General features: G+C 37.6%; 1 protein-coding gene across 1 annotated transcript; it reads right to left on the bottom strand.

Annotated features, from left to right (window-relative positions):
- Positions 1-28,574: 28,574 nt before the first annotated feature.
- Positions 28,575-32,730, bottom strand: LOC143597458 (putative leucine-rich repeat receptor-like protein kinase At2g19210). The gene is made up of 13 exons (XM_077075959.1): positions 32,583-32,730; positions 31,991-32,513; positions 31,155-31,627; positions 30,900-31,041; positions 30,739-30,810; positions 30,581-30,652; positions 30,422-30,502; positions 30,187-30,326; positions 29,873-30,078; positions 29,653-29,779; positions 29,487-29,549; positions 29,217-29,409; positions 28,575-29,119 (listed from the first exon to the last, which is right to left on the bottom strand). The coding sequence occupies exons 1-13, from the start codon at positions 32,680-32,682 to the stop codon at positions 28,780-28,782; spliced, it is 2,532 nt and encodes an 843-aa protein (XP_076932074.1). The 5' UTR covers positions 32,683-32,730; the 3' UTR covers positions 28,575-28,779.
- Positions 32,731-66,144: the final 33,414 nt, after the last annotated feature.

Raw genomic sequence — 66,144 nt, 5'->3', positions numbered from 1 at the left:
AATCGAATGGAGATTCGATTAGAAAACAACATGTGTAAAAATTTTCAAGTGCCATGTAATCGAATGGGCATTCGATAAGAAAAGGATTATTATGAAAACGTGTCAAGGAAAATGTAATTGAATCATCATTTGATTAGAAAAGACTTGGACTGAAAGTCTTCTAAGGAGACTCTAATCGAATAGGAATTGTAATCGAATCAAATTGAAAATCTAATCTAATTGAATGGCAATTCAATTCGATTAGATCAGCATTCGATTAGATTAGAATTTGTATTCAATTAGACTCAATGACACTTGTAAATTTTAATTTATCTTCAATCTAATCTAATCTAAGTTATAAGTCATTCTAATCGAATATTCATTCGATTAGATCAAATTAAAATTCTATTAGATATGTTTATCCTTGTCAAATTTTTAACACTTCACACAATGTAATATAACTCTGACTTGATTACATGAGACTTGAAAGCTTTTGTTATCTCTTATACAAACTAAGTTAGAACTTGAACTCATTCGATTCGATTACTTCATCCTTCACCAGTTTTCATAATTCAACTTCAAACATTTTCTTTCAAACTTTGTAAAGTTTTGTTTTAATTTTATTTTTTATTTCTTTTAATTTTATGTTTAATTTTAATTTAATTTTATTTTTTATCTTAATTTATATTTATTTTCAAATCTATAATATGTAGTTTAATTTTAAATCTATCTTTCACTTATCTCTTGTTTGTATCTACTTAATTTATAATCTTACTTTTTAATACTCAATCATCAACATTTATGTTTCTATTATGTTTGTTTTAGCATCATAACAACTTGTGCTCCTTAGAGCATCCCAGAAGAGAAAATACAAGGTGTTCACTTATATGATCAAGGGACTACGAGAATGCCCTCTGTCTTATGCTATAACAGTTGATCCCGAAATTCATGACTCTTGGATTGAGCAGTTTTGGATACATGCTAAAACTGAGAAGAAGGGGACTGTGATTACTTCGAAGGTGGCTGAACAAGACATTATTGTAAATGAGGAAGTCATCCGTAGGGCATTAAAGATCAAAGACAAAGCTGCTGATCTGTTCACAAATTTCTCAAAGGAGGATATTGCAGGATATCCTCTAGATATTGGGTATGATACTGAATGGGGGGCACATTTGAAAAGAGGCATATTCCCTCATATTGGAAGATTCTTTTTCATATTGTTGAAAACTGTTTTTCATCTCAGAAGGGAGGGTTTGACAAGCTTAATGCTGATTGAGTTGGAGTTATGTTATGCTTGACGCACAAGAAGAAGTATAACTACTCCAAACTATTTTCAAGTACATGTAGTTCAATGTTCTTGCCAAGAAGAGAAGGATGATGTATCCCAGATTCATTTAACTTATTCTGAATGAGTTGCTTCCCAACACTCCAAGACCCGTGTATCCTGAGAAAATGGATGAAGAAGGAGAGGTTGTTGAACCATCTGAGCCTCATCATGTGAGGATGGTTCGACAATATGTATTTAAAGCTATGGTTGGGCCGACATGGAGGAGTGTGTATGATGTGTTGTAAAACACACTTACTTTCCTTGTCGCTTTATCATGTTTAAGTGCTTATTTAGCATAATTAATATGATTTATGGTTTGTTTTTGCATAATTTTACAAAGATGGATAATTACTTGTAGGTTATGAGTTTAATGAAGAAAAGTGGCAAATTTGAAGACTCTAGGGGCTTATTTGAGCAACTTTGAATACAATAAGTCAAGGCCTGACCCAAGTCCACAAGTTAGAAGCCTATCTTGCATATATTATCAAGGAAAATAAAAAAAACTAAAAACCCTAACTCCAATCAGCTAGTCCGATCGGAAATAAGCAGCAAGGGAAGAAAGAAAAAAAGATTTTTGGCGTCTGTGTGGTGGCTATAGGATGGCTGGAAGAGGAAGAAGAACACCAAGGAGGTTCAGTACAGCAGAAAGGGACATTCATCATACATATACTCAGCCCAATATCCTAAGTAATCATTCATAAACTTTGTTCTTTTGTTCAAGAAACCTAACTAGTTGATTTGATCTTTTATGTTGGATTGTTTTGCAAGTAACTTGAAGATTGACTTGTGGTTGATTGTTCTTGAATCTTGAATGAGTTCACTTATGTTTATATTGATGTTTATCATGTTTCACTTGAATATATGCTGCTGTCCAAAACTAGTGATAGGCTAAACTAGTTAGTTCTACCTAGGTTAGATGATTATTGTTAGGTTTTAGTAAGTAGATTGGATTGTTGATGATCATGACTTGAAGTGTTAATGTAAAGTTTGGTTTAACATTTAATTAGGTTGTGTTTAGTGGCTTTGATTAATAATACTCAATTACCTCTTTCTTTGATTGATTGAATCGGTTTTAGTTGATTTTAGCTTGTTTAGACTCTTTACTTTGTGTTTAGAGATTGTTTGCGGGGTGTACAACCGTAGGGTTTAGTTGGGTATATTAGTTAGTTAAAATCAGCGGGTATACACCTTCTTAGAGACCGACAGGTGATAGGAAGTAGGGTCGTCTCATAGCTTTTTATTGTTAGGATTAGGATCGCGCGAGAGCGGGTTCAGTTCTTGTCGGGTTTGGGTTTGTGAGCGATTAGTTGACCTAGTTTAAGTTAAACTGAATTGTTCCTCTATCCTTGGTTGCGTAGTATTCGTGTCCATTAGGTTAGTGTGTCGGTGAGACCGAGAGGAGAGTCGGCATTAGAGCACTTTAGCAATTCGTGACCCGGTTAGTTCTTAAAATCAACTAAGTGTAAGTTAGGGTTTGCTAGTGAGACCGAGAGGTGATCTAGATTTCTTAAATGAACCTTAGTTGTGTCATCCTTATATACCGGTGTCGTGAGATTCTACAATCCATTAGGTTATAATACCTTCAATAGGATTCTTACCTAAGTAGACGTTTTCTCTATTGATAAATCTTGTTCTCAAAGTTTCGTCTAGTTTTCTTAATTTTAAGTTAATAAAAGTAAGTTAGGTTAAGTAGTTAATAATTAAAAATCATTTAAAATATATTATTCTTAGGTGAGTTTTGGTTAGGGTTAAGTATTAAGTACGTTTTCTTGTGTCCTTGTGTTCGATACTCGGACTTCCTTAGGTCTATATTATTAGTGATCGGTACATTTCCGGTTCTGTGTGGTTTCTTTAGGATTTTCCTTTATAAATTTAAAGCTAAGTTGTGAGAGCATCATTATACACACATCAAGTTTTTGGCGCCATTGCCGGGGACACGGTTAGAGGCGTATTAAGAACGACTCGAGTTAGGACTTACCTTGTTTGCTACTCATTTTTCTTATTTGTTTTGTTTGTTAGTTTAAAATAGTTTAGCTAATTTTAGTTTATTTTGCTTATTTTAATAGTTGTATGCGACGTACTCGATCTCTAGAACCACCAGAAACCAAAGGATTTTCCGAACCAGAGAGAGAGAGCTTCGTGAGAGACGTCGTACAAAACCGTCTTCCAGTTCATCTACGTTCGTCGGTAATACATCTTCTTCTCCTAATTTTTTTGAACCCGTCATTAGGGATAGGATTATGGGCGACGCGAATCCACCACCGAGGAGGACAGTTGCAGACCAGGCCCGTCTGGTCGATGCTGGCGCGAGATCCAGCATTGCTCCACCAGCCATCGGAGTTCTCACGACTTGGTAGATTCCATCTAATATTCTGAACACGATTTCTTATTCTGCTCAATTTCACAGGTTGCTCCACGAGAACCCACATTCTCATCTTACTCGCATTACACGTATTTGCGACACGTTTCATCTTGCCGGCGTATCCGAAGACGCCATCAAACTCCGCATCTTTCCGTTCTCACTCGTTGATTATGCGAGTCTGTGGCTTGAGTCCCTCCCACAGGGATCCATAGCTACTTGGGCTGCCATGCAGACCCAATTTCTTGAGAAATACGATCCTCCGGCTAAGGCCACAACCAGATTCATTCATTCCATATGGAGGACACCGAGAGCTTCTACGAGGCATGGGAGAGATTCAAAAATCTACTTGCTTTATGTCCGAACCACGGCCTACAAGACTGGACAGTTGTTGAGAAGTTCTATAACGGAGTGACGTACGTGACTCAGAGCATGCTCGACACGGCTAAGGGAGGTAACTTATTGACAACGAAGGATACTGATGAGTGCATTGATTTGTTTAACGGGTTAGCCATGAGTGGATACCAGCGACCACCCGCTAAGAGCACCAGGTATGTCGACTCCTTATCACGCGGCATGCATTCGATCGACACGAGCACCGCACTTGCAGCACAGGTTGAGGCGTTGGCAAAGATCGTGAAGGACTTGCAGGTGAAAAGTAGGTTATGCGAGATCTGTAGAGGGGGGCATGATACCGTTCAGTGCCCCTTAGGTTTCCAGGAGGAGGCAATCGACTTTGTTAATAATCCAAACCGAAATTAAAACTCTTTCAATTCGTATAATTCGGGGTGGAGAGGTAACCAAAATTCCAACTGGAGGAACGGAAATCAGTCCGGCTTCCAGCAGCGTCTGAGCCTATTCCAGGATTTGGTGAGGGAACGAGTAGTGGGGAGAAGAAGCCCACATTAGAGGAGATGAGGGCACAACAGACACAAATGTTGTCGCAACTTATGACTCGAGAGTACTCCCGTCACAAAGAGACTCCAGAGAATTTTTGGGAGCTCGAGTCATTCATGAGGAATAAAGGAGCGTCAATTCAAAATCTTGAGCGGCAGATGGAAGAGATAGCAAGTCTTCTAAATGAGAGGTTGCCAGGTACATTTCCAAGTAAAACAGAACAAAATCCAAAGGCGTTCACGAAGGCTGTGACAACGAAGAGCGGTGCAGGGGCACGTAGCAAGCCCGTGATTCAGGAGGCGAAGAGAGGAGTCGTTGACGAGCCTACCTTTGATGTAGAGGAGCAGGTAGACGAGGAGATTAAGTTGGAGTCTTCACCGACCAAGGTGCATTAGAGGCATAACCCAGGAAGTACAGCACAGGCCGAGAACCAGCCATTACCCAGCACACCACCGAGAGTCTACAAACCTAGACTTCCATATCCCGGGAGAGTCCGTAGGGATAGAGATGAGGAGTAGAACTCCAAATTTCTTGATCTTCTGAAGCAGATTCATTTTAACATTCCATTCCTTGAGGCACTCATGCAAATGCCCATATATGCAAAGTTCCTTAAGGATATTCATTCGAATAAAGAGAAGTTAGCTGATGTCTCTTCCATTCCTCTGAGTGATGGTTGCTCTGAAGTCTTGCAGAGAAAGTTACCAGAATAGATGTCCAATCCTGGGAGTTTTACAATTCCCTGCATCTTGAGTGATAATACGGTTGTTCATGCACTGGCTGATCTTGGTGCCAGTATTAATCTCATGTCGCATTTTGTGTATCGTAAGTTGGGTCTAGGCGAACCACGTCCTATCCGGATGAGTATCCAGCTTGCTGATCATTCTGTGAAATACCCCCGAGGGATGGTCGAGAACATGCTTGTTCGTGTCGACAAGTTCATCTTCACGTTGGATTTTTTCATCTTGGACATGAACGACGATGATAGTGTCCCACTTATCTTGGGCCGACCATTCCTTGCCACTGCATAGGCATTGATCGACGTCTGCGAGGGTAAGTTGATCTTAAGAGTTGGGGATGAGAACGTCACCTTTGACGTTCGACAGTCACCGAAACACCCCAAGTCTGCTGATGACTCCTTATAATTCATTGATACCATAATGGAGCATGTCGGGGAGTTTCTCAGCAAAATCTGTGGAGGATCTGCCTCCGACACCCAGATTCTCGATAGGGAGATTTCAGAGATTGAGATGGTTGCCATAACCAATCAGTCATTAGATGACGACACCGAGTCGCATATCCCTTAATCTGGCGTGTCTGCTAAGATCGTACGAGACGATCCGATGGACCGACCTTCGGTCGAGAGTCCCCCTTATTCCTTAGAGCTTAAGGATTTGCCTTCCCACCTTGAGTATTCGTTTTTAGATGAAGAGAGGAAGCTGCCAGTTATCATTGCATCTGCTTTGACGGAGGTCGAGAAAGAGAAGTTGTTGAGGGTGCAACGAGAGCACAAAGAGGCTATTTCATGGAAGATTATCGACATTAAGGGTATCAACCCTTCGTTTTGCACTTATAAAATACTCATGAAGGAAAATTTCAAAACTGTCATTCAACCGCAACGGCGGCTTAATCCGAAAATGCAAGAGGTCGTAAAGAAGGAGATCATTAAACTCCTTGATGCGGGGATCATTTTCCCCATTTCTGATAGTGCTTGGGTGAGTCCAGTCCAAGTGGTTCCTAAAATGGGTGGCATGTCTGTCATCACCAACGAGAGGAACGAGCCTATTCCCACTAGGACTGTGACGGGATAGCGAGTCTGCATCGACTATCGCAGACTGAATGATGCCACCAGGAAAGACAACTTTTCTTTACCCTTCATTGATAAGATGTTAGAGCGTTTAGCACGTCAGCAGTACTACTGCTTCTTAGATGGTTTCTCCGGGTACTTACAGGTTACGATATCTCCCGACGATCAGGAAAAAACAACTTTTACCTGCCCTTACAGAACGTTTGCATATAAACGTATGCCGTTCGGACTTTGTAACGCTCCGGCCACATTCCAGAGGTGTATGGTAGCCATTTTCCATGATATGTTCGAGGACTCCATGGAGGTGTTCATGGACGATTTTTCTGTATTCGGAAGTTCCTTCGATCATTGTTTGTTTAATCTTGAGAGGATGATGTCCCGCTATGTCGACACCAACCTAGTCCTTAACTGGGAGAAGTGTCATTTCATGGTGCGCGAGGGCATTGTTCTGGAGCATCGGATTTCAAGTGCGAGGATAGAGGTTAACCGCGCAAAGGTCGAGACCATTTCTAATCTTTCCCCGCCCACTTCTGTGAGATCCATTCGTAGCTTTCTAGGTAATGCCGGGTTCTATCGTCGGTTCATCAAAGATTTTTCAAAAATCGCGAGACCCATGACCAATCTTCTGGAGAAGGATGCTCCATTTTTTTTCTGAGCAGTGTATCGAGGCGTTTGATCTTTTAAAAGACAAACTCGTTAACGCCTCGATCATGGTTGCTCCCGACTGGTCGATACCATTCGAGTTGATGTGTGACGCGAGCGACTTCACAGTCGGAGCGGTTCTTGGACAACGGAAGGATAAACACTTCCATCCGATCTACTACACTAGCCGGACCTTAAATGGCGCACATGAGAGCTATACCACCACCGAAAAAGAGCTTTTAGCTGTGGTGTTCGCTTTTTATAAACATAGGTCCTACCTGGTTCTGTCCAAAACGAGTGTTTACACGGATCATGCCGCTATTCGATATCTTTTCAGCAAGCAGGATGCTAAGCCTTGTCTTATCCGATGGATCATGTTTCTTCAAGAGTTTCATATAGAGATCCGTGATAAAAGGAGGCCGAGAATGTGGCGGCCGATCATCTTTCACGTCTAGAGGGAGTTGAGTTAGGAGATTTGGGGGTCAGGATCGACGATCGTTTTCCGACGGAGAGTCTCATGTTTGTTGCGGCACAAGAGGAAGGTTTTCCATGGTTCGCAGACTTCGCGAACTATCTCGCTGACGGGTACCTCCCGAAGATGCCTTATCAACAAAAGAAGAAATTCTTTGCTGACATCAAATTTTACCTTTGGGATAACCCGTATCTTTTCCGCATCGGTGCTGATTAGCTTATTAGGAGGTGTGTTGATGTGAAGGAGGGATGGAAGATTCTTGGCCATTGTCATGTTGGACTGACAGGAGGTCCCCACGGTGTGAATTCGACGACGAAGAAAGTCTTTGTGTCTGGTTTTTACTGGCCGTCTATCTTTAAGGATGCTCATTTGTTCGCTAAGAGTTGTGATCGTTGCCAGCGTGTCGGAAACATTTCGTCGCAAAACGAAATGCCCCAGAATGCTATTCTAGTTTGTGAAGTTTTTGATATTTGGGGCATTTATTTCATGGGACCGTTTTCATCTTCGTGTGGGAACAAGTACATACTCGTGGCTGTCGATTACGTGTCTAAGTGGGTTAAGGCCAAAGCTCTACCCACCAATGATGCCCCAGTGGTAGTCCGTTTTCTAAAAAGTCTATTTGCTCGTTTTGGAGTCCCGAAAGCCTTGATCAGTGATCGAGGTACTCATTTCTGCAACTCGCAGATGGATAAGGCGTTGCAGCGCTATGGGTCACCCATCGGCTTGCAACCTCCTACCACCCACAGACTAGTGGGCAAGTGGAAGTGAGTAATCGGGGAATCAAACGTATTCTCGAGACAACGGTTGGTTCAAGTCGTCAGGATTGGTCCGACAAATTAGATGACGCTTTGTGGGCCTTCCGTACAGCCTACAAGACTCCGACTGGTTCCACACCTTTTCGGATGATTTATGGGAAGGCATGTCATCTTCCTGTTGATTTGGAACACCGTGATTCATGGGCCCTTCAGAGGGTTAATCTTGATTTATCCGCCGCAGAGGGTAATCGTTTCCACCAGTTACACGAGTTAGAGGAGCTCCGGGATCATGCATATGCACAGTCATTTAGGTATAAGGAGCACACGAAGGAACTGCATGATAGGAAATTGAAGGGTAATAAGCAATTCAACTGTGGGGATAAGGTATTATTGTAACTCCCGGTTGAGTTTAATCCCTAGAAAGTTGAAATCCCGATGGTCGGGACCGTTCACGGTCACTGAGGTTTTCTCGTATGGCACCATTGAGATACAAGATCAAAGCGGGAAGTTTAAGGTGAACGGTCATAGATTGAAGCACCACATAGGAGAGCCGATAACTGATCAGACAGTCGAGGTGTTCTACTTGACTCATTCACCGAGGCGTAGACGTGTTGGATGCATCACTCGGGAGACAGCCCGAGTTGTAGAGTTTGTATTATGATTCTCTTTATTTTCTGTTTTTATTTGTTTTATTTTTGTTATTTATAAAAACATAAAAATACAAAAAAATTAAATATTTAATAAAAAATCAAAAAATTAAAAAATTCCAAAAACACAAAAATATGTTTATTTCTTATGTTTTTGTTTTTTGTTTTGTACGCCGCTACATGTGAGCGAGTTTGAGTTATTGCAGGTTTTATTATGCGCATGGTAGCTCTGATGGCGTTTTGGAACTGGTTCACCCGAGGTTGCGGCTGTGAATAAAATGCTATACGGTCGTTCGATTGATACACAGCTGATGAAGAATCTGCATCTAAACCAGGGGAGTAACCCGTTCTCTATTTTACTTTTTGCTATTTTAAGTTTTAATTTTAGTTTTAAGTTTTATTTTTATTTACTTTTATTTCTTTTCTTTGTTCTCATCGAGGAAGATTTCGTTCTAAGTGTGGGATGAGAATTTATTTTACTTAGTTGTAGAGAAAAAAAATTAAAAAAACAAATAAAATAATAAAAAAAAAGTTTTAAAGAAAAATGTCCCTTGAATTTAGTTTTCATTTTACGTTAAAGTGGGAGATGATGATATTTACTGGAAATCGGTTTTTCAAACTACTAATAATATGAGATAAATAAAAGAAAACGCACTTAACTTGGGATGTGTCAGTAGGCTAAGCCTTGAAAATGAAAGGGCAAATTTGATAAAATGGTTAAAACATAAATCTTTTGTTGTAAAGCGTTTTGTCCGTGGAAAATAAGTAATGAAAGCGCTACATGTGAGCGAGTTTGAGTTATTGCAGGTTTTATTATGCGCATGGTAGCTCTGATGGCGTTTTGGAACTGGTTCACCCGAGGTTGCGGCTGCGAATAAAATGCTATACGGTCGTTCGATTGATACACAGCTGATGAAGAATCTGCATCTAAACCAGGGGAGTAACCCGTTCTCTATTTTACTTTTTGCTATTTTAAGTTTTAATTTTAGTTTTAAGTTTTATTTTTATTTACTTTTATTTCTTTTCTTTGTTCTCATCGAGGAAGATTTCGTTCTAAGTGTGGGATGAGAATTTATTTTACTTAGTTGTAGAGAAAAAAAATTAAAAAAACAAATAAAATAATAAAAAAAAAGTTTTAAAGAAAAATGTCCCTTGAATTTAGTTTTCTTTTTACGTTAAAGTGGGAGATGATGATATTTACTGGAAATCGGTTTTTCAAACTACTAATAATATGAGATAAATAAAAGAAAACGCACTTAACTTGGGATGTGTCAGTAGGCTAAGCCTTGAAAATGAAAGGGCAAATTTGATAAAATGGTTAAAACATAAATCTTTTGTGGTAAAGCGTTTTGTCCGTGGAAAATAAGTAATGAAAGGTCGGGCCATACTCAAGCCTCAAATCTTGGTATGAAAATGTGGAAATATCATGAGTTTTAAAAATTTGAATACGTTATCATATGATGTTTGGATAGGTTTAACGTTGGAGTATGCCGTGTAGCTATGATAAAAATCTTAAACTTCTAGTTTAGTGTTTTACACCTCATTGGTTTATGGTTTTATAACCTTAAATATTGTATTGATGGGATGCTTCGGGTCCAGAGACCATGGGTCTGTATGCAATCTATTCATCTGGGTATTCAGAAGTGGGGTTGTGGATATTTAAAATAAAGCCAAAAAGAGCAAACCCTTATAAGTCTTTAAACATGATCACAAAAGTACAAAAGTACAAATACACTTCATACTTGATCATCCACGCTGTTAGCCATGTGGGGTCCCCTTGCTCGCATCTCATTACCATTAAGAAACGGACCACAAGGGACACGGTACATGTAAGCCCTACGGATGAAATTTTTCATACTCACCTATGGTGATGGTTTCGGTGTATTGCTTGATAACGGGGGTATGACATTTTGTGGGGAACACTAGCTATTAATTAATTGAACCTTAATCATATCTAATGGCTGCTTGTAGACTTTGATGCTTAAGCTTAGGTGGATAAACAATACCCTTGATCGTCTTAACTATTCATGAAAAAATAGAGCAACAAAAGTTTTAATTCTACTAATTTTGAGGTTTAAGTCAATTTGAGGTGGTCTAGTCCAGTAAAAGCTAAAAATAAGCGGGTCTTAATTGTGTAAACCACTGAGTAATATTATCGTCGGATCTTATTTGTCTCGGTAAAGATTAAGGCATGGGTTTAAGTGGATAACAATATCGGTGATCGCAGTTTTTGCATTCTTCTAAGCTTTAAAAATTAACATATATGTTTTTAAGACTGTATTTTCCGATTCTGCCAACTGCATTAGACTTTTTCAGGGACGAAAAAGACTTAAGTGTGGGGATGTTTGATTTGTTGTAAAACACACTTACTTTCCTTAACGTTTATCATGTTTAAGTTCTTAATTAGTATAATTAATAAGATTTATGGTTTGTTTTTGCATAATTTTACAAAGATGAATAATTACTTGTAGGTTATGAGTTTAATGAAGAAAAGTGGCAAATTTGAAGACTCTAGGGGCTTATTTGAGCAACTTTGAATACTACAAGTCAAGGCCTGACCCAAGCCCACAAGTTAGAAGTCTATCTTGCATATTATATCAAGGAAAATAAAAAAACCAAAAACCCTAACTCCAATCAGCTGGTCCGATCGGAAATAGGCAGCAAGGGAAGAAAGAAAAAAAGATTTTTGGCGGCTGTGTGGTGGCGATAGGACGGCTGGAAGAGGAAGAAGAACACCAAGGAGGTTCGGTACAGCAGCAAGGGACATTCATCATACATATACTTAGCCCAATATCCTAAGTAATCATTCATAAACTTTGTTCTTTTGTTCAAGAAACCTAACTAGTTGATTTGATCTTTTATGTTGGATTGTTTTGCAAGTAACTTGAAGATTGACTTGTGGTTGATTGTTCTTGAATCTTGAATGATTTCACTTATGTTTATATTGATGTTTATGATGTTTCACTTGAATATATGCTGCTGTCCAAAACTAGTGATAGGCTAAACTAGTTAGTTCTACCTAGGTTAGATGATTATTGTTAGGTTTTAGTAAGTAGATTGGATTGTTGATGATCATGACTTGAATTTTTAATGTAAAGTTTGGTTTAACATTGAATTAGGTTGTGTTTAGTGGCTTTGATTAATAATACTCAATTACCTCTTGCTTTGATTGATTGAATCGGTTTTAGTTGATTTTAGCTTGTTTAAACTCTTTACTTTGTGTTTAGAGATTGTTGGCGGGGTGTACAACCGTAGGGTTTAGTTGGGTATATTAATTAGCTAAAATCAGCGGGTAGACACCTTCTTAGAGACCGACAGGTGATAGGAAGTAGGGTCGTCTCATAGCTTTTACTTGTTAGGATTAGGATCGCGCGAGAGCGGGTTCGGTTCTTGTCGGATTTGAGTTTGTGAGTGATTAGTTGACCTAGTTTAAGTTAAACTAAATTGTTTCTCTATCCTTGGTTGTGTAGTATTTGTCTCCATTAGGTTAATGTGTCGGTGAGACCGAGAGGAGAGTCGGCATTAGAGCACTTTAACAATTCATTACCCGGTTAGTTCTTAAAATCAACTAAGTGTAGGTTAGGGTTTGCTAGTGAGACCGAGAGGTGATCTAGATTTCTTGAATTAACCTTAGGTGTGTCTTCCTTATATACTGGTGTCGTGAGATTCTACAATCCATTAGCTTATAATACCTTCAATAGGATTCTTACCTAGGTAGACGTTTTCTCTATTGATAAATCTTATTCTCAAAGTTTCGTCTAGTTTTCTTAATTTTAAGTCTTTTAAGTTAATAAAAGTAAGTTAGGTTAAGTAGTTAATAATTAAAAATCATTTAAAATATATTATTCTTAGGTGAGTTTTGGTTAGGGTTAAGTATTAAGTACGTTTTCTTGTGTCCTTGTGCTCGATACTCGGACTTCCTTAGGTCTATATTATTAGTGATCAGTACACTTCCGGTTCTGTGTGGTTTCTTTAGGATTTTCCTTTATAAATTTAAAGCTAAGTTGTGAGAGCATCATTATACACACATCAGTATACGTATGAAGGAGTGGAGCCTGGGGTGAAGTTTGGTCAGTTTGCTGAGACCGAACAGAAGAGTGATGATCGAGGAAGGGGATAGTGGTGATGATGATGACCATGATGGTCATGATGATGAAGGTGGAGATGATGAAGAGGAATATGATGAGCCTGTGGTTGAGCCTGAAACTACTGAGGCTGAGCCAGAGACGGATGTAGAGTGTGAACACCGGTGAAAGAGGAAACAAGACAAAGGAAAAAGAAAAGTTGTTGAATCCTCAAAGAAGCCCGCATCTGCTACTGAGGAAGAAAAGCCGCAACGTCCACTGAAATGCTCAAAGCGGACAAAGGACTCCAATAAGTCTCCGTCTTCCAAATTCCTACTTTAAAGGTACTCTTTCCTTCGACTGCATCTATGATTAGTGAATCCCTAGCTTCCACACCTTTGACCACACAAACCACTGATGGTAGAGTAAAAGTCATGTATATTATTGTATTATTTGTTTACTTTTAGTTTAAATATTATATGAACTTTGGTACTTCAAGTGTGTTTATGTGTTTCAAGATACTTGACGTTAAGGATGCTTATCTGGATGAATTACAGGCTTGGAACGAAGATGTAGAAGACTCAAGATGATTGGCATAATTTCCTATGCAAAATAAAAGAAGAAAATAAAGATGACGTGTCAGATACGCGCTAAGGGGTCCTGTGGGTGATCTTAGAGATAATCTAAGATCATATTTAAGAAACCAGACAACTGAGTCTTTAGCGCAGCGCTAAATTCTCACCCCGTGTTAGCGTTGCGCCCACATCCCTTCTGACGAGAAAATGAACCTAACTTTGATATAATCAGTTTTGAGCCCCCTTTTTCGACCTATCCTTCATTCCAGCAACCAAGTACAAGCCCTAGGACGATTTTGTACCATCCTGAAGCCTCCGGTTCGTCCGTTCATCGCAGGTTTTCGTCCTCTCATCATATAAGAGAATCCTTCATGATGCCGATGTTCGGCTAAACCACTGTATTCACTTTAGGCTATGGTTTTGTGCAAACTAACTTTGATCAGATTATATGTTTTAAATGAGTATGAACTTGATTGAATGTCTTTAATCTTGTTTTACATTATGAATTGATTATTTAAAAAGTTTATTATTTTGATTATCAAACTTTGTATCACTTTTCTGGTTGTGTTCATCACATGTAGGGTTTGCTCTTATGTCATTAAACCAGTAATCATTAGTCATTGCTTAAAATTGGTTTTCATACATTTAACTGGTAATTGGGTAAACCGAGGTTTAGTTGTGTCAACAATTCGGTTAGGGTATCGTTTGTTCTCACAACCTAACTGTTAGGTTTAGTAATTACTGCGCAATTAATCTATATGAATTTGTGATTAGTCGGTCATCACATTACCTGAACCTGAAGTGAATCATTTTCCCATAATTCTTTACAACCTTTAAGTTATAATCGTGTTTTCTTATAAATCAACTTTTTCTAAACCACTTGACATCGTCTGTCCACCTTAGTTAATTAATTAATAATTATGAACTTTACTTGTACTTTCCACAGATTTCCAGTGGTGACGATCTTACTTACCTGTACTAATTATAGGTATGTAAGTCTTATAAATACTTGTTTTTTATTAGGGCCTTTGCTGAGGAATCAACGCGCAAAGTGAAAGTTCTGTTTTTGTTCCTTTTGCTTTAGTTTCATTTTTTCTTTTGCTTTATTTTTATTTGTTTGATTTTACGCGGGGTATTCTTATGTTTCATGTGTGTAGGTAACTCCCAGTGACAGGGAGTTGGGTCTATGACCCACACGAAGGATATGTGTTCGTGGAAGATGTTGATCAGTACCATTCGTTTCCACATCATGAACCACCTTCATACAACCCCCCAAAGCCATTGCGATCATGATAATTATAATCAAAGGAACATCAACCAAGTTCACACCACAAACCACCACCATAGTTGACCCTCATGTAGGATCACCCACCACCTTAGCCAAAACCATTGAGAAACTTAAAGCCAAATAGGTTAAGATCACCAAAGCCCAACCAAACCCCAACCAAAGCTCAAACCAAGACCCAACCAAAAATCATCCTTAAGAAATCCAAATCCAAAGAGAAACCCAAATCAAAATCACCAACTTTTAGAGACGAACCCATTACACCACCCAAAACCTCACCAAGCAGACTAGACGAGCCCTTGCCCTCAATCTTAGAAAACCTACCCTTGACCACCCAAGCCGAGACCGAACCAATAACGCAAACCTTATCACCACCTAGGACCACCATACCTGTTACCTCACCCACATATCAATTTACTTCACCGATTAGAGGAACATCATTTTGGACCTACACATTTACAACATCCATCCAATCACAAACCACCACATCAATCTTAGAAACCTCAACCGAACCTACAAGCCTACCCTTAGCCATACCAACGTCCTTCCCAAACCTAACCTTAACCATGCCTATTCCAACAACACCACAAACAACCATATCAACCACACTGCCCTCAACCTTAAAGAGCCCTATCATAGCAACCACTCCCATCTCAAGTGGCAAGTCGAAGAAATCCCCAGTGTATCGAGACCATATTCTTAATAGGATTAGAGCACTAGAGGAAGCGAACGAGAATAGAGCAAAACATCTTTTGTTGATCAAGTTTGTTAAAGACCAACAAGCAATTAACGAAGAAGTAACAAAACAACATGATGTTCCGGCTGACAAGGTAGCTAGATTGGAAGAAAGTCGAGATCTTGACAGAGCTCGAATTGAAAGCCAGCAAGGTTGGATCAATAATCTGCAACAACGGATCAACAATCAACAAGAGTTAATTGATCAAAACTCTTTGCGAAATGCTGAACAACATGATGAGATAGGATGGCTTCAATCAAAACTTTCTGGGTTAGAGTCTGATCTACCTCCCCCCTCCAACTTTGCTAGCAACATCAGGAGGGAGTTAGACTCTACATTTGACCGTGTGTGGATTGACTTTGAGCATATGGGCTCAAGAGTTGGATTGTTTGAGTGCGGGTCCAATTCTTCTAGGGATGTGGACAGACTGATGGGTGAGAGTATAAGGCTGAAAAACATGATTGAGCAACTCGAATGAGATATGGAAGATCAACACGATTCCAACAATAATCAGAATCGTGTGAATGAGTCCCTTGTTAACCGTTACCTGGCAGTTATGGTGGTAATGCGCTTGACAAATGAAGATGTGAACAACTTGAGGACTCATCTGATGGATACTTTCTGAGGCTTCCTACTAGTGAATTAGCCAAGTACTGAGCAGAGCAATGAACGAAGAAGAGATCTTGCCAATCTGGCCGTTGATGCCGAAAGGGTCAGAGCTCAAGGAAAGCTTCATGGATTTCTGTATAGTGGTAAAACAAGAAAAGATACCGGTGAGAGCGGTTCGGGTGTGAAAGCTAGTAAAGATGAGCCTTTAGGTTGTTGGAACTATAGTGAGCACAGAGCTTGCAGTTACTACTACCACTAAAACTGGGCAAGTCAGTTCTACAAGTTCTCCACTTGTTTTACCCACTTCGGGTGAACAAGCAAGTGCTCTCGCTACCACTGTTATGATTCATATTGTCCAATAACATGTAGCTCAAGGAGGTGGTAGAGGCGATGGTGAGGATGAGGATGAAGACAATGAGGAAGACAATGAGAATAAGGATGAAGAGAACGAGGATGATGATGACGATGACCACGAGTATGATTGTTTTGATGAAGCTCGTGGTGGTGATGAAAATAATGATGATGGCGGGGGAGGTGATGACTTCACTATGGGAAATAAGGCGGAAGAACAGGAGCCGCCGAGTGAGGCGTAGAAACTCGTGAGACTGACGCTGCGATCGAGGCTGAAATAGCCTCTACTTTTAACGTTTATTCTTTTGCGGATACCAGCTCACCCATTCAAGAAGCCGTGGAAGACAATAATGATGAAAGTGATGATGAATTAAAATACTTCCCTTATCTAGACACTCCGTAAAGGGAGAGTGAAGGACCTGCTGATTAAGAAACTGTTGTCACTCCAGCTACCAAGCCTGCTCAAAGAAAGTCCAGAAAATGCATGAAATACTACAGTGTAAGCAGAATTGGAAGCATTAGATAGAGACCAAAGCCGTACCATGACCCAGCTCCAAACCTCTATGCAAGGTGGCACAAGGACAACAAAAGTTAGACTATCCAACGGGCCAATGCCGACCTGACATATCTCTCTTATGGAGATATGCAAACAATGTCTATCTTCCACATGAACTATTTTAGAAAGACGATGGGTCGAGGCGAGGAGGATAGCACAGTGGAAGGATGGTTCAAGCGGTTTTTTAGTCATGTATGAAAAGATGATTACTAAAACTTCAGTCTGAATCTGGGTAGGTTATACAGGTCTGAGGAATTCAATTCTGTTACTAGAAAGCCATCTAAGGGATGGAGATTCAAGATGCCAGACGATCATGGAGAACCTATTTTTCATGGCATGCCCTTTAACAACGACTTTCTTTATGACTTCATTTCATGGGAATTCGACAACGCACACGGAGATGTCATTATTCAATGTGAAAAATCGCATTACCTCCGTTTCTTTGATAAACATGAACTGGGGGGATTCTGTAAGGTTGACTCACAAAACCTTTTTGAGTCACCCTTGTGCACGGTTGAATATGTGAATCGGGACTATACTTATGCAATTGTTGGGAAATTCAACAAGTTCGTCCGTCTTCTTGTTGAGAAACAACCGTTTGATCACTATGAAATATTCTGTAACATCCTACCATTTAAAAAAATATATATATAATAAAAAAATTTTGTTACTTAAGGGTGTTTTAATATTTAGTTAAGATTAAATAAAATATTAGAGTGTGGGCTTGGACAATAAAAGATGGAATAAGGGATGGTGATGGGCCTTAGGTCCTTAGGCTTAAGGGTATATATACCCCTTAAACCTCCCTAAAACCCTAAAACCCTCATTCTTATCTTCTAGCCTCTATACACACTCAAAAACACACACTTAAGCCAAACACTTTCTACAAAACCCATCCTTCTTCATAACTTCGGACCATATCAAAGAAATATTAAGTTTGTTTATTATCTACAATAACAAGAGATCATCAAAGCTTAACTTGGACAAACGTTAAGCCTAAAAATCGGTCCATTTAAGGTACGTGTTATCCTAAAGATCCTTCATTTGATATTGCTTTTCTATGGAATTTGTTGAACCTTAGATAGGGGTCTAAGGGTTAATAAAAATATAAACTTGACGTTAAAATGTGAACGTTACGGGTCGGATTCATTCAACTCATTAATTAAGTTCGGCTCATTTAATATTATAGATCTAGCTAAACCGGGTTTTGAAATCGATAAAGGTTCAAACTTTATACCAAAAACGAGTTAGATCTTGATGATATAATAATAATAATATGAGAGTAATATGGATAAGAAAAATAACAAAATGATAATGATAATGATCATCATCATCATAATAATAATAACAATAATAATAATAATAATAATAATAATAATAATAATAATAATAATAATAAGTAGATGTAGAAGCGGCGTAAGAAAGAAAGAAAAATAAAAGAAAGAAAATGGAAAGAAAGAAAAAAGGAAAAGAAAAGAAAGAAAGGAAAGAAAAATAGATTGAAAGCATCAGATGTGAGTTCTAGGTTCATTGAGTTCTCGGTTCCTTGAGTTTTCGGTTCCTTGAGTTCTCGGTTCAAGGAGTTCTCGGTTCCCTTGGGTTCTCGGTTCCCTGGTGTTCTCGGTTTTGAGTGATCTGCTGGAGTTCTCTTTCTGAGTTCTCTGCTGGAGTTCTCTGTTTTGAGTTCTCTGTTGGAGTTCTCTATTTTGATTTCTTTGCTGGAGTTCTCGGTTTTGAGTTCTCTGCTAGAGTTCTCTGTTTTGAGTTCTCTGCTGGAGTTCTATGTTTTGAGTTCTCTGTTTTGAGTTCTCTGCTACTCAGTTTTCTGTTTTGGCTTTGGGCTTGGTTCCTTGTTGGCCCAGATGCCATTATTGACTGTTGGGCCTGATCTAACTAAGCCCACGATCTTACTAAGCCTATATCCTAATTAAAACAAAGCTAGCCATCAGTATAAACTAAATGAACAAGCCTAACTTAGCAAGTATGTTGGTTAACCAAAATACCAACTTAATTAATTACATGATTACCTAACAAATATATATGTTTAACACTTAGCCATGCACAATTTAGGAAAGGGATTACTGTTAGCTCCGAACGTAACTCGATCCAGGTGAGTTTCTAGCCCCATTTCCTTGTTATGTTTTCGGGGTTGTGTGCACACTCGATGTAATTAGTTAATACACTTTCCTTAAGTGGTAAGTGTATGATATTTGAATACGTTATGAATGATATATGAATGTGGTATGAATTATCTATGAATGATTTAGGAAATGTTAAGAGTTGTACGGAATCATATAAATATGAAAGTAATGAAATGAATGTATGATGGTATGGTTGCATGGAAAGAACGGCACCGAACTCTAATAATATCGGAGGATGGAGGGCACTGGACCCTAATTATATTTGAGGATGGAGGGCACTGGACCCTAACTATATCTGAGGATGGAGGGCACCGGACCCTAATAATATCCGAGGATGGAGGGCACCGAACCCTTATAATATCCGAGGATGGAGGGCACCAGACCCTAATAATATCCGAGGTATGTAGGGCGAAATACTCTTTATAATGTAAGAATAGATATGAATGTATTGTGTATGTTAAAGAAAGAAAGTACGAAGAATGAAAGTATGTATATATGGAAGAATGATAAACATGTTAAGTATGTAATATGTACCTTTGGGAACGTATATGTTAATGTAAAGTACGTTATCTGATTAACTAGAACTCACTCAGCGTAGCTGACTTTTAGTATGCACACAGGTAAATAGGCTAAGGCAGCTAGCTTGAGCGAAGACACATGGCATTGGACTGAAGAGGCTGGCATCTTTGGAAGAATGTTGTGATGTTTAATATGAATTTTTATAATATGTTAAAGACAAATTTTGTTATTTGTGGAAATATTGAAATGATTATGTAATATATGGTTGAAGTTTTATATTTCGCAAAAAGTTTTAGCTAACTTTGATATTTAGAACTGTGTTTATGAGTATATCCAACACCAATGTAGGGCACCGGGACCCAGGGCCTTACAAGTTGGTATCAGAGCATAAGTTCGAGAGAAATAAGCATCCTATATGCTTAGACTTGAATAGAGAATGAGACTTAAGTAAGAAAAGAAAGAAGATACCAGGTCAGGAAAGGCATGTGTCCAATTCCAAGGGCTAAAGAGAGAAGACCCTTCAAACCACATCGACATGTTTGTTCAAATAAGCCAAAGTTTTAATATTAGAAACATGAGTGATAAAGTCATCTATCTCCGTATTTTTCCCTTCTCACTTGCGGGCAAAGCCTAAAAATGGCTAAAGTCACTACTTGCTGGATCCATCACCACTTGGGTGGGCCTCCAAGAGAAATTTATGACGAAATTCTTTCTGCCATCTAAATCCGCTCGACTCTGTTAGGAGATTTGTTCCTTCTGCATGATATCCGAAGAGTCTTTCGGGGAAGTTTTGGAAAGATTCAAGGACCTCCTTCTTAGTTGTCATCATCATGGTTTAGATAAGTGGATGCTCATCGAGAAATTCTACAATGGAGCCACACAACACATGAGAGAGATGTTGAACCAGATTGCTAATGGGAACCTTCTCAAGAACAAAGATCTCGATGAGTACGTCGTCGTTTTTGATGATCTAGCAGCGAGCTACAAGTGGCACGTGGGCATAAATTCTTCCACGCCATCAAGAGGAGTGCTTTAGGCCGATTCAAACACTAGCATGCAGGCGCATATTGATGCTTTGAATAAACTCATTAGAGATCATACCGTTAAGAGAGTCGCGAAATGTGAGGTTTCCCGAGGAGGTCACCACACCATTTACTGTCCTTTAAAGCCTAATAGCCATCAGGAGGAGGTTGACTTTGTCAAAAACCCCTTGAGGTATCAAAACCCCGCCTTCGGCGGGAACATTGGCTGGAGAAATCAAAATAACTATCGAGGGGGACAAGCCAGTGGCCACCAAGCCCATTACAAAAACCAGCGTCAAGAGAATCTATTCGGGTAGGGGAGTTCAGGTCAGGAGAGTTTCGAACAAGTGGAGAGAGAGGAGAGGAAAGCCTCACTGGAGGACATGATGGCGGAGCTACTGAAGCGTGATGAGAGGAATCGAGTGATAAATGAAGCTAAATTCGTGGAACATGATGCTATGCTGAAGAACCAAGCCACGTCTCTAGCTAATCTTGAGCGTCACGTCGAGAGATTGCCAGCCTGTTATCCGAAATAGAACCAGGTTCACTACCGAGAAAAAACCCAAGAGGGTTCGCCAAAGCAGTGACTACTAAGAGCGGTGTATGAAGAGAAATAGAGACTGATCCTTTGAGAATTGTCACACTTGTGGTCGATAAAGAGGAGCAAGTGGACGAGGAGATCCAGATGGAATCTCCTCCGGCCGAGGCACGCTAGCATCATACCAGCGAGTACGAAGCCAGATGATAAACCTTCATCATCATCAAACCCTCCTCTGAGAATCTATAAACCCAAATTGCCTTATCCTGGGAGACTCCGATCAGATAGAGACGAGGAGCAAAACTCCAAGTTCCTAGAACTTCTCAAACAGCTTCACCTGAACATTCCTTTCCTTGAGGCACCCACTCAAATGCCCAAATATGCCAAATTCCTCAAGGACATTCTTTGTAATAAGGAGAAGCTAGCTGAGGTCTCTTCTATTGCATTGAGCGTTGGGTGCTCTGCAATGTTATAGAGCAAGTTTCTTGAAAAGATGCCTGATCCTTGGAGTTTCATGATTCCATGAATTTTAAGCAATGATACGGTCTGACATGCTATGGACGACCTTGGGGCCAGCATCAATCTTATGCCATAGTTTGTTTTCAGTAAGTTGTGTCTTGGCAAACCGAGGCCAACCCGAATGATTATCCATCTTGCTGATCGTTCCATGAAATACCCACGAGGGGTGGTCGAGAACATGCTCGATCGTATCGACAAGTTCATCTTCCCGGTGGACTTTGTCATTCTGGATATGAATGAGGATGATAGTGTCCCGCTCATTTTAGGCCGACCATTCCTTGCCACCGCACAGGCGTTGATCGATGCCCGTGAGGGAAAACTGATTCTGAGAGTTGGGGATGATAACGTCACCTTTGACGTATGATAGTCACTAAAACACCACAAGTCGGTGGACGACTCCATGTACTTCGTTGACACCATCGTTTTGCATTTGCGGGAGTTTTTCACTGACATATGTGGAGGACCTTCCTAGGACCCACAAATTCTCGATAGGGGGATTTCAGAGGTCAAGTTGTTTGCCATGAGAGCTCAACCATTGGTGGATGATACAGTGTCACCACCCCTAGATTCAGAGTCAACTGTTGAGATCGTGCGAGATGATCCGAGGAACCGACCTTCCGTTGAGAGACCTCCTCCTTCCTTAGAACTTAAGGATCTGCCCGCTCATTTGGAGTTTGCATTTCTGGATGAGGAGAGGAAGCTAGATGTCATCATCGCGTCTGCCTTGACGGAGGTCGAGAAGTTGAAGTTGTTGAAGGTGCTGAAAGCGCACAAGGAGGCGATAGCATGGAAGATTATCAACATCAAAGGGATTAATCCCTCGTTTTGCACTAATAAAATTCTCATGACGGATAATTTCAAATCCTTCGTTCAGCCTCAATGGAGGCTTAATTCGAAAATACTAGAGGCCGTTAAGAAAGAAATCATCAAATCCTTGATGCGGGAATCATTTTTCCTATATCTAATTGCGCCTGGGTGAGTCCGGTCCAAGTGGTCCCAAGAAGGGTGGCATGAATTTCGTCACCAATGAAAATAACGAGCTTATTCCTACTAGGACTTTGACCGGTTGGAGAGTCTGCATCGACTACCGCAGACTGAACGATGCCACTAGGAAAGATCACTTTCCTACCCTTCATTGATCAGATGCTTGAGTGTTTGGCGGGTCAGCAGTACTATTGTTTTTCCAATGGCGAGGCTGCTTTGCCAATGGCTTGGATATATTTGATGGACCACATCAAAGCGCAACATCAAAACTTAGCGGTTCATGGCGTTTTTCAAAATCATTTTGGTCGGCTTGGTTGTACCAAACATCAGGTTTGGGAAAAGTTTAGGGATTTGAAAGCCAAAGTTATGAGATTCTTCCCAATGTACATAGACACACATGTCGAGTGGCTCGATGCTTAAGCATATTTAGAGTCACACCTTCAGTATCGAAACCAAGTGATGAATAGCGGTTACGGTTACGCCTCAAGTGTCTGACTCCGACAACGACAAATCTGACTTATCTGGATGTCGGTCTCTAATAAAAAAATAAGATTAAATAGTGTTCCTAATCACCCTAAACTAGTTAGGGTAAGAAGGGTGTCGAACCACGAGTAGTTAGTGGTCAGTGTGTAGTATAACTGGTTATTAACATTATGAAGTAGTCAATTTACGAGTAGCAGTTAGGAGTGCTAATCACACTAGCAATTTTATAGATATGGAATAAGAAAATACTCTAAAAAGTTTGTAAACAATAATAAAAAAACCACACCCAAGGTTCAATTATGTAATCAATCAACAATCTCATGGAATATATCAATTTCAATCATTAACTAACAAATCTGGTTTAATCGAACAAACCTTAATCTTAGGCATCAACAATCACTAACACACGACATTAGTAACCAAAGGTTCCATACCAACGTGACTCAACTAAGGGCTATTTTATGCTTCATTAACTAATATAATCAACAAACCCTATGAAACAAGTATCACAGATTGGCAAACTAATCGTTCTGATTGAAATAAAGCTATACCGACTAAATGCTCAACAATACCAAACATCAAATCTCATAGATAATCGGTCAATAATTACATGTAAATTAGTTCAAAACATGAGAAAAACTGCAAAGATTATAATACTCTACACCTGGGAATGACTCGACGAGATTTTCCACTCATGTTGATAAAATCTTCAATCTTCATAAATTTCGGAGTTGATTTGATGGAATAATAGTGGTTTTTCTCCATAAGAATAGTCTTCAGCCTCCAGAGATATGATGTTTTCTCAGACCCTAAGTTTATGCTTATATAGGGTTTTTAATTTGCGAATCATGTAGTTAATTTGGTCCAGCATATGGTACTATAATTTCAACAAAAGGTACTCTGGCTTAACATGTCACACCCTAACATAGGGTCTAGGAGTGTGACTAATAGTTAGTAAATGTTTTGTAAATTCATCAGAGTTTAAGGTTTTAAAGTGGAAGTCTTTATTTAAAATATTATATTTCAAAAGTCAGGAATTAAATACCCGAAAATAGTTACTAAGAAGTTTAAATGACAAAACCATAATTTACATCATTTTATAATATAAAACTTTAATTGAGCCATCAGATCGTCTAATGGCTAGTCAAAATCTTCCAACGTCTATTCTTGATTAAATGTAAAACAGTTTTATAAAAATACGTCAGCAACACATGCTGGTGAACATGCTAACATTTATGAAAACCTTTAGTTCATACTCAAAACAATCATCGGCCCTCTAAACCGGAGTACCAATTATATCAAATTAGTCCAGCACTCACAACCTTATAGACTGGCTCAATGAGATGGGGACCGGGTACCACGTATGGTGGGGTATGCCTACCCTCTGCCCACATATGTAAGGATCCATTATCCCAAGTAAACTTTGATTTCAAGGTAAATGACTTGATTAAAGAGTTTTATAGATATGATCGTATTCACCTTTGTTATGATTAAAGGTTTCACTGATTTATGATCTGAAGTTACGTCGAACATATAGTACGAGAATACTCTTGTATAAATATCTAGATCAAAAGATCTAGCTTCATACATATAGTCTGTTTTGTGTAACCTTTACCTTGATAAATCATTTCTTTACATAAAACATTTGGACCTTTACTCTCTTTTATTTATTTTACCATTTATGTGGTACATTTCTTCTTCACGAAGTTACACATATGCTAGGTTTTTTCTTCAAGAAGAAATGTTAACTTGACTATACCTTGGGCATGTAACACTTTATCTTTCTAAAATATAAAAAAAACAGTATTTTAACTATACCCTCGACTTATGAAAAGTTATATTTAACTTCACGTTTGATTAAGGTATGAGCAATACCCTTAACTAGGGTCTAATCCAATATAATAAAATATATGGGCAGAATCGTTACATTAAGCGGGTATTTGGATGAAATGTCTAGGATTCAAGCGGGCGGAACTCCTACTAGTATGTGGATATTTGACAGAAAACAGCGTCGAAACTTGCACGCATATGGAGAAATGAACCCGTTGAAAAGTAGGAAATCAGGCACGATTCCCGAGGTGAATTGTGTGATGTGGGAATGAGATCTTTGGTTGCAAAATGCAAGGCCTGATCTTGCTATTTATAGGAAAATATTTCAGATTCATCGCATATCATGACTGAGTGCATAACCCTCCATCGCATAGCGCGATGGATCAATAAATTGCAATATGTTATTTTAATACGCCGCGTATCGTGACGGACTAATCCTCGGATCGCTGCGTAGCGCGACATTGACCGCAGCTCTACAACTGCCACGTGGCTCCATGTGGACTATCTGATCGTGCCACGTGGTGAAACACATGTCTGGTAATCGTGGTTCCCACGTCACGTATCTCGATGACCAAAAGTGGTTCATCGCGTAGCGCGACACCAAATTTTTCTCGGATTTTGTGAAACATCCATCACGTATCGCGATGGATCTTCTGACTATCGCATAGCGCGATGGGACTTGAATTTCAGAATTTTCATTTTCAGTCCTTTATCTTTTGGCATTTGTCAAATTATGTGAAACCATACTTTAAAACTTCTATGATCTGCATTGCTTCTCTACGTAGCATAAGATACTTTGATTTCAGTAAATGATATGCTAAACCAACTTTTACCCACATTAGTCAGCTTTGAGAGTATCACATATCATCCTCGGACTTCGGATTATCCAATTCCATGGTTCCAAAATGTGTCTTTAGATCTAGAACCTAATAATTAAAAGCATGTATGAAGTACCATAATTCTAACGAAAAGTTTATAAAACTAATGAAATAATGCCAACAAATACAAGATTTATAATTGACCATCACCGACATGGAAGAATAATTTCAAATTTTATGAATTTAGTAAATTAATTTATGTTTTATGTTTTTTTATCAATGTCAATTTTTTTATTATAAGGGAATTATGGTTTTCGTCCCTGTCCCTTACCAGATATGTTATTTTCAGTCCATTAGTTCAAAATTTTGCTATTACTGTCCCTGTAATTTAATTTCACTTATAGTCAAGCCTGATCCCATCAACACCGTTAGAGTATTCAGTTTAATGAAGGGCATTTAGGTCTTTTCACAACCTACATATATGGGACTCCCCTATTATTTGGCCATTTTATATATATATATATATATATATATATATATATACATACAACAAACAGAAAAGGAAAATTGGAAATACATAATCCCACCTTTTGGGCATTGGCCGATTATAATTCTACCCTTAAAAATCCCTACCAATGGTCCAGCCATTCGAGTATTTTTCTCTCAATGGACCTCCGTTAAAAACACTTAACGCCATTAAATTTTTCTTGAATTTCAAACTGATTTTTTAGGGCTTTTGATCGGACGAAGGATACGAGTCTACTTATGTAAAACTTATCTTCAAACGGCAATCCAAACAACGAAATAGTGTTTCAATTCGGATGTTTAAATTTTCGATTAATAAAAATCAAACTATTTGAATCACCATTCGAGATATGTATTATGTTAGTCGACACGTATCATTCTTCCAATCAAAATCCTTAAAACATTAGTTTGAAACTTGAAAAATCGCTTAACGACATTAAGAGTTTTCTAACGGAAGTCTATTGAGAGAAAAATAGTCAAAAGGTTGGACCGTTGGCAAGAATTTTTAAATGTGGGATTATTATCTACCAATACACAAACAGATAATATTATTTATTTCCAATTTGGCAATAGAAAATGCATATACTAAACTATTAAAAAAAACCCAAGCCTCAACCCTAGAAGTTCATTCGTACCCAAGTCTAATTATCTTTCTCACGACTTTCATTATCCATCAACTCCAGCCACCACTAGAGAGTGGAGCCACCCACCGCCCACCAATCTTGCTACTATGACGATCAATCATGGTTCCTCTTTTACAATTAAATTCAGTCACACTGTTGCCCTCTTGTTGGGGATTATGGGAACTTTAACTTGGATTTTCAAATCGTCGTGTGATAACATTTAAATTAAAAGTTATTTGTGGTTCCTCAAAAACTTTAATCCAATAAAACTCTGAATTGAAATCAAGAGCTAATGTGAATTGCGTGAGAAATGTGAACATAAGAAAAGCGTATGACCAAAATTGAAACAAATGATTGTTTATCTCCGGAGCAGTTAGGGTTACAAGATAACTGCCATACATATGAAGTTATATTTTGAATTTTGATTGTCATTAATATTACCACCCTATTAAAACTTATAATCATGTGTGACATAATTATCAAATTCGTTTCTAATGAATAGTTTGCCCCTTGAACCCCGTTAGGGGCTGCCACCCTTAGGACATGCTAACTCAAGGTGCTGCCACCAGACCACTTCGTCATAGGAGAAGCCCTAACATCATAATAAACTAAAGCAAGCATGCACTTACTCCGCACACCCCTAACTGGATTAATGTTTATTATGATTACATTCCTATACCAGTAAATTCAATTCCACTAAAGATACTAACAACTCTCTCTCCTGTTACACCGACGAAATTCCACATGTTCTGGTTAATTACCCACCCCCGTCTTCAACCAAAATCCAACCACCGCCAACCCCATCTTTTTCAACCTAACCACTGTTAGATACCAAACAATTCATATTCATGGAGCAGTTTGAGCAGCAAATTCCGAGAGGATTCGATTGAGATTTACAAAATTCAATGCCAAATCGAAGGTTTCCAGTAACATTAAACATGTTGCTTGTTTCTCGTATCTAGGTGCGATGTGATGGTTGTGGATATGGATTATATTTGATCCTTGCTCAAAAATATGTTAACTTGACGAATTTGGTGTCCAGTTTTAACCATTTTGGTGAACAATAATTTGGAGAATCATTGATCAAAGCTTGTGGTTGTTGGTAATCTAAGAATCCATTTTATGTTGAACACTAACCAACCCTAGGGACGAAATTAAACTATACGGACGAAACCACCATTCATTCTATGTTATAGGTGTTGACATGTCGATGACGTGAAGGAGAGAGATCGTTAGGGGTGGAGTGGGTTGGGATGAGCACTCCCATCACCCTTATGAAGGTGAGAGTGATACATGGTACGTAGTACTTTGACCTTGAAAAAGCAACCAACTTTTGGTCGGAGTCACTTAAAACTTTTACAAATGAGAAAATAATTAGCCAATAGATTGAACCAATGAGAGGAATTAATAAGTTTTGGTTGCGATTAATTGAACATAGAGAAGAAAACAAGAAAGAAGTAGAAAAGTTACTTCTACATGCCCTCTGTCCATTCACAAATGCAAGCATTAACAAACTAACAAGCTCAATCCTACATCTACATGCCTTATTCTCTAATACTTATACTATCTTCATATTACACTTTAGTCCCTATAGCCACTTTTAATATTTTCCCCTTTGCCCCTTCTAGAATAAACTTGTAACAACTTACGTTTGACATTTGTGGTGGGCTGATTAATAAACTCGTCAACTTCATTATCAGGATCAGATCGCTCATAGTTTCAAAGTAAGGACATGGATTCACTGTGACGTGTTTTTTCTGCTTGCAAACAGTGCTTCAGATCCATCACCACATCGTTCATGGTTGGCCTTTTTTTGGATTTAGGGGAAACACAAGCAAATGCAGTTTCTACTACCTTCCCGGCAATATTGACATCAAAACGCCCTTTTAATCTAGAATCACTTATAGTTTCAACATTTCCTACTTCAACTTGTGACTTAACCCATTGAACTATGTTAACACCCTCTGATATTACTCGTCGGCTTGTAATCAACTCTAGGAGTAGTACCCCAAAGCTATACACATCACTTTTCTCTGTCAACCTGCCAGTTGTGTGATACCTGCATTTTATATATCAACCAGAAGTTATAAGCTCCTATTACTAAGTTTCTCTTTCAATTAACTTTAAATGTTAAAACAGTGACGAGAAAAACTCACTCAGGATCAAGGTACCCAAGAGTACCAGCCACTTTTAGTGATGTTATATGAGTGGCATCTTCAGTAGCAAAAGCTCTAGACAGCCCAAAATCAGCCAGTTTTGCGTCGAAGCCTTCATTTAACAATACGTTTGAAGGCTTCACGTCTCTATGGACTATTGGTGGCCGGCAGCCATGATGTAGGTACGCTAGCCCTATAACATAGATTCACTCGTGCTAAATTTATTATAGCAATTAATGCTTCAAAACCCAATAGTACCTAATTTCTAACCTTCTGCTGCATCACATCCAATTTTTAGCCTTCTTTCCCAGCTCAAGACCATTGGACTTCCATCTGATTAATCAATTGAAATGTAAAGCAATCTGCCCCATGTAATGGTTTTACACAGATAAATATGTACTTAATTATGGAAGGCACAATAACTACATCCTATTACCAAATAGATGCTTTCCTAAGCTCCCATTAGCCATGAATTCATATATGATTCCCTTGTGGTTGTTGTCATCGCAGTACCCAACAAGTGAAGTAATGTTTGTATGATGATTTTTCATGAGAAACTTGACCTGTTGAAGGAAATTTCTTAGCCTTCCATGTTGCGAAAGAATTTGCTAACTGAAATTGCACTATCCTAAAAGATAGTTTTCTCAGTTAATTACCTCAGCTTGAAATTCCTTGTAACCTTGCGATGATGATCCTGAAAGCATCTTCACTGCAACTTGGTCATCCCCAACATATCCATGGAACACCCTTCCAAATCCTCCTCTTCCAATTTCATTCTGGAAGTTGTTAGTAATACCAACCAACTCAGAATATGTAAACTGTTGTTTTGTGGGTGTAAAAACCTCCTCCGTTTTTATCAAAGCTGCATTTACTTATTTAAATTTAACAACTGCTTCTCCATTTACGATATGAATTGAAAACATATTAATCTATTGATTGATATGTTTACAAGTTTAAGAATACTGCAAACCTTTTCTTTCCTGTTTTTTAACTATGAATACGACGATGGACAATACCACGATGCATCCAGTAATTGGTGCTAAAGTAACAACCATTATGTGCATCCAAGAACTTTTATGAGTTTTATCTTCACAGCTGCTTTCTTCAATACTGATTATCCAAAAAAAAAAAGAAAAAAAACTTCAGAACAAATTAGGTGAATATTGATTTGATTTTCTTTGTGGTCTAAAGTAAAAAAATCAAACCTCAACCATATCAACCCTTTGTTTGATTTTGCTATAAGTTCTGCTGGAAGTGGTCGTGTGAAGTTGTTTCCGGTTAAGTTGCTACAAGGAAGACCATATAAGATTGTTATGCATCATGTAAATAATATTTTTGATCCTACCGATAACCGGATGGCTTACAGAATCCTCAAGTTGACGAGTCGAGCTAGAAAGTTCGGCACATTTCCTGTCAAGTTATTGTTGGACAAGTCCCTTAAAAGAAACAAAGAGAAATAAGCAGATTGTACAAGTGAGTTTAATACGTTAAATACTCCAAGTTTATATATGAAAGAAATTACAATGATTCTATCATTGTGAGGTTAGCCAAGGCAGTAGCTATCTCTCCACCCAGTCCCCTAGAAGAGAGATTCCTGCATTAAACATATTATTGTCAGACTCAGTAGTTTTTGAATGAAAAAAAATATACTATTCAATGGTGGTTGTGAAATGGAATACATACAGGGATATGATTCTAGCTGCCCTCGGAGAACTATAGTTGCAGTTAAGACCAACCCAAACAAGATCCTTTTGAGCACATGGATCTCCTTGCCAGTTTATTTTGTTTAACCCGTAAGCTGATTTGGTACTCCAGATTGCAGTAGCTAGTTTTAACAATAAAGGTAATTAGAGATGTGAGAAGACCATGATAATAGCATCAATTCTTGTAAAATATTACAACAAAAAACATATTAGCTACTAGAAGAGAATTAGTTACCATCTTGGTCATCTGTTTGGTAATGCTCGAGCTGCTTCAAAGTGTAAATCTCTAATGCATTTAAGATTGGAGGGAGGGTTGAGTTTAAGGTTCTATTTAGTGTAAGCTTATTAGCAATTGGTGAATTGGAAGATACGTAAGTTTGTATGGTGGTTATGTTAGTTGAGGGAGTAACCGTTCCAATCCATCTGTCATTATTGTATATGTTGAATTCTCTCTTTTGATTGCTTTCTAGTATTTCAACTTCAGCAAGGTGTATGTAGACCATTAAATCAACGCTGGTCGTTTCAGACCATTGATAGTTATAGTATATATATGTAGAGTTTACTGGTGTAATGGCAGTGCTCATGACCTTTAATGGTACTTTTTCTTCACTAAAAGGTTTCAAAGAAACTGTATGATGAGTCCGTACTGATCTGTAGAGGTCCTCTTTTTTTGGTAACCATAATCTATCATACTTGTCATCTTCATACCTGTTTCAGAAAAAAAGAATTACTATTGAAGCAGGGGTGTAAAAGGAGTTATGTTGAAAATATGAAGTATAATTTTGAATTCTTTCAATTTATGTCCAAATATATTGTTCTTATATTTAAAGCCTAACAATTGGAATGTTTTAGAGATTTAATATTTTCTGAACGAAGTCTTATATTAGATTGTCACAATGATAATTTGAATTCATTATGTGTTTGTTCGAGCTGTTTGTTGTGTATTTGTTGATCTTGTTTCAGTTCTTTGTTTTGGTATTCATTCTTGATTTGGGATCGTAGATTTGAGATTCTCTATTTGTGACAAGTTATATACTAATAGCTAATAACTCAAGAAATTTAATTGCTTACCTGACAGGTGCACTTGCACCATAATCAATGCGTTCCCAGAGAATTAATGACGACGGCGATCCATCTTTATACATGGTAACATCCAAAAGCCTTAGCTCTAATGATGTAATGAAAGGATCTCCCTGACCTGTGTTAACGAGGCAAACATATATGTAATCTGATGAGGCGAGGTGTATCATCTCTTGGAAGAAACATTTGGCTGGGTCTGAAATATCAATCGTCGCCCAAAAATCTGTTCCAATATAAAGATCAAATTGTGGGGGTTGACCTCTAGATTCACCGTAATAGAACTGCGCCCTTATCAAATACCTATTATTCTTCCCTTTCGGGAGTTTGAGAGTGTAGCAATTACGTTTATTTTCAGGAAAGCTTCTAAGAGTGTTGTACACGCGTTCGGAATAGTTAAAAATGTCTTGTCTCACACCAGCATCTATGAAGCCATCATCTGAAACAAAATTTATGCCTGTGGCGTTCTCGGTGTAGCTTGACCCTTCCGGACTTCCACAATCTAAGCTAATGAAGCCTGCTAAGAAAAGGTTGAGAAATGATAACAGCATTCAATACATAAAAAAATGATTCTTGTAGTACGTACCTGATTGATCATCTTGAGCATAAACCATAGCGGATACATTAAGAAGTAGAGTAGAGAAGAAAATTATCAACACTTTCATTTCTAGTACTGATAGTGCCATATGTGAGCGTATGCTTCTCCTTCACGTTCCTTCCCTCCACTGCTAAATATAGCAAGGCTTGACCAGTTGACCTTGCTTGCTTTTAGTCAAATATTCAACATGCTCCTAGAAAAAAAAATCAACTTGTGAACCAAAATGATTATATTATAAGGGGGACGCCGGTACAATAAAATAATCGCTTGTGATACATTACTTACGCGAATAACGTTCAAGGTATATACAAATTACACTCAAGGCTAAAATTTGTGGACGAGGTCAATCAATATTTCCCCCTAAACACCAATGGCTTCTCTCTCTTGACTATTCCCTCTTTCGATCGAAGACAACACTAGACAACACTGCCTGTGAGTCTGTGACATTTGTTAATTTTCAAACCCGAAACTCAATCCGTTTAAAATTTCTAGATTATCATGAAAGATCAATTTATCTTATTTACGTAACTATATGGTGCTTTCAGCAATTTCACAAAGTTATATCTATTTATCTAATTATATTATTATTTTAAAAAAGAAAAAATTAACGAAAGTGACGAGCCACATTTCTTTTTATTATTATTATTATTATTATTATTATTATTATTATTATTATTATTATTATTTCTTTTAATAAAGCTTATTTTCCAAGATTTACAATAAATTTGTTAGTGCACAGTTTTGGTCGTCTCAAGTCTTTGTAATCGTTTGTAATTTACTATTATTTTAATGTAAGGGCATTTTAGTAATTTATAAGTCTCATTCGTTATGCTTATGTCTCATTCGTTAAGGATGCTTAACGAATGAGACCAATTGTATTTATCATTGTCCATTCGTTAAGGATGTTTAACGAATGGACTTTAATCGTTATGTAATGCAACCATTCGTAATGTTGACGAATGGGGTATAACGAATGAGTCATTCACTATACCATTTGGTTACTTATGTAATGAAGACGAATGAGAGCCATTCGTTACAGAATGCGTAACTAATGGCATTCGTCTTCTATAAATAGGTTGTTCAGCCTCAGATTAATTTAAGTGTTTTTAAAGTATTTTCTCCCTTGCCGTTACTCTGCCCGATTACTCACTCAACACTTCGTTAACATTATTAAGCATACTATACATATACATATATCATATAACTAGATACAGTGTTTAATCGATATGACCGATTCAATCGATTGAAGCTCTTACACTGTGTTCCCGAGTCTTATTTTATGAGGGGAGGGGAAGGAAAAGAGAGGAAAATATAAAAAACTCATGTTCCTGAGAATTTTTAAGAAAGAGAGGGGAGGGGAAAGGAGGGAAAATGCTAGAAAATTTAAGCATATTATCATCCTCCCAAATTGGAGAGATTAGGAGAGAAAATATTTGTGTTTAATTATAACTTCTATCAATTCCTAAATTACCCTTATATCTAACTCCATGTAATAGTTTACTTAAAGGGTATAACAGGAAAATGTATCTTTATTTTCTTTTCCTCTTAACTCCGGAACACCTAAAAAGTTTAATTTTCCTTTCTTTCCTTTCCTTTTCATTAAACTCGGAAACACAAAATAAAATCACATATTTTCCTTCCCCTACCTTTCTTTCATGTCATAATTCTCCTTCCTTCCCCTCCCCTCGTTAAATGAGACTCGGGAACACACCGTTAGGGTGTTCAACAAGTGGTATCATAGCTTTACCAGGGTTAGATTATGTGTGTGTTTAAGGTATTTCATCATGAACTGATTGATTACTCATATTTTAATTGTTAATTATAAATCCTAGTCTCTGTTTATCAGTTTTCATTGAATTAGCATGTTGAGATGCTAATTGGATGAGGATTTGACTGGATTTTGATTTGGTTTTGGTAGTGTGTGATTTGTGGTGGTTGAATTGGATTATTGTGTTGGTTGGATATGGAATTGGATTGAATTTGGGTGTTGAATAAACAGAGGTTTTTGTTTGAGTTATTTATGGGTTTTGGACTGTGTTCGGATCAATTATAGAGGTTTAGATTGATCAGGGTTTGTCCGCGGGATTGTTAGGAGTTGTTTAAGCATTCGTGTGTGAAAATTGGTTATGTTTTTTGATTTATTTATCCTTAAGTTTGTGTTTTTCTGAATTCTCGTTTGGATCTGGAAAATTTCCAAATCTGGAAATTCGTTTGAATATTTGAAGATTCATAGTGCCAGTCGTTATGGCTTAGTCATTCATTCATTACCTGTCTGATGCTCATCCGTTATCAGATTGTAACTGATTCGTGCCACGTGTCAGGTTTGCTTCAATAGAATAACAAACTCATTCGTTACTATAGCTGATTCATTACCAGCTATTCGCCATTTAAAGGTCATTCGTCAACAATTTGAAGTTCATTCTTCATCACTCATTCGTTATCCAGTGAAGCCTCATTCATCACAGAAATTCATTCATTACAAAGCCATCCGTTATCTTATTCGTTACCACATTCGTCAGCCATTCGCTAAGCTATTCGGGTGTTGATTCGTTATCTTTGACTCTTCATTCGTGATAGCTATTCCTTAACCTCATTCGTGAAGACTAAACACTATCCGTTGCCCTTCATTCGTTACAAGATTCACATACCCATTCGCTACCATTCATCTTTCGCTACTGTTCTTCATTCGCTATTGTTCATCTTTCGCTACTGTTCATCGTTCGTTACTTTATCATCCATTCGCTACTGATATTTTCATTTTTAACCTTTAAATTTGGACATTGTTCAGATTAAATTTTTGTTTGTTTGAGATGGCTGGTTATTATGCAATGGCTTCTCAGAACGTGTGGTGCAGAAAATGTTACATCTCGATCCTGAGATCGGATCTCATTCAAAATGTCCTCGTTTAATGAAGTTTAGAGATTTTGCTAAATAGGAACCACGTTTCAGAGCACATATAGGGTCCGTACACCCTAATTGTTCGCGATGTCTTGATGATGTGTACACTGTGCCTATAGTTGGTAATGAGACTACTGGTTTTACACCGAAGGCATTTTCCACATTGACTATGGCATTACCTGACAATTGTTTTCATCAAGTGGGAAGTATTAAAAATTTGTGCATCGTTGTTTCAGCATATTAGAAGGAGAAGTATGGGTAATACTGAAGAAAGTAAAAAGTTAATGTTGAAGTTTCAATTCAGAAACTTTAATCTATTGAAAGGTGAGACTGTTGAGGAAATGTTGACTCGTTTTAATCATTTGATTGCCGAAATGAATAAGTTAAAGATGGAACCGAATGAAAGTGATAAGATTGTGTAACGATTCCGGCAAATTCAGGTATACCCTAGCCGGAATATACTATTTACGTGTTATTCAATACTGAATATATGAATTATAATGTGCTTATACGAGTATATAAGATTCACAGTACGAATTATACTCGAATATACAGCTAGTCGTATCGAAATTACGATTAATCGATGAACAGTTATTGAAACCCGAACGAATCGGGGATTACATTATAGACGAAATATATAATGTTTAGTGATGTTACGAAGTATTAAAGCTTCGGGATAAGTGGATTAGGGCACAGAAAAAGGATTTCGATTTAAAAGTACGTCGGTACGTTAAACGAAACCTTTAATTCCAAGCCGAGCAAGAGACGATCGATCAAGCCGAAAAAGATGCGTAATAACTAATAATATGACGTTTTAAGCTAATAAATGTCATGGTTTAAGTTTTTAAATCGGTTTTATATAAATTTTATTTTTAAGCCGGAAAACGACCGTGTTGGCCTCGTTTTGGGCGGAATTTAACGTTTAACCGAAAAACGAACTGAACCAGATTATCCACAACATTATTCGGATTACACAATCAAAATGAGTGGCCAAGAATGGATTTGTGGGACCCACCCCATCCACCCTTTAGTCCGATCGGACTCCAACACCACCAAAAACTTTCATTTTTCTTTTTTACACAATCCCAACTCAACATCCTTCATTTCTCTCTAGTTCATAATCCAAAAACCGACAATTCTAGCAAGAATAACGAGGTAATGATCGTGTTATGTACGTGTTTATCTTTGTTTCTTGAGTTTTCTTTCAAGAAAATGAGGTTTCCAAGTGAAAAAGGGTGAAAACCCGAGATGGAACCGATTCTTGCATGATCAAGTGATGTATACAAGTTATACAAGGGATCTTGGTCCAAGAAAGGAGTTAAAAGAGTCAAAAACGAATTTTTACGGTTAAATCTTTGTTTTCAGTATCATAACCGTAACCATGAAAGAAATGGCTTGATCATGAGTGTAACTTGCTTGGTATTGTGGTATGTTGTTTGTAGGCTCTGTATTTAGTGGTAGATAAGGCGGAAAGATGAGTTTGTAGCTTGTAGTGGCGGAAAACGAAAGGTATATTCGGTTTTGTCGGTGTATGTGTTTTTGGACAGATTATTGGTCGTTTAGAGTTAGGTCATGAAATTTTACAGAGGTGTTAAACACATGAAAATATGAGTTCTGTGAATTTTTGGTAATTTTTGGATAAAGGATGAATATTTGGTGAATTTAATGCTCGGTTTTGGCCAAAAATGGTGAAAAATAGTTAAATATCATGAAAAATTCTGGAAAATTGTGGATAAGCTTTTCATATCATTTATAAGTCACACACAAAATTTGAGGCCCGTTGGAGAAGTCTAACTAGGCTTTTCGGTTAAAAGAGTTCTAGGGATTTCTAGCTCGGTTTTAGTAAAAATGGCATTTAAAAGAAGATTTTGGTTTTGGAAAAATTACAGGGGACTATGTGGATGGCAGGGGATATCCAGGAAAATTTGGGAATTTTTCTAAGATCTTTTGGTATTTACGACATATTTAGTGTTTAAATGGTGTTTAAAAATAGATAAGTAAATTTTAAATATAATAATTAATTCTGGGAATATTTTTATAAAATTCCCCACTGATAAAAAGTGATTTGTACAAAATTTCAAGATCCGAGAGTAAACGGACATTTATTTGTGCTAAATGGAACTTAAAAACAAACTTTTAAAGCTTAAAACGAGTAAACCGGCAAAGTTCGCCTAAGCGAGCTGACTGGTGTTTGAAAACCTTAAAAATGGATGATTTTTATGAAACTAAGTTAATCAAGTAAAAATAAATCATCCGAAAATAATTCGGATGATTTGAGTAATTTTAATCTATTTTAATAATTTCCGGTACGCCAAAGACGGAAACGGGTCCCGCGGCCAATCGGGACGTCTAAACCGAGCTATAATTTCACATCTTTAATTAAATTATCCGTCAACCACTATTCTCGGGTCGTGTGTGACCAAACTCATTTTTGAAACATAAAAACGGATAACAGTGCTAGGCACGCAAAACGAGAAAAAACGACTAATAGTAGTTGTGACCTTGGAACTCTAAACGACATCACAATCTGAGTCCGGAGAAGTGTTTCTGGGTTAACCTTGCCCCCAGAACGGGTACAGTGCTGGGTTGACAGTGTCCCCAGGTGTACTGATTGATAAGATTAAAGATTATATAAACAATAATTGTATAATAATGATTGTAGGGATCATATTACAGATTGGATGAGTTAACTGATATTGATTGTTGTTACCTACTTGCATGTGCTAAGGTGAGTTTTCACGAGCCCCTTTTACTGAACTGTTTTAAATATTTTCCCGGGGCGGAAAGCATGTTTTTATCAAAGTGTTTAAGTACATGTTAATCGCATGGAAATGAACGTATTTATATAATGTTTATTGTACGGGAATCATACGGTAATGAATTAAGATGGTAATTGTCTGAGTTGCTAACAGTGTAAGGCCCGAAACAGTGTTCTGGGGTAACCGAGTTCCCAGAGGTTATTAAATGTGATTCTGGGGTAACAGAGTTCCCAGAGGTTATTAAATGTGTTTCTGGGGTAACAGAGTTCCCAGAGGTTATTAAATGTGTATCTGGGGTAACAGAGTTCCCAGAGGTTATTAAAAGTGTTTCTGGGGTAACAGAGTTCCCGGAGGTTAATCGATATGTTTTGGGGTCAATAGAGTTTTCACTTGTAGTCTCAGCATAATTACATCGATAATAATATTATTTTATGATAATGATTTATCATGGTTTACTCGAATTGTGAAACTCACCAACTATTCGTAGTTGACCCGTTTTCTCACATGCTTTTCAGGTACAACTAAGATAAAGTGATTGATTACGTGCTAAGTGCTTGATGTGTGTAAGGTTTGCGTGCTGGACGTTAGGATACATTATAGCAGATAAAATTATGAACCGTATTGTATGATGTGTGTATCACCTAGACGGTAATGAAAGATGAGATAATGTAATTTTGAAGTATATTAATGCATTCGGTTTTCTTTATAAACAATGTGGTTGATATCAGAGGTGTCTGCTGCATCCCGTGTACGTTTCCGCTGCGGTTACGGGGTGTTACAGAACTTGGTATCAGAGCCATTGGTTATAAAAGAATTAGGATGTCTTTAAAAGATACCTAAAATATAACCAGTAGCTCAAGTGTTATAGGATCTGAATATCAACTAATAATTTATTGTGACGAGGTCTGGATGAACTTGGGTGGACAAGTGAGTTATTATGGTCCGGAACATAATAACAGACTTGTCCGCACGAGGGAATTCAGGGGAAGTCACGGGGAACGTTAATAGGTAAAAATGACAACATATGTGTAAAGTATATAGTATTATTTATACGTGCTAATGTGTATATATATATGTACATATCTTGTGGGTACATGTATTGAGAAATGGGACCCGGATAAGGAACCGGGGAAGGAAATAATAAAAAGTACCGAGGATGCCGGAATTTCTAGAGCATCGGTTGATGATAAGTCTGACTTATCGGGCCATAGTTATGATAGTACCAAGTTAGATCTCCCGTTTGACATTAACCAGAAATATCTAGTAACCGTCACTCCCAACCAAAATTGATGAATCCCTTACCCTACCAACACCGGTACCGTATATCCTGATAACCCCAGATGCTCACCCGAACCGTCGACTCTCACGTACGAACGGATCCGCACCTGAACCCATTCTTACTCCATTAAAGTAAAGGAGTAAATAAATAAAATAAAATAAAATAATATATTGAAATATATATATATATATGTATTGCTCACTCACAAACATATGAGACGGACCAACTTCAGATCGAGAATTACCGATTTTAGCAAACCTAGAACGCCTGAGGACATTGACTGAGCGAGTGTAGAGTTTCCCATAATAGTAATTAATAATATTTAAAGGCAACCCATGTTGCGCAATTACCTTGAACCTTGCAACTCCCTATGTTATCCTTACATCCGTTAGATGTTTACACCCATGTATGCTCAAATAGAATGATTACCTATACACAAAGAAGTGTTGGAATCATTATAGCATAGTTGGTTGTTCGTTCGTAGGAGGTATACTGTGTGTGCCGGATATACGAATAAACACGGATATTATAACTCCGTGGTATGTAATCGTTTGGTGCTCACGGTGAGCATGTATCGGTTATGCTGACATGCAGACGGATATTGAAATCAGGCATATTAAACATTGATCTTTGTTGAGAAGATCTCTATGTCAGTTAGTGACAAGGGTTATGAAGCGTATTTAAAAGTTAACCGACGTCAGGTTAAGTCCGTATGTTATTATATTTGTGGGACATATATTCATACTGGATGCCGGTACGTGTAATATATATGATAATATTTGGTGTGTATGTGTACCTGCTGATATGATTGAACTGGTAACGAGTTATACGATGAGATTAGTATTGATTACTGCGTACGGGACGAGTACGGCAGAATGACATAAAAAGAGTAACTCCAATGATGGAGATTGATATGATTCAGTTGATTGCTCAAGGATAGCAGATGATGATACCGAATGTAGTATCACAGATCACTGCTAGTGTTGATGCAAATGTGAACGCAGAATTATAGATCGAGCAATCACATGATTATGAATATTTCAATTCTTAGTGGTATTACTAAGAGTGATAATGTCCCACCGAATGCTATTATGACTACAAGTATTAGTTATATACTAAACATGAATAGTAGTCGTAATGAATTAGACCCGGTGTGAAGAATATGTTTATCGGTCGTGTTAAAGGAATTATTAATGGTTTACTGTTGGTAAAGGGAGGAATAGATTAGAAAGTGGATAGGAAAGATCGAAATGGTTAAGGATATTGGTAAAAGTCTAGAACATTGTGTAGTGAAATATGCTACAGATATGTTGGGAGATTATGTTGTATCGTGATGGAACACGATGGTACAAAATTATAGTTAGAAAATTTTTGTTCAGATAATATGGTCAAAATTTAAAATTCTTGTGCTAGAGCACTTTTATTCTAGTAATTGAGTTCAGAGATTTGAAACTGAACTATGAAAGATAGAAATGTTGTGTGCTGATCACTTAGAACGCGCTAAACGTTTAAAGGAATTGTCATGTCTGGTAACATGGCTAATTACTCCTGGAGCTAAGCGAAGTAAGCGCAATATTGGGGACTAACTCTATCGATAAGGAGTATAGTCAATCCTGTAAAATATACAACCTTTGGGAGGATTGTGTCACAAGCCAGCATTGATATATTTGACTCTATGAGAAATAGACTAGAAGGACGTTAGGTGAGACGTTGTGTGTTACAGAAGAGAAGTGATAAAGGCATAGTGCGAGATAGGCCTTTGAATAAGTAGGAATGTCCTACAACCCAGAATTATACTGAGACTAGTTCTGGTGTGAAACATGAACCGCATGAAGGGTCCTTCCCTAAATGTGGAAAATATGGTTATCGGCAGGAAGAAGAATGTCGAGTGATAGTAGGCCACAGGCGTGGTAAAGATGGACGTAATGCCCTAATTGTAGAACCAATTGAAGCCATGTGAACCGACAACCCCAACCCATTCATGTACAACCACTCCGAACCCAACAACTTCAATAACAATCCATCCGAAGAAATCAAATTATGCCAAACAGTTGTACTTGCTATGAATGTGGCAGTACCGAACGTTTCAAAAGAAATTGCACAAAGTTGAACCAAGGTGTCGTTGGAAGACGAACCTCATGACAAGCATCAACCTCTGATCAAACAAGGAGCCGTGCTTTTGTGAGTAATTTGAATAAAGCACGTCATGATCCAAAGGTGGTATTAAGTATGTTGTAGTTTCAAATCAATAGGCACCAGTGATATTTTTACGGTCGTCGATAGAAGTTAGTTCCCGTTAACCTCCTATTATTGGGAAAGATACCGATTAAGTGAAACTATAGAACCCTATACTGTAGAATCGCTAACGGTAAATCCCTAATGGTTAACTAAATTGTTCGGAATTGTCCTATTATTCTGAACGATTAACCTCTCCTTATTGACCTACGACCAGTAAAGTAAATAAGTGTTGACGTAATAGTTAGCATGGATTGGCTAACTCAACATGAAGCTGAGATCAAATAGGAAAAGAAGATGATTAGAAGCTCTCTTTCGGACGATGAAGCGATTAGATACAGAGAAAAGTGTACGGTATTATGTTACCACTCTAATCTCATCTTGAGATGTTATAATATTTACGACAAGAAGACGTGGTGTATTTAACAAACGCGATTGCCAAAGTATTTAAAAGAAAACATATAGAAGATGTTTCAGTGATACTTAAATATCCAGAAGTTCTCCCAGAAGAACTTCCTGGATTACCGCCAACCCGACAGGTCGAATTCAGAATCGATTTAATACCTCAAGCTGGCCCTGTTGCTAAAGCATCTTACCGACTTGCGCCAACTGAAATGCAAGAATTATTGGATAAAGGTTGTATACGACCTAGTTAGTCGCCATGGGGGTGCACCGGTGTATTTGGAAAATGAAGGACGGAAGTGTTAGGATATGTATCGAGTAAGGAGAATTGAATAAAGTGACGATCAAGAATAGGTATCCACTTCTTCGAAGTAAATGATCTGTTTAACCAACTGCAAAGGGCGATTTATCTTTAGAAAAATTGATCTTAGCTATAGTTATCACCAAATGAGAAATCCAAGAAGGGGACGTTGCAACAACAGCGTTTCGGACTCGTACGGCCATTATGAATTCTTAGTTATGCCTTTCGGGCTAACAAATGCGCTGGCAGCATTCATGGAACTCATGAATCGAGTCTGTAAACTTTATTTGGACAAAATTGTCATAGCATTCATTGATAATATTTTGATATACTTGCAACGTAAGGAAGAGCACGATCGACGGTTAAGGAAAATTGTGGAAGTGTTAAAGCAAGATGAGCTATACACGAAGTTTTCGAAATGTGATTTTGAATAAAGAGGGCATAATCCCTTGGTCATGTTGTGAAGCAAAAAGGATTTAACAAAGACCCAATTAAGATAGAAACCATTAAAATTGTGCCAAGCGCCGATTTTAAGTCTCCCCGATGGAGACGATGGTTTAGTCACGTATTGTGACGCATCGCGTAAAGGGTTAGGATGCGTGTTGACGCAGTATATTAAGGTCATAGCCTATACTTCCCGACAGTTAAAAGTACACGAGTAAGATTATACTACTCACGACTTAGAACTGGGAGCGGTTATCTATGCACTTAAATGTGGAGACATTGTCTCTACGATACGAAGTGCACCATCGTCACCGATCATAAAAGTTGCATCACATATTCGATCAGAAAGAACTAAATATGAGGCGTTGAAAGAGGGACATTTGGAAAAGGAGGAATTTTACGGCAACGAAAGGAATTTCGGACAGCGCGTGGACGAAACTCTCTATTTCAAAGATCGGGTTTGGATCCCGACCCTCCATGACCTTAGTGAATTAATCATGGACGAAGGGCATAGATCGAAATAATCCATACATCCGGGATCGGATTTGACTATTGATGATACGGATATCTACAAGGATTTTTATTAATGGTCGAGTTTGGAGAAAGATATGGTCACGTGTATTGGTGAATATTGAGTTATGCAAGAGATAAGGCTGCATACCGAAAACCTTTGGGAACGCCACAATGACAGAAAATTCGCCAATGATAGTGGGAATAAATTACATTGGATTTCGGGATGCAAATTCCCAAGATATATATCAAAGGCATGAGAAAAAAATTGGGTAATCGCGGATTGATTAACCAATCCTCACGTTTCATCCCAATCTATGACGATTACCACAATGAATTCTCGCCCAAATTCATAATGTTGAAATGGTAACTCGTCGTGGAGTGCCATTTTCAATTATCTCAAATCAAAATAGTCATCCTACTTCCATTATTGGAAGGCGGGGAAGGAAGCATCGAGAACTTGAAGCTTTTTATGGGTGAAGTAATTATCACCAATTTGTTAAATTGAAAATGGGCGTCAATCAAGCCATAAGAGTCGAATTGATTCGAGAAACAACCAATCGGATTTATAATATTTAAGATGAGTTGAAAGCATCGCGAGATTGGCAAAGGATTTATGCCAACATTCATAGGAAACCATTGTCATTGGAAAGAGGTGACAAGGCATTTTTTTAAGGCATCACCTTAGAAAGGTGATATGAGGTTTGCCAAAACCGAAAATAGCTCATTAATATATTGGGCCTTATGGGATTATCTCCATGATTGGTCACTTAGTTTATTGATTAAAGTATTCCAGGGGCTAAGTACTATACCTGATGTTCTGCCATGTATACGGATTGAAAAGTGCCTAAGCGATGAGGCAACGAAAGTACTAGTAATAGAGGTACTCATAGAAGACATGTTTGATATCATAACTAATTCCGTAGTGATATTAGACGGGAAAACTAAACAGTTTGGACATACCAAGCTTTATTAATTAAGATTAAGTGGAATTCACAGCGAGGACCAGATTATACTTGGTAACGCGAGAGTGAATTCTGAAGGAAATACCCCCACCTATTTCCGCAAAAGGAAGTAGTTGATGCGTAAAATTTCGAGGACGAAATTTTTGTAACGGGGGGAGAATGTAACGATTCCGGCAAATTCAGGTATACCCTAGCCGGAATATACTATTTACGTGTTATTCAATACTAAATATATGAATTATAATGTGCTTATACGAGTATATAAGATTCACAGTACGAATTATACTCGAATATACAGCTAGTCGTATCGAAATTACGATTAATCGATGAACAGTTATTGAAACCCGAAAGAATCGGGGATTACATTATAGACGAAATATATAATGTTTAGTGATGTTACGAAGTATTAAAGCTTCGGGATAAGTGGATTAGGGCACAGAAAAAGGATTTCGATTTAAAAGTACGTCGGTACGTTAAACGAAACCTTTAATACCAAGCCGAGCAAGAAACGATCGATCAAGCCGAAAAAGATGCGTAATAACTAATAATATGACGTTTTAAGCTAATAAATGTCATGGTTTAAGTTTTTAAATCGGTTTTATATAAATTTTATTTTTAAGCCGGAAAACGACCGTGTTGGCCTCGTTTTGGGCGGAATTTAACGTTTAACCGAAAAACGAACTGAACCAAATTATCCACAACATTATCCGGATTACACAATCAAAATGAGTGGCCAAGAATGGATTTGTGGGACCCACCCCATCCACCCTATAGTCCGATCGGACTCCAACACCACCAAAAACATTCATTTTTCTTTTTTACACAATCCCAACTCAACATCCTTCATTTCTCTCTAGTTCATAATCCAAAAACCGACAATTCTAGCAAGAATAACGAGGTAATGATCGTGTTATGTACGTGTTTATCTTTGTTTCTTGAGTTTTCTTTCAAGAAAATGAGGTTTCCAATTGAAAAAGGGTGAAAACCCAAGATGGAACCGATTCTTGCATGATCAAGTGATGTATACAAGTTATACAAGGGATCTTGGTCCAAGAAAGGAGTTAAAAGAGTCAAAAACGAATTTTTACGGTTAAATCTTTATTTTCAGTATCATAACCGTAACCATGAAAGAAATGGCTTGATCGTGAGTGTAACTTGCTTGGTATTGTGGTTTGTTGTTTGTAGGCTCTGTATTTAGTGGTAGATAAGGCGGAAAGATGAGTTTGTAGCTTGTAGTGGCGGAAAACGAAAGGTATATTCGGTTTTGTCGGTGTATGTGTTTTTGGACAGATTGTTGGTCGTTTAGAGTTAGGTCATGAATTTTACAGAGGTGTTAAACACATGAAAATATAAGTTCTGTGAATTTTTGGTAATTTTTGGATAAAGGATGAATATTTGGTGAATTTAATGCTCGGTTTTGGCCAAAAATAGTTAAATATCATGAAAAATTCTGGAAAATTGTGGATACGCTTTTCATATCATGTATAAGTCACACACAAAATTTGAGGCCCGTTGGAGAAGTCTAAGTAAGCTTTTCGGTTAAACGAGTTCTAGGGATTTCTAGCTCGGTTTTAGTAAAAATGGCATTTAAAAGAAGATTTTGGTTTTGGAAAAATTACAGGGGACTATGTGGATGGCAGGGGACATCCAGGAGAAATTTGGGAATTTTTCTAAGATCGTTTGGTATTTACGACATATTTAGTGTTTAAATGGTGTTTAAAAATAGATAAGTAAATTATAAATATAAGAATTAATTCTGGGAATATTTTTATAAAATTCCCCACTGATAAAAAGTAATTTGTGCAAAATTTCAAGATCCGAGAGTAAACGGACATTTATTTGTGCTAAGTGGAACTTAAAAACAAACTTTTAAAGCTTAAAACGAGTAAACCGGCAAAGTTCGCCTAAGCGAGCTGACTGGTGTTTGAAAACCTTAAAAATGGATGATTTTTATGAAACTAAGTTAATCAAGTAAAAATAAATCATCCGAAAATAATTCGGATGATTTGAGTAATTTTAATCTATTTTAATAATTTCCGGTACGCCAAAGACGGAAACGGGTCCCGCGGCCAATCGGGACGTCTAAACCGAGCTATAATTTCACATCTTTAATTAAATTATCCGTCAACCACTATTCTCGGGTCGTGTGTGACCAAACTTATTTTTGAAACATAAAAACGGATAACAGTGCTAGGCACGCAAAACGAGAAAAACGACTAATAGTAGTTGTGACCTTGGAACTCTAAACGACATCACAATCTGAGTCCGGAGAAGTGTTTCTGGGTTAACCTTGCCCCCAGAACGGGTACAGTGCTGGGTTGACAGTGTCCCCAGGTGTACCGATTGATAAGATTAAAGATTATATAAACAATAATTGTATAATAATGATCGTAGGGATCATATTACAGATTGGACGAGTTAACTGATATTGATTGTTGTTACCTACTTGCATGTGCTAAGGTGAGTTTTCACGAGCCCCTTTTACTGAACTGTTTTAAATATTTTCCCGGGGCGGAAAGCATGTTTTTATCAAAGTGTTTAAGTACATGCTGATCGCATGGAAATGAACGTATTTATATAATGTTTATTGTACGGGAATCGTACGGTAATGAATTAAGATGGTAATTGTCTGAGTTGCTAACAGTGTAAGGCCCGAAACAGTGTTCTGGGGTAACCGAGTTCCCAGAGGTTATTAAATGTCATTCTGGGGTAACAGAGTTCCCAGAGGTTATTAAATGTGTTTCTGGGGTAACAGAGTTCCCAGAGGTTATTAAATGTGCATCTGGGGTAACAGAGTTCCCAGAGGTTATTAAAAGTGTTTCTGGGGTAACAGAGTTCCCGGAGGTTAATCGATATGTTTTGGGGTCAACAGAGTTTTCACTTGTAGGCTCAGCATAATTACATCGATAATAATATTATTTTATGATAATGATTTATCATGGTTTACTCGAATTGTGAAACTCACCAACTATTCGTAGTTGACCCGTTTTCTCACATGCTTTTCAGGTACAACTAAGATAAAGTGATTGATTACGTGCTAAGTGCTTGATGTGTGTAAGGTTTGCGTGCTGGACGTTAGGATACATTATAGCAGATAAAATTATGAACCGTATTGTATGATGTGTGTATCACCTAGACGGTAATGAAAGATGAGATAATGTAATTTTGAAGTATATTAATGCATTCGGTTTTCTTTATAAACAATGTGGTTGATATCAGAGGTGTCTGCTGCATCCCGTGTACGTTTCCGCTGCGGTTACGGGGTGTTACAGATTGACAGTGTAAAAAATGCTCTTCCAAGTTCCTACTCGATGTTTCTCATGATACTTAAAGAGAATAGTTTCTTTAAGAATGAAGATCTTACGGCAATGGAATTTATTCAAAAGATTGAAGATAGAGAGTATGACTTGAAATGCTAAAAGTCATCAAAAGAAACTCAAGACCCGACTCTATATGGAGGTTGTTTGCATTTGAGTAGTTCTACAACTCCAATTAATGCATTTCTCACTCAAACTTCACAAGAGGAACCATCTTCCTAAAGTGATCCAAATGTATGTTTCATGGCTTCCGGGTCTAATGATAACTCTGGTGGACCAACTACTAATGTCTTCACTGCACCACCTAAGGTCAACATCAAGAAAGTTGAACAAAATTTTGCTTTGCTTAGTGCTTTCATGACATCCGATGAAAATTTGGTGGGTAGTAAGATTGCTACAAGCGAATTGACTGATGAAGATTATGATCAGATTGATCCTGATGATCTAGAGTTAATGGATCTCAAATGGAATATGGCCATGATTGTAAGAAAGGTGAAGCAGTTTTTGCAACGAACTGGTAAAGAATTTCCATCCTTGAACAAACGAGTTGGTTTTGATAAATTGAAGGTTAAATGTTATAATTGTCAAAAGTTTGGTCATTTTGCCAAAGAGTGTGACAAGCCAAAGAAGGAGTATAATGGACCTCAAAATCAAGAAAAAAATTCGGGAAAGAAAGTCAATGAATCTACTAAAAAGGCTTATGGGGTTAGCTCTTCTAAAGCTTCGGGTTCACAAGCTTTTCTCTCAGTTGAAGGGATTAACTGGAATCAAATACTGCTATGTAATGATGATCAAGCAAATCTTGCATTGTTCGAGTCGACTGATAATTTCCAAGATGCTAGTGGGAACGAAGTGTCTTCTAAAAATGATTCTGAGAAAGAATTGGATTCAGATGATTCCTGCAACATGCAACCAACATATTTTGCATGCATGGATAAGATTGATGAGGTTAGTACTTCTTCTGTTAAATTATATGAAAATGTGTTATGTTCTGAGTGTGAAATTGTTACGTCAAGAATTGATTTACTTAATGTTCATAATGATTCATTAATGAAAGAACTTGCTTCAATCAAGGATACATATAGACAATCACTAGAATTACAAATGAGATATGGGGAAGAAATTGAGGGTTTGTCTACAAGTAATCATGATTTGAAAGTAGAATTTTCAGTGAAAATGACCATTAATATTAAACAATTTCAAGAAATTCTCAAACAAAGAACTAAGATAACTGAACTTGAAAAAGAGGATCCAGATTTTAAAAGTAAATTAGACAAGTTTCGAAACTCTTCATTTTTGTTAAATGAAATTATTGAAGTGACTGGTAAACAAAAAGGTTCAAAGAATGGTTTGGGTTTTGTTGGAATTCCTCCACCATTTCATGATGACTATTCCCAAAATCCATTTGCGGGAAAAGAAGAAATTGTTACTGAACCAGTCATCATTGAGGAGAAACCCAAACTGGTTAAAAATGACAACATCAATGTTCAATCTTCAATTCAAAAACCTCATATTCAAAGTAACAAGGTCTTTGCTGAGAATGTTAAGAATGTGATCATTGAGGATGTTGTTGAACCTGAAATTGTGCATGAAGACCAGAACATTCCTCATTCAAATCACATTTTGTGTGAACTCATGAATTTGAGGAGGCTGTGTATGGTTCAAACACATCTAAAGTGAAAAAGGAAAAATCTGCTAAGGTTAAGGCTAAGAAATCAGAAAAACCAAACATTTCTGATGAGGATTTGATGCGTTTCATCAATCCTGTTCCTTCTAAAGTAAACACTGGTTGATTTTTTAAGTTAAAAGGTATTAGCAAAGTGTTCAATGAGAAAGACATTCCGCTTAATCTTATCAAACCTGAATTGATAAAAAGCGTCTTTCAAAATTAAACTTCAAGGATACAAGATCTTGAACATGCATTTGTTAATTCCAAAGTATAAAACACAACAGATCATTTGGTTAAAGCAAAACAATTATTAAAATCTACCATGAAAGTTTAGGTTGTTAATTCAACTGGAACTGACAATTTACAGAGATTTTCTAATGGTTCAAATCTTGAATTTTACATGAAAAAGAAATCTGTTATGTTTGATGGGCATGTTTCTGGTGTTTTTCATCAATCTTTTGTTGCACCAGTTTCTGCTAAACCACAACGTGAGTTTTTGACATGAGAACATGCTTTTATGTGGTAAACAAGGTCATGCTGTAAGAAACTGTGGAGTGAAGAAATCACAGAATCTTCATCCGTTTATTAAGGAATAAGCCAAACCTGTTCCTTTGATTAAGGAAATTCTGAAAAGACCTATGTCTTGTGATGATGAAACACACATCATGTTTTCTAATGTGAATCCACGCAAGGTGATCCATCTTGATGAAAACAATGTTGATTTAAAACCCAAATTTGTTCCTACGAAAACCAATTTGTCAAAATGTGAACACAAATGTAGTTCAAGCTGCATATTTGAGACGAAAGTCCAAAAGGCCATTGACTTATTCACAAGCAGCTAAACCAGATTTGGATTCAGTCAAAATTAACTCTTTAAGTGAAACTAAAGAGGTGCCCAAGACTGAGACCTGGGCTGCCTTTCTGAACTAATCATCTTACCTATATGTGCAGAGTTTATCCAAGACTATATCTTGTGAAAAATGGATTATGGATAGTGGATGCTCTCGTCAATTACCGGCAACATCAACCTTCTAACAAATGTTCAGAATATTCAAGGGGGTTATGTAGCTTTTGCGGGTAATTTGGGGGGAATGATTATAAAAGAGGTAGAAGTATCGAATGATAGTATTACATTCAAAAAAGTTAATTATTTTGCTAGAGTGGATCACAATCTTCTTAGTGTTTCTCAGATCTGTGATAAAAAGTATACCACTGTATTTAATGACAAGGAATGCATCATACTCACACCGGGTTTTGTTATTCCTGAAGTCATGCTGGTTATGAGGTCTCCTCGGTCAAATGATATTTAAGTTCTCAACATGAGTACTAAGATATCAACTTCTCTTGAGACGTGTTTTGTCTCAAAAGCAACTGAGAAAGACTCGATTATGTGGCATAGACATATGGATCACATTCATGTTAGAAAGATGAATTATCTAATGGCAGATGACTTGGTAGATGGGGTTTCTCTGAAACATTTCAAGCTGACCGATCACTGTGTTGCATGCAAAAAGGCAAACAAAAGAAGAAGTCACACCTGTCTAAGTTAATTATCTCATTGATACTCCTTTGGAACGATTTCATATGGATTTGTTTGGTCCAGTGAATCGTGCGAGTATTGCTGGAGATTGGTACTGTCTAGTTGTCACTGATGACTATTCAAGATATTCGTGGGTGTTATTTATGAGTTCTAAAGATCAGACACCAGTTCTTGTGCAAAATCTAATCACAAAGATCGAATCACTGTACAAACACAAGGTGAGACGTATTCGGAGTGATAATGGTATGGAGTTCAAGAATAATATATTGGACTCTTTTGTATTCAGAAAGGAATCCATCAAGAATATAGTGCTCCATATTTTCCTCAATAGAATGGTGTTGCTGAACGAAAGAACCGAACAGTGATTGAAGCTGCAAGAACGATGTTAGCAGATTCAAAGCTTCCTATCCAATTTTGGAATGAGGCGGTGAACACTCCTTGTTACACACTTAATCGTGTTCTGACTGCTAAGAAGCTGCAAAAGACAAGTTTTGATCTTTTGAACAATCGAAAACCTAATTTAAAGTTTCTAGAACCATTCAGGTGTTGAAAAGAGATGCAGAAAAATTTGAAGAAAAAGCTATTGAAGGTTATTTCTTGGGTTATGCATCGCCTAAGAAACGGGTCTTCAACTTCTCTTCGGGTTGTGTTGAAGAGTCGTACCATGTTGATTGTCAAAAATACACAACTCCTTCTAATAAAAAGGGTCCTGATTGGATGTTTGATTATGAGAATTTATTTAATTATTTTACTCCCATAGTTGATCAACTAGACGAAGACTTGGTGCGTGCTTTTTATAAGATCAATTGTTTTCTACACCGAGATCTTCAGATTCTACTTATGGTGATGTCAGACAAGAGGATCTTCCTGATACGTCTGATGTTATTTCTATTTCATCAGATGATGGTCATTTTGTTGATTCTTCTTCAGTTCCATTTCCTGAAACTCATGAGATTGGTGAATCATCTCATTATGCTGAAAATAATCTTAATAATTTAAATGATAATGTTGCCGTGCCTGAGAATCCGACACTTCAGATTCACACGTATCATCCTCAGGACAACATCATTGGTGATCTTGATGTTGGTGTGAAAACACGTCATTAGATTGCTAATTCAAGTGACATTAATGTATTGTGTGCGTATGCTGATATGCATTTTTCCGGAATTATGAATCTCGCTAAATACACCTGCTTTCTATCCCAAATGGAACCGACAAGTGTTCTCATGACACTTGAAGGCTCTTCATGGGTAGAAATAATGCAAGATGAACTGCAACAGTTTAGTTGACTGGGTATTTGGGATCTCATTGACAAGCTTGATAGAGTTAAGAAGCCTATTCCGACAAAATGGGTCTTTAAATGTAAGTAGGATGATCGTGGGGTCATCGTTAGAAATAATGAACGTTTGGTTGTGCAAGTGTTTCATCAGCAAGAAGACGTATATTACACGGAAGTATATGCTCCAGTTGTACGATTGGAAGCTATACAAATATTTTTGGCCTATGCAGCTTTCAAGAATATTAAAGTTTATCAAATGGACGTCAAGCGTGTGTTTCTCAATGGGGAACTTCATGAAGAGGTGTTTGCGAAACAGCCTCCTGGTTTTGAAGATTGGGACTATCCTAACCATGTTTACCGATTAAACAAGGCACTTTATGGTCTACACCAAGCCCCGATAGCTTGGTACGGCACATTTGCTGACCATCTGACTGATAGTGGCTTCAAATGAGGGACTCTAGATTGTATTGTCCTTTATAAGTCTGTTGATGATGATTTGCTCCTCGTCTAGATATATGTCGACGACATCATATTTGGTTCTACGAACGACAAGTTGTGTAAGGATTTTGAGAAGTCAATGCATACGAAATTCGAGATGAGCTCGAAGGGAGAGATGAATTTCTTCTTAGGTTTGCAGGTTCATCAGTCTGACGCCGGAATTTTTATTCATCAGATGAAGTATGTGAACGATGTCTTGAACCCATTCAAGATAACTGCCAGAAAAATCCCTTCGACGCCTCTTCCTGTGGGTCAAAATTTATCACTGGATGAATTGGAGGATACCGTAGATCCATCCCTGTACCGAGCAATGATTGGTTCTTTAATTTATTTAACTGCTTGTCGTCCTGATATAATGTTTGTTGTTTGTTTGTGTGCCATGTATCAATCGAGTCCCTGTGTGACTCATCTGGCGGCGGTTAAACATATACTTCACTATCTGAGGGGTAATCCTGACACCGGGTTATGGTATCCCAAGGATGATAGCTTTGAACTCACTGCGTTTTTTGATTCGGACTACGGAGGATACAAGATCAACTTCAAATCAACGACAGCGGGTTGTCAATTTCTAGGAAGCCGGCTTGTTTCCTGGAAGTGTAAGAAGCAGACAACGGTCTCCACTTCAACCGCAGAAGCAGAGTATGTGGCAGGCTCGAGTTGTTGTTCACAGGTTCTTTGGATCCAACAACATTTGCGGGATTACGGTTTGAAGTTTCTTATTACTCCCATATTTATTAATAACTCAGGCGCTATTTGTATCACTAAGAACCTCGTGCACCACTCTAAGACGAAGCATATCGAAATTCGATAACATTTTATCCGTGATTGTTTTGAAAAGAAACTAACTGATCTTGAGAAGGTGCACACGGATTTTCAAAAGGCTGATCTGTTTACCAAAGCTTAAGATAAAACTCGATTTAATTTTTTGCTTGGTTTAAGCGGATTGAAAACTTTTGCTGATATCCTTAAGCTCGGATAATCAATTTTACTTTTGTAAAGTTTATTTTGTTTTGGTTATTTTACTGTTTTGGGTTTTGGCGGAGAAAATTTTCAGTTTTTATAGAGAAAAAACCAATAACATTCAAATATTTCAAAAATACAAAAATATTGTAATTTCAGTTTGTATAGAAAAAAACCAAAAACATTCAAATATTTAAAGATTTTCAAAAATATTTTTGCACTCTTTCGCTTAAAAATTGCCAGTTACTCATGTTTAAGGGACATATACTTGTATATGTTTGGTCCTGATATCCACCTGCAGATAGACGGGATAGCCATTTACCTGAAAACGGAAAGTGACTGGGGCGACTGTTGTGTGTTTTCTTTAATTCTTTCGCTTAAAATTATGTCAGTTACTTAAGTTTGTCGAACATGTATTTTTATACATGTTTGGTCCTGTTATCTACCAGTGGATATATGGGATAGCCATTCACCCGTAAACTGAAATTGACTAGGGTGACTGAATTTAAATGCTCCTCAAAAATGAGTTTTGAAGCAAAAAAGAGAAAATGATATTACATTGATCATCTAGTCCCATATACAGAAAGAAATAAGCTTAAAAAACTGAGTGCTTAACTGCATTGGTGCATTGATAGGTCTTAAACAAACTGAAAGGTAAGTATGTGATATAAAACTAAATAACTGCCAAATTGAAGGAGGTGTTAGTCTATTTCAAAAGTTTCTGTAATGAAGGCAGAAATGTAATAGCATGTCATACTCAAGCCTTATGTTTGTTTGATCACCACAAACAAAAATTCTAAATAAAATGTATCTGGTTTATGGTTAACACCTCAATGGTGTATGCTCTTGTGGCCTCAAATCCTGTATTGATGGGATGCATCCAGAGTCTGGACACTGTGAGTCTTTATGCGGCTTAATTATCTGAGTATTCATAAACATGAATATTTCAAAAGCTTTTAAAGCAAACCCAAAGTCATTAAACTTGACAACTACTGTACATTGTACAAATTCATTACTGACTTGATCAAAATCCATTGTCAGTCATGCATTGTTCCTCCCTTGTGCACGTCTTAATACCATTAAGAAACTGACCCCATGGGATACAATGTATGTAAGCCAATATATGAACTCGTGCATATTCATTCACAGTAAAGGAAGCTTGGTGTATTGATTGACAACGGGGGTATACCTTGTAATGGGGATCAAGAGCTTAGATCTCTTATCAATATATAACAATCTATATTTTGATCAACAGCATAATGGTCTAAGTCAAGTTGGGGTGACATGGTAAAAATCAAACTAAGCCTAAACCGAGATTAGAGGCTAATAGTTTCTGATATTTTGTGCCTTAATTGAAAAATTAAATCATACCACAAAAATACTCGAAGGGTTGTTATAAGATTAAGTGGACAACAATATCAATGACCGATTTAACACCAGTCATAATAACGTTGAAATATAAAACAACGATGGAAAGGCAATTTGGTCAATATGATTCTTTGATCAACTCACAAGAACATGTACTTCTTTCGTAGAATGGCTTTAATATGTGTTTTTATTTTTATTTTGTTGTATTTAAAAAAAATTGTGTTTTTTTTGTGGTATACTTTATATTCAATTTTCGAGCTAAAGGGTACAACTTTTGAAAAATAAAATACTAAATAGATTTTCCCACGTTTTTATTTATTTATTTAAAGTTTTTTTTAAATTAATTGGTATTTAAGTTAATTCCTTTAACTTATGTGTTTTGAACGCAAAGCACGTTAAGGTATTGCATCTTACTCCGAGTGGTAAGATTTGTATGGTAAACCACATTGGGACACGGGTTTCGATGCATTATTTAATTCATAAAAATATTTATTTTTAAATTGATTATTTAACTGCTATTCATTATGAGTATTCATAACAAATAGAGTCCATTCGCTATCTATACTGATAACGAATGAGGGTCACACATTTTTCATTACATAACGAATAAGCTTATTCGTTATCATCATTCGCTTCCGCTACACTGATAACGTATGACCCCATTTGTCATTAATATTGATAACAAATGAAGAACGAATCTTGGTTGATTCGTTATGAAATTTTAACTTATTATATATTCGTTAACAGGTTAACGAATAAGCCAACGGATATGAACCATTCGTTAATTTTGAATTAACGAATGGGTCCATTCGCTTGTTTGGGTTTGCGTGCAATCCGTATCCTATATAATGAACAGGACGTTCATCTCGATTACAGCAAAAACAAATCAAACTCTTGCCAAAATTTTTCAGAAATTTTGACCATCACCAAATCAACTTTTGTTTATTAATTAAGATTTGTAAGGTAACGACGATGCTCACGTGATGATTTTCGTCAAATTTAATATTCATTTGCCTAGTTAATTTGTCACTTTATTAACTGAAACTAGGTAATGAACCAAAACTGAATTTAAATCAGTGTTTAATCTTAATGGTTGATTGAGAATGGTTAGCGACATGTATACGCAATCTGTGATGTGTGTATTTTGTCGATTCATCGTTATACATGGCATAATTGAAATTTGATTGCATGTTGACTCTCTGTGTTTTCAATTAATTTTGACTTTGACGAAATGGGGTCAAAGTTATTGATTATTGGTGTATATTCGTTAATGACTAACGAATAGCTGTTCATTCGTGTCTCAATGAACTCTTTTGTGCAACTTCATAACAAATAAGTTTTGTTTGTGTAACGAATGACTCTTCATTCGTTCATGATAATGAATCATATCATGCGTTAAAACGAATGACCCCATTCGTCATACAAATGTGCTAACGAATAACACTTGTATTTATTTTAAACAGAATTCAATATGTTTAAGTATAATTTGAAATTTTTTTACGTTAGTTATTCGTTTTACTGATCTTCGGGTTTGTATATTTATAGAAATGGCCGTGTAAGGCCCCATTCCCGGTGCCTTACTTTGGCGTTGGATTTACTCATAAACACAATTCTAAATATCAAAGTGAATTAAAACTTTCGCGGAATATAAAAACTTTCAATAAACATTTCATAACATTTCAAAAACTTGTCTTAAACAAACATCTTTGTCTTTTATGTTAAAACATCATTCATGAACATATCATAATTCTTCGAATGGCAGCTTCTTATTCTTCTGCCATGTGCCCTCCTCAAGCTAGCTGCCTCATTCTACTCACCTGCGTGCATACAAAAAGTCAGCTACGCTGAGTGACTTCTAGTTAATCAGGAAACATACAAACATTCACATACTTACATAAATACGTATCCAAAGACACATATTACATACTTAGCCTGTTACCTTTCTTTCCTTCGTACATATATATACTTTCTTTCTTTCTTACTTTCGTACATTCATTCATACATTCTTTCATAGAATCACACTTTCATACTTTCATGATACATACATAACTATCTTTACCATCTCAGATATTTGTAGGGTCTGGTCCTTTTCTTCTCTATCTCATATATTAATAGGGTCTGCTCCCTCTCTTCTCTATCTATGATATTATTAGAGTTTGGTTCCTTTCTTCTCTATCTCATATATTATTAGGGTCTGGTCCCTTTCTATCTCAAATATTTTTTTGGGTATTGTTGGTGCATGATGTCAGTAGTTAAGTATCTAGTGTCTGTAATCGAGTTAGTATGTTTTGTATTTATGATTAAGCGAAGTTGTCTCACAAGTTCGCCTAATATAGGCGAACTTGTGGAACAAGCGAAGTTAGTGACAACTTCGCCTAGCATGTTTGGTGAAGTTGTCGAATGATATAAGTGTTAGGTTACGGCTTGTTTGTAATTAGTTGTTCAGTTCGTGTAATCGGTGATTGACAGATCACGTGTTATTAGTTGCAATACAACGTGTTCTTTGTTTATTGTAACGTGTGTTTGCTTGTGTTTAACGTATATCAATTCTACGCTCGTATCGTCTTACGTAGGGATTCCGCACCTACGTAGAACGAGATATTTCCATGTAGATCCGGCTGGGAACCTACAATTGGTATCAGAGCTTTTGCTCGTGATTGTGTGGTTCGGGATTATCACACGGGTGTAGAAATCGTTCCGTTCGACTATTCGCGAGACGAGTTTACGTTGAAATATCGAGTTTTTGTGTCCTACTCACCTCCCTCCATCAAAATTAACCCATTACACCTTCGATTACCTCGCAAAACGTCAAAATCAAACCTGCAAAAACGTTGTGTTCATCAGGCGAAGTTGCCGTCACTGTTTGTAGGGTTTAGGCGAAGATATAAGGTTAAGCGAAGTTATTAACAACTTCTCCTACCTCACAAGTTCACTTAACTTAAGTGAAGTTATCCACAACTTCGCCTAATCAGGCGAAGTTGAGAAGAAAGCGAAGTTGAAAAATCAAGCGAAGTTAAGACTTAAGCGAAGTTAAGTTTAACTTCGCCTATTGGTACTGTTCAGAAAAATAAAAAAAAAATTCTGGGTTTCTTTGTGTTTTCGTTTCGTACTTCTATAAAAGATGACTTCCATAAATATTACGGAACTGGTAAAAATGGAGGTGGAAGCAAGTTCAGCTACTAAGGTACCGAAAATGCTTAAGGGAACCGATTTCGTGGCTTGGAAAGATCGGTTTGAGCAGTATGTGAAATATCAAGATGCTAAGATGTGGGTGTGCATTCAAGATGGATACATTCCACCAACGGCCTTGTTTGAGGGTCGTGATTAAATTAAGAAGTACAATAAAATGGAAGAGGAAGAAAAGAAGATGTATGAGGCTGAAAGCAAAGCTCATGCTGCGATAACAATGGCTCTTCCACAAGAGATTCTTCACACCTTTAGAAAATATAAAACCGCCAGAGAGCTATGGGAAGCGCTTGAAAACCGATATGAAGGTAATGTGAGGATACGTGCATCCAAGATTAAGCAACTCAAAACCCAATTCTCGGTGTTCAAGTATTTGAAGAATGAATCACTTGATGATATCATCACAAGATATTATCACCTGATGACCGAACTCAGCAATTATTCCATTGTTTACAAAGAAGAGGAGATCGTAGAAAAACTTCTTGATGCTCTCCCACCGAAATGGGAAATGTACATTGTCTTGATGAGAGAAGATAAAGAGTTTGCCAACATTGACTTGGAAACAGCAGTCAATAAACTACGAACTTTTGAACTTAACATGGTTCGAAAAGAGACACCAACTGATCAGGTTCAGGATCCGGGAATGTATGGTGCGAAAGTTAATTCAAGTTCAAGTTCAAAGTCAGAATCATCTGCTTACTACTCAAAGGGAGACTCGAGCGCTAACTCAACTCATGAAGGTCATGTAACTCTCAACATGGATGGTGATGTGTGTTTCGTAGCTGGTGGAACAAATGCTTCTAAACCTCAAGCAACAAAGGGTAGTTTTTCCTCAAGTGTTCCGAATAACAAATACTCTCAGATGCCCATGAGTGTTAAATCTGCTGAACAGCAGTTTGCTCTCTATGCATCTTTCATTGCTTCTTATGAAAACTACATCAAAGGAAAAATAGTCGATCCCGCAACTTTGGATGAAGACTATGATCAGATTGATGCTGATGATCTAGAAGAGATGGATCTGCAGTGGCAGATGACAATGATAGTAAGAAGAGTTAAAAAGTTTATGAAGAAGACTGGTAGAAAATTTGTTGGTGAAAGACCAGGTTTTGATAAGTCAAAAGTCCGGTGTTATAACTGTCAACAGAATGGCCACTTTGCTAAAGAATGCACAAATGACAGAGTAGAACGCAGTCAAAACAGGTCTACACAACAGAGTGGTGGTGGTAGTGAAAATAAGGCTATGGTATCTAGACACAATAGCGGGTATAACTGGAATCTACAAGTTGAGGAAGACTTCGAACAGGCAAATTTGGTGAACATCGAAACTGCAGGAAGTGAGAAAGTGACTGGAGAAAATCAAGCTTACATGGCAGAAGTGAACGATCAGCTTTCTGAGGTAAGTTCTAAACTCCCTTGTACGAAATGTGAAAATCTGTCTGAACAATTGAAAACAATAACTGATCAGTTTGTTAGTTTGGATGCTCAATTTAAAACATTAAAAGAAGATCATCATTACACTAAAACTAGATAAAACAGTTACTCGGTAAAAATAAAAGCTAGTGAAAAAGATATCAGAAGTCTTAAAGCCAGTCTAGCTGAAAAAATACAAGTAATTGATCTTAGCTATGAAGTGTTAGAAGAGAAAACCAAACTAATTGCTGAAAGGGATAAACAGATAGCTGATTACCAGGTGAAAGTGGTGGAACTAAACAGAAAGCTTGAGCAATTTAGAAATTCCTCTGCTATACTTGATCACCTCGTAAGTGATCAACGTTCCCCAGTTAAAAGGGGAGGAATTGGATATTCTGAAGTTCCACCACCTTATAATCAAAACTATACGTATGATCCTAGTAATCAGAAATCTGTTGATGTTGAAATTGGTCAGACAGTTCCTGTTAGGGTTACGATTAAAGATCCAGAAATTAGTAAAAGCGAAACGAGTAAGCCTGTTTCGAATGTTAAGATTTCTGTTCCTAGTTCTGTCTCATCAAATTCGGACAAAACATCCGAGTCTAGTGAGACAAAAGAAGAGGTAGTGTTACTAAAACGTGGAGAGGACCATAAACCAACTGAAAAGAATTCTCTACTAAACCCGTATGTCCCACCATATGTTAGACAAATGGGCAGTAATGCAACCTCAACATCTAAAATAACTGTTGAGACGAAAGTTGAACACAGGAGTTGTTTCAGATGTAATCAAATAGGACACCTGATTGCTGATTGCCCTCTAGATTAGAGATTCAGAGGTATGAGGCATCCGAAAACTGAGAATAAACCAAACCGTAATTATTATAATAGACAGAACGCAAATTTACCAATGTTAAGACATTGGACTAAACCAAGATTTCAAAGATGTCAATCTCAATTTTTCCCTGTTAACAACCAAACCATTGGGTACAATTCATTTAATTCACGAAGGTTTGGATGGCCCCATAGTCAATCTACAAGAAGGTATCCTTTTAGGACTTACAGAAATCATACTAATACTAACTTTGGACAGCCAAAGTACGGGATGCCTTTTAACAGATTTAATCGACCCAAGACGAATAGGTCTTGGGTCCCTAGATTTTAATCCTTTGCTTTAATCGTGCAGGAACAGTTGAACAGGGCTGCAAACAATCTATGGGTTGTGGATAGTGGCTGTTCCCGGCACATGACTGGTAACAAGAATTTGTTACACGAATGGAAACCTGTTCAGGGAGGTAGAGTAAGTTTTGCTGGAGAGAGTGATGGTAGAATTACTGGAATTGGGACGGTGACAAATGGTAAAATGAAGTTAGAAAAGGTGAATTTCGTTGAAGAGCTGAAGCATAATTTGCTAAGTGTGTCTCAGATCTGTGACAAAGATTACATTGTACACTTTACCAAAAATGAAGCGATTGTACTGTATCCTGGTTTCAAGATACCAAAGGCATGGATAGTGATGAAGGCTCCAAGGGAAAAGAATACATATGTAATGGACATGAGGTCGACTGAGATAGCAACCGAAGAATCATGTCTTCTGTGAAAAGCAACTGAATCGGAGTCCGAGTTATGGCATCGAAGAATGGGGCATATACATCTTCGAAAAATGAACTACATTGTCAAGAATGGGCTGGTGCTTGGTGTTCCCTTAAAAAATTTCAACTTTGAAGACCAATGCTTATCGTGCAAAAAGGGAAAGCAACACAAGAAACCTCATCACACCAAGAAGATCAATTCAATAGTCAGTACCCTAGACCTACTTCACATGGATCTCTTCGGTCCCGTGAATGTAAAAAGCCTAGGTGAAACATCGTACTGCTTGGTGATAACTGATGATTTCTCTCGATATTCTTGGGTATATTTCCTGAAGACAAATGATGAAACGGTTCAGTTGGTAATTAACTTGATTACCAAGGTTGAGAATATTATGGGGAGAAAGGTTAAATACATCAGGAGTGACAATGGGACAGAGTTCAAAAACTATCAGATGGAGATATTCTGCTTACAGAAAGGGATAGACCACCAGTACAGCGCTCCGTATACTCCGCAACAAAATGGGGTGGCTGAGAGGAAGAACAGAACACTAATTGAAGGAGCCAGAACCATGCTAGCTGATTCTAAACTTCCTGTGGTGTTCTGGGCTGAAGCTGTTGCAACAGCCTGTTATATCCTTAATCGAGTTTTAACTGTTAAAAGATTGAATAAAACATGTTATGAACTTATGCATGGTAGAAAGCCTAACTTGAATGGTCTCGAACCATTCGGGTCCCCGTGTTCGATATTAAAGACGAACTCAAAATTTGGTGAGATAGCCGACGCAGGTATTTTAGTCGGATATGTTGTTGGGACACCCAACAGACGAGTCTTTAATTTATCGACCAGCAAGGTTGAGGTGGTGTGTAACACTGACATCACAAGTTACAAATCACCAAAATCAAGCACGGGACCCACTGGGGCTTTCGATTATGATAAGCTTTTTAAATCTTTTAATTTGCCTTACTTGGATTGTGCAGAAGTTGATGAGAGAATAGCTACAAAGATTCTTTATGATGAGGAAGAAAATTTTGTGCAACGACCGCAGTACGATGAATGTCAGCCTTCCTCGTCAACTGCTGTCGACACTCCTGCTGCCTCTACTGAAGACGAATTCTTCAATCCGTTCACTCTCAGCAACAATCGCCCATTGATGAACTATCTTCGAACCTGGAAGACAATCTGCAAGTCAGTTCGGTTCCGACTACAGGAGTTCATAAATATCACCCTTTGGAGAACGTGATAGGTGATCTGTCTGATGGTGTACAAACAAGACGAAGCTTGAATGAGGACACTTGTGTTTACACAAGTATTAAAGAAACAGGTATCATTAACGAGTGCTTGTACACCTGCTTCATCAGCCAGATTGAACCGAAGAACTATCAAATGGCTCTAAAAGACAGCTCGTGGGTCGAAGCCATGCAAGAAGAGTTAGCCCAATTCGAGAAGATGGAGGTTTGGAAATTGGTTGCAAAACCGAAAAATGTGCATGCGATTGGCACAAAATGGGTTTTCAAATGCAAGAGAGATGAAAAAGGGATAATTATCAGGAACAAGGCAAGGCTGGTTGTAAAAGGTTTTAATCAGCAAGAAGGGATCGACTACAATGAAGTATTTGCTCCTGTGGCGAGATTGGAAGCGATTCGTTTGTTTTTGGCATTTGCTGCACACAAGGAGATGAAGGTGTTCCAGTTAGACGTGAAAAGTGCGTTTCTTAACGGTAAAGTCGATGAGGTTGTGTACGTTGAGCAACCTCCGGGTTTTCCTAACCCAGACTTTCCTGATCACGTGTACAAGCTAAGTAAAGCGCTATATGGGCTACATCAGGCCCCTCGTGCCTGGTACGCAACTCTATCCAATTACTTGCTTGAGAATGGATTTGAAAGGGGAAAGATCGATAGCACACTGTTCGTTAAGAGAAAAGGAAGAGACTTTCTTCTGGTTCAAGTCTACGTGGACGACATCATCTTTGCTGCATCAAAAGTCGCCATGTGTCAGGAATTTGAAGCCGTCATGAAACTGAGGTTTGAAATGAGTGCTATGGGTGAACTAACTTTCTTTTTAGGATTGCAGGTTGATCAGAAGAAAGATGGGATGTTCATTCATCAGACTAAATATGTCCAAGACGTTCTCAAACGCTTCAAGATGGAGGACAACACTCCATTTAATACTCCAGTTTACGTCAACCATAAACTGGGTGCTGATTCAGACAGTGATGCAGACGTCGACCCCACCCAATATCGGGCAATAATAGGTTCTTTAATATATTTAACTGCATCTAGACCTGATATTATGTTTGCAGTTTGTCTTTGTGCTCGTTTTCAGGCAAACCCAAAGGAATCTCACATGAAGGGTGTGAAGAGGATATTGCGGTATCTCAAAGGCAAGCCTAAGCTAGGGTTGTGGTACACAAAAGGGGGAGACTTGGAGTTAGTCGCCTACACGGATTCTGACTATGGAGGATGCAATCAGAATCGGAAGTCGACAACGGGTGGATGTCAGTTTCTTGGAGGCAGATTAGTGTCATGGCAGTGCAAGAAGCAGACCTCAGTCGCCATTTCTACATGTGAAGCAGAGTACATGGCAGCATCGAACTGCTGCTCCCAGGTTCTTTGGATACAACAGCAATTGCGCGATTACGGTCTGAATTTCACTCATACTCCTATCTGTATAGATAACACTGCTGCTATCTCAGTAACTAACAATCCCGTAAAGCACAGTAAAACTAAACACATTGACATACGTCATCATTTTATACGGGATTGTGCTGAGAAGAAATTGATAGTGCTCGAAAAGGTTGATTCGTTAGATAATTTCGCTGATTTGTTTACTAAAGCGTTTGACAAAAATCGTTTTCAAAACCTTGTTGAGCTAAATGGGATGATCAATCCCGAGTAACCATGTTTTTCGTTTTTAGTTGCAAAAAAAAAACGTCACTATCGCTTAGAATTATGTCGGTTGCTTCAGTTTGAAGGACATATCTTCGGATATGTTTGGTCCTCATTTCTACCTGTAGAGTATGAGGATAGCCATTAACCAGATGACTGAAAGTGACCGGGGCGGTTTATGATGTGTTTTTATTCTTTCGCTGAAAATTAGTCGTTCATACTTAGTTAGAAGGACACATACTCGTATGTGGTCGGTCCAGCTGATTCATTGGATTCTCAGGATAGCCGTTTACCTGATGACTTTGACTTGAACGGGGTGATAGAACTTAAAATTTTTAAGGGAGATGAAATAATTTTTCAAGTCTACTACTTCGTAAGAAGTTTCTTTACTATGTTTAAAAGAAAATTGATCCAACCTTGGAAAGTGATAGACAAACTAATTCTGTGTGCTTAACTAGTGAAGTTATTAGGCCTAAAAGACTTTAGAACAGTCATTGTATGTCATGGTAGCTTTTTATGGTGCGTAAAAGTAGAAGTGATACTAACTAAATCTCCTTGATCTTACGTGGAAACTCCTTAAGAGTTGTGCATGTCTCCATATATACCTTTCCGAATGATAGGTAGAAAAGCGATTACCCAGTCATACACGAGCCCGTGAGTGTTCTGATTCCCGTGAAGATAGCGTGTCAAGAAACTGCAGTGATCCAGATTCGGGACTTGCAGTTGTTTACTACTCTGAAGCTGTGTAAAAAAAAATAAAAAAATTTGAGACATTCTAAAGCTTATAATGTTAATACTTCTCAATCAAGATGTAAGAAAGAGAACGGGAAGAAGACTCTAATAATCGAAGTGTACATATGATTTAATCAGACACTACAGGTCGAGGCCAACTCGGGGTGACTAGGGGAAAGCCAAATAAGCTTTGAGAATAGATAGGAGGCATCACAAGCTCTGATGTGTTACCCATTTATATTTTGAGCTTAATTGAACCTAACCCGTATCACAGAAGCGATGAAACCATACTAAGTTATTTACCTGCTTACAACCTGTTTCTTTATGTCATAATACAGCTGAAAATGGATCTAAGTGACAGTCACTTAATTAATATGATTCATGTTCGGATCTTTTCTAAAACATGTAAGTCCCTGTCAAGACTGAAATTTGATCCCGAGTATTCTATCTCAATGTTTGATTTTACTTATGTCGTATTATGGTTTAATACCTGGTTACTTGGTCGTTGATCATATTTATTTTAACGCTTTAAAGGAAGTTTTAAAAGTTAATGGCAAAATGTTCAATTTATAAGGGCTTGTTGTGTAACTTTTAATATAAGCGAAGTTGTGAAATTATAGGCGAACTTTTTAAACAGGCGAAGTTAAGGGGTAAGCGAAGTTAACCCTAACTTCGCATGTATAATATTGAAGGTATATAAAGAAGTCTTATAGTCAAACTCTTTTTACTTTTACTTTTCATAAACCAGCGAACTTATCAACTGTTAATCCTCGGCGAAGTTATCTTGTGAATCAAACCTTCATATTAATCAATTTCAATCCGTGTTAAGGTGTGTAGGTGTTGTGTAGATGATAATCTATGTCGATTGCGTTAATAAGAGGTTGTTTTGGTCCGATACGGGACCCCGGTCAATCAAACCCTCAACACCCACTTTTTAAACTCATTTTTACGTGGTCGTAACCGACTTGATCGTCTAGATCTTCATAAAAACATGTTTCTTAGTGTCCACAATCGACAAATTATCCAAAATACACTTTGTTTAGCCTACTGAACTGTTGCTGCTTCAGTTTAGGCGAAGTTATTCCTAACTTCGCCTAAGGTTTAACTTCGCTTTATCCTTTAATTTTAATCAATCAGAGGCGAAGTTGTTTAAGGAGCGAAGTTGTGGTTAGGCGAAGTTAACATTAACTTCGCCTGCCTTTTTATATATTATTTTAGCTGTAATCAGGCGAAGTTGTATTAAAGGCGAAGTTATTCACAACTTCGCCCTTTCTCTAACTTCGCCTATACAGACACAATCATAACTTCGCTCATGGTAAAAGG

The sequence above is a fragment of the Bidens hawaiensis genome, unplaced genomic scaffold, assembly GCF_021521415.1.
Source record: "Bidens hawaiensis isolate Kalapana, Puna unplaced genomic scaffold, B.hawaiensis_p1.1 tig00048326_1, whole genome shotgun sequence".
Lineage (NCBI taxonomy): Eukaryota > Viridiplantae > Streptophyta > Magnoliopsida > Asterales > Asteraceae > Bidens > Bidens hawaiensis.
Note: the sequence above shows the minus strand (reverse complement) of the source record. Positions and strands in the feature narration are given on the sequence as shown.

Bases quoted from the DNA above. Each gene is read 5' to 3' on its own strand.
- LOC143597458 (XM_077075959.1), bottom strand. From the start codon at position 32,682: ATGGCACTATCAGTACTAGAAATGAAAGTGTTGATAATTTTCTTCTCT. The intron at 31,628-31,990 runs GTAAGCAATTAA...TTTCTGAAACAG, and splicing joins GGTGCAAGTGCACCTGTCAG to GTATGAAGATGACAAGTATG. The intron at 30,811-30,899 runs GTATGTATTCCA...TGTTTAATGCAG, and splicing joins GCAGCTAGAATCATATCCCT to GAATCTCTCTTCTAGGGGAC.